The 52,839-nt window shown below is 39.6% G+C and overlaps 1 protein-coding gene across 1 annotated transcript; it reads left to right on the top strand.

Moving 5' to 3' along the window:
* The first annotated feature begins 19,815 nt into the window (after window positions 1-19,815).
* On the top strand, window positions 19,816-50,668 carry LOC134622982 (paralemmin-1-like). The gene is made up of 9 exons (XM_063468237.1): window positions 19,816-20,295; window positions 39,289-39,346; window positions 41,689-41,741; window positions 42,238-42,318; window positions 45,398-45,525; window positions 46,147-46,219; window positions 48,126-48,150; window positions 48,727-48,777; window positions 49,863-50,668. The coding sequence occupies exons 3-9, from the start codon at window positions 41,697-41,699 to the stop codon at window positions 50,666-50,668; spliced, it is 1,209 nt and encodes a 402-aa protein (XP_063324307.1). The 5' UTR covers window positions 19,816-20,295; window positions 39,289-39,346; window positions 41,689-41,696.
* The last annotated feature ends 2,171 nt before the right edge of the window (window positions 50,669-52,839 follow it).

Genomic DNA, 52,839 nt, shown 5'->3' with positions numbered 1-52,839 from the left:
GCTGTGACTCATAAACCAACCAATCAGAAGAAAATCGGGTTATTCTACAGTCATAAGGAAAACAGTGGTTGGACCAAAAGAATTGTGACTTGTGATCTGGCGATATTATTACCTTTGAAATGCGGTCTTCAAAGCAGCTTTGGTGATGACAGCGATAACACAGAGTCAGTCTGCTGTCAGTTTACAATTAAATGTGTCAAGATGGCAATTACTTGCAATCTATTTGTAAAATACAGTGAATAACTATGAGAAATGGCTGAAAATTGTTTCCAAATCCAAATCTGTTTCCGTCTACATACACAAAGAGATTCAGACAGAACCTCGTATAGCTGAAAACTTCAGAAATTCCTCCACAAATAGTTTAACTGCAAAATGACATAGGCGAACGACATGGTTTGACATAGGAGGAAAACCAGCTGGCAACAAATTGAGTCAGGTCCCCTTTTACGCAGATGCCTGTCACAGATGATTTGCACTCAGTGGTGCAGACTGGATTAGGTCAGTTGCAAAGGCTGGACAATCTGTCCGCATTTATAAATTAGAAGGCAATTATTTGCCAACCTTTGCCAATCTAAGAGGGATTGATCAACCAATCGCTAATGGAGACCTTAAAAGAAGAGAAGCTAAAGTGGCTTGTTTCAGGCAAGACTTCAGTACAGGTTAAACAGGGATTGTTTTGAACTGGGAATCATGCAAAGCTGCTGCAATAGAGCCTAGTCATGTTTATTACTTTGTATCTGAGAAAATATTGTGTTTCTTCTTTCTAGCACAAATGAACCAAAAAGAAATATTTAGAAAAAAAACAAACGATATATCAAGCACATTGCCTGAAGGTAGAAGATGTACTGAGATGATGTCATACCCAGCAGGGACTGTGGATGAAGTGAGCGCATGTAAGGAGAAGGCTTTGGTGGAGGCAAGTGTCGGTCTGATGTATTAGCAACACTGTTTATTATTAAAGCAAACTAGGCTAGGCTAGGGAACTTGTTTTTAAAAACTGAAACGGTAAAAAGATGCTAGATTTGTGTCTGTCCTGAATAACATAACATATTAACAAGCAAACTGATGCCGGGGCTGAATCCAACAAGATGGACAAAACAAAACAGAAGTTTGCTCTGTATTTGTCAGGATCAGTACTGCCCCCAGAAATTATGGTGAAATTTATGCTCTGTGTTTCTAAAAGGGATAAAACCATCTTTTTGGAATGTGTTCAGTGTCTCTATTTTTTCTGAATACTGAAAATATCAGAAGGAACTAGTCTTTTTGAGACCAGAGATCTAAATTATGATTAGGCGAGCACTCCACTGTTTTAGCACCGCATTGTAACACTTTCAGAGATGGACAAAGGATCAAAACAGATGCAGCAGATTCAGAGACTTAATTTTTCATTCTTGTCGCACTCAAATAACAACCGGCTCAGTGACATCATTTCAGACAAGTCATTTCACGCAGCTCCCTCTGAGACACAAAAAGGCTTTTTTTTACATATGCACGAACACTCCCCAATGCATGTAAACAAACTGATGCGTAAAAACAGCAGTGTTTAACCAACCAAGAGCCTGAATATTAAAACTTTTGTCTTGCTTTGGATGCTACAAGTGAAAACTGTTTCGCTAGAAAGAAAAAGCAAAGAAGTCTGTGAATGTTTTGAACTTTCAGTATCAAGAAATTTGTGACTTGCCAGATATCCTCAGTATGTTTTAGGATGTAAATTAGTACAGTTGCATATAAATGCACCTATTTATTAAAACTTCAGAGTTTTAATAAATAGCCTCACTGACCACTTTAAATTTGACTTTGAATTTGGCAAGATTGCTGTTGCCTAATGGTGCTTTAATGAGAATGGTCCAAAAAGAGAAATGAGTTCACATGAGGTCACAAAAATTGGACAATAGAAGGCCGGAAAAATGTTGCCTTGTCCAGACCAAATTTCTGCTGGAACAATTAAATCGTTGGGTCAGAATTTTATGTAAACCACATTAAAACATGTCTTGTATCAGTGGTTCAGGATGGTGATGGTGTAATTGTGTGGGGGAAATTTTTTCTTGCGACACCAACTGAGCATTGTTTAAACACCACACCCAACCTGAATATTGATGCCCACCATGTCCAACACATCAAACTATGTCCATCTAGTGATGAACTGAGCTTCTCAAACTGGTTTCTTGAACACAACAATAATTTCCCTGGACTCAAAAGACCTCCACAGTCACCAGATCTCAATCAAACAGCAATAGAGTTTCAACCTGCTATTAGTAAGATGTATATAAATAGATGGCCTTTGAATGTATTACTGACCTCTCCAAAAGTTGATTCTGTTCATCTGGACGTAGCGTTTTGTGGGAGAAACGTTTCGTTACTCATCCAAGTGACTTCTTCAGTCTCAGCTGACTGCAGATTTCCCCAATCTTATAAACAGTACATTGCATAATGACTGAAACCAGCCCGGTGAAGGAACAATGGGCTGGGAGGTCAGTTCCTTAATCTTAATTATGCAAATTCTCATGACCATTGATCAACAACCACTGACCAAAACCCACTGATCAATGGCCAATGGCCATGAGTATTACTGTATTATGAATATTACTGACTATTAAAAAATTACTAAGCAAACACGTACTGGGGTATGTACAGAAAAGCTCAGCTATGAGAGCTGCAAGCTGACATGAACAAACACCTCAGAGTATCATCAGACAGCATAAGCTGCAGACCTGAAATATTATGTGGTCTGATGCTGAGCAGTCTGTTTATTTTACAGAAGTTTCTATGCCACAGGAGGATGCAGCCAACGAGGCGTGAGGAAGGAGCGAAGAGGAGGAAGCTTAGTGAGCCCGAGCTGGCCGAAAAGTAAAGCTGGAAAGCCTGCGCGCACGCTTCACAAGCTGTGTGCCATGAATTAATAACCACAGCACATTAACAGTTGACAGTAATAATTATCATATTTTACTATTGTTGCAGCTGATACAACACTACTATTTGACGGCTGCAGTGAGAACAGTCAATTTGTAGTCACTCCTACTTCGATACTATGTAACTCGACTTCAGTACAGATTTTCACAGTAGGCCCGCCTGGCCTAGATCACACCAAAGAACAGCCCTCCTCCCACCCACCAGTGTCTAAAGCAAGTCAGGAGCCAGTCGTATCAAAATGACTTTTTAAAGAGGATCCTTTGAAGCCGTGCCTCTGTTAGGCCCCAGACCAGCCTCTTGTGTGGCTTCACAGCTGCAGAAGCAGCATGAAGCAAAAACAAAAGAGAGCAGCAAGGACGGAGAGATAGAGCGGCGAGGGAGGACGACTAATCTGCTGTCCATTATGTTGTTTTCATCACATGCAGTTTAAAGGAAAATGGTGTAAACGCTTTCTTGTTTTAACAGGAAAGTGATAGGGCCAGTTCTCACATTTTAATCAAGCAGAGGGAGAGAGAGAAGGAAAAAACAATCACTAAAGGGGGGGCGACACAAGCACGATCACAGGGGAAGAGAAATACAGATGAGATGTGGCCTTTAAAAAAACAAAAAAGGAGTGACGAACTGACAGAGAGGCTGACTGAGTAAGAGGAAAAGGGCCATCGTCATAAATAAAATTATAAGGAAGGAATAAAAGAGATAGAGCGGCAGACAGTGATAGATAGACAGTTAGATTGTGGGGGAAAATGGTGAAATGAGAGAAGGAATCGGCAACACGATCACAAGAGCGGAAGGGAAATAAGACTGGGCGTTTGGATTGAAAAGAAATGGGTAATGAGATGCTAATGTAACAACAAAGGAGAGTGTGCCCTCCGGGGGGAGCTATGCTACAGCAAGCTGCTTTAGTCTGAATGCAGCAGAGGGGGGAATTTAATTTTAAAATGCTCTTTATTAAACTACTGTAATGCACGCAGATTCATTCAGGTGCATATACAGTCATTAAAATCAGACCAAATCTCCATCTCCAAATCCATCTCTAACCTGAAAAAAAGAGGGGTCCTCAGAAATGGGGTAATAAGGTGGCAAAAATGGGAAGAAGTGCTCACCCCCTGGTATGTAATGCCCTCCTGTCTCCATTCTGATATGAGGTAAGGTTGGGACAAGGTCTACCAGGGACAAAATCTATCCTGAGGAGGAGCAAACGAACAAAACCAAGAGGAGCGACACAAAGAAATACCAAGAAACGATGGAGACTCACGGGAAAACACGGACAGAGTGTTGGTGAAAAATGAGGAGAATAGAGACTTTGTGATAGCAGACAGGCTTTTGAGTGGGAGGAGGAGACGAAGCTTTACAATCAAAGGGGAATAATGGAGAAATCTATGGTACAAACAACGTACAGTAATTACTCAAGGGACTGAGTGCTGAATAGGAGTGATGCAGAGAGGTAAAGAATGACTGGGCAGTACTCAGGAGACCATCAAAGAGAATATAGAAGGAGGTGAAGAGCACCTGTGACAGATTCAAGCCTAGAGATATTACAAACCCACTATGAAATTTTTTTTAAAAAGGTGGAAAATCATTATAACATGTCCTCAAGAGGATCCCGAGAATGAGCGAATGCTAAAGCGCAATGAATGAAAAATAAAAGCAAGCTTAAGGCCACGTGTAAACCTGGAGGGATCGCGAGATATTTGAGCTATAAAGAGATGCAGAGGTAACTGAGGTGTGTGCGTGGAAACAGTGCAGGCTCCGTGTGTTGGCTGAGGCACAAAGAGCAGATAAAAAAAAAGTTATAGTCACATCTCAAGAGGTTGTTGTGTTTTGGAACATAGAGAGAGAAGAAACACAAGGCTGAGGAAAATCCCTTTGGAGATTCAGGTGAAGAGGTTGGGTCGTGTAGAAAAGAAATAGTCAGCTTAATTTTTTTCAACTGCAAATCCACAGCACTGAAATAGACTGGCGACCTGTCTAAGGTATACCCCACCTCTCAACCAATGACAACTGGCTAACTGGAAGAAAAAGGATGGATGGATGGATGGATGGATGGATGGATGGATGGATGGATACCACAAAGAGACCAGCTTTTCACAACATCAGTGATAGTTTAAGTTTGTCTCAGTCGGTAAATCAGAAAAATGGTCATATACATCATCAGCTCTTTGCTTGACTGAACAGCCAAGCAGTCTCCAAAAAAATACAAATAAAAATACGTTCCCATATAACTAAATTGCTTTCTCAGTGATGTTTCAAGAGAAACCAATTTTCTCTCCGGCAAAACACCTTATAATTTAAAAGATCAATAAAGACTGCATGAGGGGGCGGATAAGCAGAATGGTGGCAACATAATCCGTGAGACTAGGGTTCATTTAAAGGGACTGTCATTATTTCACTTACTTTAGTGTCTGTTTTAATTTTCTGTTTACTTTCATTTTCGCTCTCCCTTTGATTACGTTTAGGCACAAAAAGCTGTATGTAAGTACCCATCAGTTGGATCAGACATTAAACAGCTTTTGCTTTTGCTCCAGGCGCTACCCCTTGCCAAATCCAAATTGAGTATTTCCAGTAGTGAGAGCACATCTGACACAGCGAAGCACCTACTGTGTGATGCATATGAGAGAGGGAACATGTGGACAATGTCTGGGCCTGATTTTCCCAACACTGTCCCGATTTCGTGTTAGCTTCCTGAAAAGGGGAGACACTATGAAAGCAAGAACACAAAGATCAAAGATATGTTGGTGACACACACGCACACAAAAAAATGCTTTCCTCAATTTAAAAATGTACATTACTTGTTTAGGAATATCATCTTTAGGATACAGGGCCCTACTGGAGGCTCTATTGTCAATTGCAAAACCTCAATTTCTAGTCAGCTCTCTATGGCACTATTTGACTAAACAGCTTTCATCAACTTTAAACATTAATATTTGATCTCATGTAAGAGTAAGAAATTATATTTTTAGGCTGAATTTAAATGCAAAGACCCTTATTTTAATGCTAAAAAGTGCTAATTTTGCATATTTTGCTATTTCTGCTGTAACTCTGAGGATCCTCAGGCTTGGAGCATGTTAACAGTAGCACAGGCTAATTGGGTTTCCGTTCTTAATCAGGCCAATTAATTAGGAAATGCAGCTTGATCCATGAGCGCTTCACCGGGTCATTTAGGGATTACTGGGAAAGAAGACGAGTTGTGGGAAGAGCAGGAACATATGAGGGAAAAGGCCTTTGTGACAGATCCCTTCACCCTCGTGCTGAATGTTATCACTAAACGGACTCATGGACGAGGGGGTAATTACCCATTTGTGACAGTTAATCAAAATCAATCACTTCTTTCGAGAGTCACTGAATTGAAAAGTGGTTCAGCCAATTCATGCGTTTTTTCCCAAGGGACACATTTTGCTCTTAATCCACCATGAGAAACACAGGAACAGATTGAAGAAAGCGATGCAGGAGTGAGGGAATAGAAAGCGAAGAGAACATCCACCAGCAGACGTCTGTAAAATGTTCTTTTATGTCTCCATCCGTTTGCTCTGTGTGACTCCAACTTCCAGAGGTTTCTAAAATCTCCAACAAGACCTAAATACACAGCTGACTTTTAAAAAAAAAATAAAAATTTTTATTTCTGCTGTGCTTGGTAAACAGCACATCATTTTGTTCCACAGCACAAAACACATTAAACCTTGGAGACTTTAGATTGCTGTAGATTTCTTTCAGTTATAGCTTCCAAATGATGTTCAGGCCAAATCAAGCTGAAATGTCCTGTTGTGAGTTAAGCCTGATGAGCACAGCAGGGGACCAAAGTGCTGAAATGTTGAAGAAAATGTGCCTTAACAGTCACACTCACCTCCACAAAGAGGAAGCAGGGCACGATGTAGGTGCTGGTTTTCTGAAAGCCTCTGTCTGCAGGAAGGTTCCTCATTGTCCTCTCCTGTGCTGACAGGCGACTGTCCATCATCTGTTGGGGAAAAGAAAAAGTCTCTGTAAAGCTTCAGTCTACTGGATTTATAGTGTTGAACTAATCCTTATACTGAGCCTTTGTGCGGCTACTAGCTTCATCCACTGTCTGAAAGAAGCTGCTTTAGCTCCTCACCTCACTGCTTTCCACCGACTAGCTGCCCCCTGCAAACAAATAGGTTTGAACAGCAGGTAGATGGGGGTCCAGTGCTATATAGCCAGGACTGTGGCTCTGAGCACTGTGGCAATATTGCCTCTCACTGTCATCATACAGAACCAAGAGTAGAGAAAATGATCTGAAACTGAGTGTTTAGAGCAGTTTGAAGCCTGAATGTTTGGCTTACACTGACTATTTGTATACACACTGACCTCACGTTGTCTCACGTGTATTGAGGAAATTTTGGACAGAATCAGAGTCAATATTAAGCTTTGGCAGTGGTTAATAATTGGTTTGAAATGTTGTATTTGCAAAAAAGAAACCCATCAAAGAGACTGACACTTCAGTTTAGTCACTTTCTTCAACTTTGTACCTAATATGAGTCACTAAATAGTTCTGGGAGATAAAAAGCGGTAGTTAACATAGTGCCAATCATAGAGTGGACTGTTGAGGAAAAGACTGTGTAGCGGATTGTTGTACAGTTTTTTTATGTATCACTACATCCTTTGATGGTTTCAACTATATTTGTTTTAAAATATGCTAGAGGACAACCTCTGTAAGGCCTTACTCATAGAGAAAGAGGTCAGCACGCTAGAAAAATTGTTTTTATGCTGTTTTTGTTCAGAGAATGCAGAACAATCAGACTGCAATAAACTTTACAATAAAGCAATGTTCAAACACAGCAAAATACATTTAAAAAGCACTGCATGCTGCTGAAGTTCAGTTCAGATATAGTGTTGTGCAAACCTTTTGAGCTACCCCTCATTTCTCTTTACTTTGCTTCTAGTAACAATAGTTCTCGTGCATTTTATAACTTTGTAACTGACCCTTTTTGCTAAGCTACTTACACTCACCTATGAATCATTCAAGCTTAAAAAAGGCACCTAACTCAGAGGGTGAACCTGTGTTGTGTCTACAGATAACAGACAACTTCGCAAAGAAACAAATGTACATTTTACTGTTAGACACTTTATTATGTTTCTTTGCAAAAAAAACAATTTGTTTCTTTAATTGATTCTATAAAAATACCTGGGATAACACAGGCATAAACAGTATTTTTGCACCAACAAGGTGATTTTGAAATAGCTATTAGCTGAAAACCTGGCATATCTTGAGAAAAGGTCTTAGTGGCGAGATGGCTGTCAAGAAGCCATTTTTAAGAAAGTGAAACAGGGAGAATGGCTGAGGGATGCCAAATAAACACAAACTGGCTTGAAAATCAGTGGCATCCTATGAAGTGATGGATCCAAATTTTTGTTTTAAATCATTGTTGTATGGAGGAGGTTAGGAGGAAGACACAGCAGTGACTGTATATAGCCATCTGCAAAACATGGTGGAGACTCTGTTAAGGTTTGGGGCTGCATTTAAGCCAGTGGTGTTGGTCTTGTCAAAATTGAAGAAAGTACTGTCAGATTGTGATCTACCATGAAATACCATCTGAAAAGTGCCTGATTGACATCATCTTTCATCATGTCACTGATCCCGAACACATACTGGATAGAAAACCAAACACTGGACCACTATCAGTCATGGACTGGTCACCAGAGCCCGGACCTCAACATTATTGAATCAGTGTGGGATCGCCTTGACAGAGAGCAGAACAAAAGGCAGCCAGCATCCAAAGAAGAGCTTTGAATGTCCTTAAAGAAGCCTCAAGAACTTTCTTCTTATTTCTTTAAATAGTCTCAGGGAAAGCTTGTTTAAAACAGTTCAGGCTGTATTCATATTAAATATTGACTTTCAAGCTCATTAGAATTGTAGAAACTCTGTTTTGTACTATTTACTGTATTTCATTTATATTTCTACATTTGAATAAATGCACCATTTTCCATTTTCTTGGCAAAATATAAACAAATGACAAGCGGCACAAGACTTTTATACAGTGGTGTATTTGCATGATCCATTGATTTTCATTTTATGCTGCTTTATAGTTCTACGAGATAGGATGTTTAGTTGTTTTTAAATTTCCTTCATTTACTAGTGTGATGATTAAACTGTCATCTAACAGTGAGGAAGGTCAAATGCAGTCTGGAGCTTTTGGAGTTTCTGTGTTCACCCCATGTCTCTGTGGGTTATCTCTGGCTACTGCCACGGTCTAAAGACATGCAAGTGGTTAGGTTAACCGGTGTTTCTAACTTGGCCATGGATGTAAATGTGAGTGGGAATGGTTATCTGTCTCTATGTGTTAGCCTTGTGATAGACCGGTGATCCTGCCTCTCACCCTGGGATAGGCTCCCAGGTTGTTGCCCCCATGCAACCCTGAATTGGATAAACAGATAAAAAAATGGATAGGTGGACACTTACTTGCCTAAAAATGAGTACTGATTTTGTAGAATATATAACTAAGAAATTAAGATATAAAATTGTGGATTAACTCTGTGGTATATAAAGTAGATTGAACCTACCTTTACCAAGTCAATATCAAAGTGTTTTTTTTTACACACATCTTCTTCTGCAGCAGTCTGAGTCTTGACTGCTTACAGTCAAGGCTGAAAATGCCTCTGCACCATGGATGAATTGAGACCCTGGGTCCAGAAGGATATTTGGACTGTGATAAGAGTATGATGTTTTCTTGAAGACATACAAGAAAGTGTATTCTAATTTCTCTTATTTAATTATGATATTTGTTTGAGAAAATATACATCACATGAAAATATATAAGCTGCCCTGTCTCGTAAAGATAATAAATCATTAATCAACTCCAGAAATCACTTTGTTGTCGATCCCAGCCCCGCCTCTTCTAAAATTTTCATGCAGTTTTAAATAATCTTGATTACAAACTGGCAAACAACCACCAATCATCTCCTTGGCAGACTAGTAATTTTTCATTTGACCTAAAACACAAACCCCCTGACATTTCCCATGGTGAGTTTTTAGGGGGGATTTTTTTTTAAAGTATATTCTTCTTCATTTAATAATGAAAAAAATGGACCTGAAAATTCCTAAATTTATTTGAAGAAAGGTTTTCTCACAACTCATCTTGTGAGAGCACCGCTTCTCCTACCATAAGAGAAAGCTTCACTCGCTATCACTTCATCAACTCGGTGATGTGTTTCTTTCAAGACGTGGTAATGCTTTTCTGGGACTAAATCTTCATGGTGAACAATAGAGGCACCAAGTGTTGTACTACTTAAGATCATTAACTATAATGAGGACACTTTTTGCCTGATGCTCACAATGTGCCATCCATCCATTAATAAATTGGCCCCTTTGAAACAGCTGATAACCCCTGTGCTTCATATTTTCATAGATAATCATGTCTGAGCACAAAGAGGGAAACCATTTATTATCTATCATCAGTAAGAATACAAAAAGATTATTCCAAAGCAAACACACAACCACAGTTGTATACATCCTCACCAGCTCACTCACCAAATTGTCGGGATGCCCGTAAAGACACTCTGCATGACACATCAAAAATGCACACAGGTACACACACGCACACAAACCAGTATGGGTAGGCAATCAAAAGAATTGGAGGGGAAATGAGGTTGAAAGGAGGAGAAGTAGAGTGGAAACAGAGGAGCGATGATCAAAAACAAAAGCCTGACAGTAAGAGATAAGAGCGAGACAAAGTCCTGATGCAGACGTTCGGAAACTCTTCAGAAATAAAGCGGGTGGGGTGAAAGCCAGCAGACTCAGCAATGGGAAATTATAGTGACTGAGGGATAACAGGTACACGCTGAAGAAAAACAGATCCAGTCCCCAAACTGAGAAGAGGTGGTAAGGGGGGGAAAGATGATGATAAAAGTCAGAGTAAGAAGAGTAGCTTATGAGTTGCTCAGGGGTTTGTGACATGCAAATGACTGCGCTCATGCTAAATAATGTCAGCTACTACTCTTTTAAGTTTAGGAGAGCCTCAAAAGGCTTTCCAATATATCCTCTGATTAACACAGTAAATGCATTTTTCAAGAACTGTGAAATCCTGATATTATCAATCATAAAGCAAAAGGCTTCAGCAATCTTCAATATAATTTTACTCACTCGCAAACCAATTGGTTTTCCTCTCAGATATCAAGCTTAGCCCCCTCCCCGATCTCCTTGACAACAATTATCTTGCTGACTTTATGGCTTAGTGAGAGTCTCTGCTGCCTTGTCAGCCCTTTCCCCAATCAATGGTCATTATGGGTGAGAGGAGAAGGAAGGCACTTCACAAGTTTGGAGTGTGTCCATGCATTCATTGTGCACTTGACCCCCTATCAGTCACATCCAAAAATGATAGAAGCCAGATTAAAAATAAAATAAGAGTAAAAACAAGGTAAATGATTCATTCCTGTTTACACAAACACTAAAAATACACCATCTTGTTATTCGTGACGGCGATTCAAAGTGCACATTTGCATGAGGAACAGGAGCACGACAGTTCAACACTGTCATAGTATGCTTTAGAAAGAGATACAATATATGCATTAATAAAGAAAGAATTAAAGATGTAATACTCTGACAACCCGGAATTCATTTAGATCTTCTCTCATCTTTAACAGCTTTTTTTTTTCCTAGCAGAAAATTTAAGCTCATACATATATGCTATCAAAGCTTTTCCGACTTCTGAGGCAGCAACAAGATAAGATTTAAAGAATCATCTTATGAAGTGAAAGGAGTGAAAAAATTATATTTTTGTCACTTTAAACATGGAAGATTTCTAAATTAAAAATCCCAATTTGGGCAAAAATCACCCTCAGGTGCACAAACTTAAATAATCAGTGGTTCCTCTGCATTTATCTAACATCATGTCCCGCTATTTATAGACCTGAATGAGGCTTGTTAATGACCAAAAATTCATATAATATTCAAGAATTTCCTTCAGACACGTACGCTTAACGAAGAAACGGACATAAGTATTCATGCTGTGGTTCATATAAATGTATTTGATTCTTTAATTTCAAGGCCACCTGTGTGCTTCATTAATAAAACACTATTCCACTATAAGGTTCTGCTTCAGAGCATGAAAGACAAGATTGTTTAGGTTATGGCAGGAGATCAAAAGACTGTGTATTGTATATGCATACATTCCCACACAGGGGGCTGCATGCTGTAAATACTGTATTTGGGTCTTCTTTTATGTTCCCATCTTCCAAAGCAGTGAGAAGCAATCAGGCATAAGGCAGCTGTGTCTGATTGTCTTTTGTGTTGCTGTCCATGTTGCTCACAATGATTTTTTCACCCTTAAGCCTTGCATTGGTAGCACAGCACAAAAAGAGTTAGTCACTATCTCACACATGCACAGGTGCATTCACACATTTACGCTGGCTGATATTCATGCAAATGTGTGCACGGGCTAATGCGTGCACGCATACAACTGACCAGTATTTCAATATTCATAGCATGTCAGTTTGGATGTCAGTCCAACAAGTGGTGTCACACAGCTGCGTGCGAGTCTGAGTCTGTGTGTGTGTGTGTGAGAGAGAGAAAGAGAGGAGAAGAGAGATAAGAGGAGGGAGAAGGAGAGAGAGGGGAGAGAGACATCCTACATAGAATTCCTGCTGTGCTGCTCCTCAGGTTCAACAATGTGGGTCACACTGATGCACATCTGCACTCACACTTTTTCCCTTTCGCTCTCTCTTGCACACACACACACACACACACCCACACTCACGCAAATTTAGGAACAAAATGTTTCCCAAAAGAGCCAGAAGAAAAAACACACGGCAGTAACTGGTTTGAAAAAGTCTCACCTTCTATGTCTTCTTGTTGGAAGCAATGCTGCTGCAAAGTAACGGCTGCCACCTCACAGTTTCTGTCTCTAGGAGGTTTTGCTCCTGCAGCGGACTTCCATTCTGAGGTTTTGTTGTGGTCTCAGCTCCGCTTCTTTCTCTTTTCCCCTTCTCGTCTCTTTCAAAGCAAAAACGCCCCTCACTTCCGCCGCTCCGCCACTGAGAAGCCCTCGGCGGTGAGTGTGAATAGAGAGAGATAGAGAGCTTGCCCGCTGCCAGGCACTCTGCCTCCAGCCAGCCAAGTCTATATCTGTCTGCACTCTGCCGCTAGGTCACTAAGCTAAATATGATGATCTTCAACAGCACTTCAAGGCTAATTAGTCAAGTGAAGGGATCCACGGGCTTGGTGAGGGAGCCTGCTCAGTTGCCGGTGGATATGAGGAGAGGGAGAGGGAGAGAGAGAGAAAGAGAGAGAGAGAGAGAGAGAGAGAGAGAGAGAGAGAAAATGTGTGTGTGCATCTGTATGCGTGTGTGGAAGAGGAAGAGGAGGAGGAGGAGAAGCAAAGAGGAGAAGAAGAAAAAACAGAGTTGGAAGAGGGAACAAGAGAATGAGAACGCAGGAGTGGAGACTGAGAGTAGAAAGCAGCCAGAATGTGTATAAGAGAGAGAGAGAGAGCAAGAGAGAGAGCAAGAGAGAGAGAGAGAGAGCATTAGATAAAGAGAGAAGGAGGGACTGTATGTGTGTCAAGCAACACAGTGGCTAAAATGGTAGATGCTGTGCACTTTAGTACCCTAGGAAACCACTTTGACACAGGAAGACATCATGCACTCTGTGAGTGCGAGTGTACCATTGTGTGTTGTGTAATTATGGTAAAGTGGAAAGCCAAAGCAATGGAGAAAAAAAAATAAACTAATGGTATGATGCAATTTCGTATGTGTGCGCGTGTGTGTGCTTATGTATCTAAATTCAACGGTGGGTTCAGGTGAGCTGCAGGGACTTGACTTTGGACAGTCAGAAGTAGGTTAATGATGCATCGTCAAGCGGAAAAGTGGGATGCATCCCCCACACGCTTCAATGTAGGTCACGGGCCTTCAGGTGAAAGTTCACGGGCAGCTTTCTGGGCCATTGTATGTATGTAAGAGCACACTGCATAATTTTTAATAAATTCTGCCTCGCTCAGGGCTAAAACGAAACCTTGTGCATTTCTGTGGCCACGCATGCATACACATGTTGATGTGCTGGTAACCTTTGGGAAATATTTACACATGGTGCAGTGGCTGAACTGTTGGACCACTGTGAAATAACCAGGCAGCACTGTTGCACAGGTCTGTACTTGGTGTGGTGTGGACACACATTTGTCTCATATAGGCATCACAATTACATTCATCAATGAGTGGACGTTCTTAGCCTGCACAGATTATATTGTGAGCTTATACTTTACTTCTTTATGCTGTAGTGTCTTGTCTTGGCTGGCTGTTCACACTGACAGAGGACGTGACGTCCACTGAAGATGCATTTGGACTACTGGCACATCATCCAGCTGCCGCTTCACGTTGACTGCAAAGAAAAAAATGACAAAGAAAAGAAAAAAAGATTGTTGTTGCATTCACAGACACACAGAGCTCTGAAACACAAGGAACTCCGATAATTCATATTTCAATCACACATACTAGCACAAACACACACATCCACATACAAAACCAAACAACAAAAAAACACCTAAAATCATAACTTTTTCTAACTTGTTAAAATGCACTGTAACAAATTTGTGTTCTAAGTTTCGTTTTGTTGACTGGAAGGCTTTTTGTATAGAATTTGCTGATTTTGTTGTGGCTACGTGGGCTTCCTCTGGGGCTCCAACCCACTCTGACTTGGATAAGAAACAAAACAAAACACTGATAGATATGTGTAAGTGTTTTTATTCCTTGTCAGGAACACACACACAACAACAACAAAAACATAATCTCAGAGAGATTGAGAGAGCTTTTGATCTGAAATTACCAATCCATTTTTCAAACCTCTTCCTTTTAAATTTCCACCCACTACTTCCAAAACCCCACCCTTAGATAGCAAGCTGAAACCAACCTTGTTTATGATATCTGCATCCCTCTTAAATATATAAAAGCGAGGCAATAATAGCAAATTGCATCTTCAGACTATAGCATTATGATGAATGAAATCTAAAGAGAATAAATGAATAAGTAAAGGTGTTTGGCATCCTTATTGCTAACAGAGTTTTTTGAATACATCTCCGTCGTTAACAGGAAGCCACCCACCTTTCTAATGCACTCAAACGAATCATTCACAGCTGGAGAGGGACAAGGGACCACATGTGGTAAAGTGTGTTTCTTTTTTTCTGAAAATCACAGATAATATCACGTGGTGTCACAGATGTCATGGTTCCCATGGTAACTTAATACATTCATTGAGTGGTATATCAAGGAAAGAAATGTGAATACGCAGAAACGTGTATGCTTTACAGCACAAACACAATGTAGATTCAACAAGTGCCACTTAATAATGACCTTGCCTTAATGACACCACTTGTAAAACACACACATGAAAAAAACACTTTAGCAACTAGCCTAACTCACTGCTCTCGGAAGCAACAAAAAGTGTTAGGCATGAAAAAAAATAAAAGAAAATCATATCAATAACTGCACAGCTAATAAATCTGAATAAAAAAAAAAAGGATAAGTGGATAAGTGGATTTTTTTTGCACAGATACAAATTTCCTGTCACCACAGCACCTGCTTCCTGCGAGGACATCATAAGAACTGCAGTATTTTTTTGTGACTACATTAATATCTGTCTTTTATAACCTCCCAAAGGAGAGCTACTTTTTCCATCCCATCACGTTAGCCCAAACACTGCAGGTGTACATTTTTCTGTAATATCTCTTCTATGACAGCTGATGCTTTTAGATATGCCCGTCTGGTCTAATACCGCGATGTATGTCTGATAAAATAACTTAGATAGCATCACGCTTTCTAAGAACAGAAAAAGCACGAAAAGTTGACAAAGTCAAGGGCAAAACAAGCAAGGTAAGACACTGCAGAGCTCTTTAAATAGAGCAAGCACACAGAGGTGGGCGTGCTTAGCCTGCAACCACTGAGACACACAAGTGCAGTGGACATGCACACAAACAGAAACACATGCACACTTATCATCTTTAAAGTGATTTTGAACACACTCCTTATAGCCCCATCTATAGGAACTACAGCTTTGTGTTTACAATAGACTTCACAAATCTTTATTAAGATTGCAGCTAATGTTTTATTAGAGAGTGGCAGAATCTAAATCTAAAGATTCACAGGTCACAGGTTTGCACTAGAAAGGACTTTTCAGGCATGGAAGTAATGTAAAAACGTTAATGCTGATAGCCTAATCAGCATTTACATCACAAGTGGATCACATGACTGTTTGAATACAGGTGATGGTGACTAAAGGTGAAGCTCAACATTACTTAAATGCCTGAAAACGCACACATAAACACACACACACTTTTTTTGTAATCACCAGATGAAGTCCAAAGATTTACTCCTTCAGTGTTACGTCTTATGTCAGCACTGTTTTCAGCCCCAGGTTATACATTTGTGCTGACAAGCATTTGCCCTGTTAATGTTTGCCTTAACAACTGTGCTCACACTGGTTTGTTAGAAGACATAAGGTGTTTTCACCAATGAACCGCAACCCTGATGTTTTCTAGATATACAGCATCTGATGACCAGGGTACATGTAAAAACAAAGTCTCCTACTCAGTCAAATGGAAACTAGCCAGTTTTTATCCTGTCAGTTGTTTGTGTGATGCTGGATTGCCAAAAATGTATGAATCAAGTGTATTATTTCCTGCTGTTTGCTACAACTGTGGAAAGTATCTGTTTACCTGTTTATGTGTGAGAACACCTACACGGCAAACAACCTGACTGAACCTCAATGAGATAATTCTGTCTCTTAAAAACCACAAAACCCTGTCAGTAAACCGCCCATTAGAAACCAGTGTTCCCACTTCCTCTTTACATTTGTATTGTGTGTACATAAGCACGCAGACAAGAACAGCGCTTTTTTTGCACTATGCTATTAAAACAGATGCAGGCAAACAAAGAGCCGTGCTGGTACTTCAACACGTGAACACAAAGGTACAAAAAGCCTGTGCATGCAGTATTGTTAAAGAAATGCTGCTACCCTGCCAAATGCCTCCCCTACAAACACAGACAAAGGACTAGTTGCTGTATTGTTATCTATATGATTTTAGCCTGCATGCTCCCTCTCTCTCTCTCTGGTGTGGTGTGAAGACTGTGTCTTGGGGAATCAGAAGTAGGCCGAGTCAGTGGATGCGCTCATTTCATATAATATCACTGTGGGGGATCACAGCCAAGGACATTCTTACTTCAAATTGCCATGGTAGGGACTTTCAGATATAAAGAATTAATCAGATTTTAAGCAAAATGGGATTATAAAGAAGAGACAGCACAGGTCAGCTAATCTGTGATTCATGAGGCTAAAATACATCTCTAAAGAACTTGTTACGCTTGGACATCAGGGGTTCATACCCTACATTTGGGAAAATTAAAAAAGCAATTAATGGCGGGAAAATGAGGATGAAGTATATGTAGTATAAATGAAATATGACTAAGCTGTAATGATACATAAAAATAGCTTGGCCTAGTTTTATTTCATGGGTCTATAGAGTAGCTGAATAGCGCCTTTGGTCTGTCCTTTCTGTCACTCATAAAATTATTTTATCACTCATATAAAGTGCCCTAAGACTTTTTCACACGTGAACCATAGATAATGTCATGTGAATCAGGTCAAGACACTGTCTGAAGCTGTCCTTTCTCACATGTAACAAAGAGCCAGAGCTAGATTGCGTCAGCCACTATCTCACTAATGGGAATACATCGTTGGGTTGCAATGAGCAATGGGAGTACAGGAGGCCAGACAACTACTCAGTAGCTGTAAATTTACTGGACTAAAGGCACTATCGGCCCAACTTTGCACAACTGGACTCACATGTATTTTGTACGAGGGAACTGGCAGGTTAAAGACTGATTAATGGCCAGTCTCACTGAGTCAGACATTAGTATTTTCCCATGCACTTCCTCTTAATAATGTCTAGAAAAATCTGCTGCAGGGCACATGTGAAAACAACTTTAGTAAGGATTTTGGGCCCAGTGCCTACCAGCTCACCAAAAGTACACCTTGAAATTGATTCTGTCCAAATTAACACACAGATCTGGTGACTGTGAAGATGATAGTGCATTAGATTTTGGGGGGTTAAATGAAATTAGTCTTAATGGAGCTTTTAGGAATATGATGACCTTGGCTTTCTTGTGGTGCCTGGTGTTTTGGCTCATTGATAGACACAAGGACAGCCTAGCTCCTTGCCGATAGTGCGGAGACATACTGAGCTTCTTTATCTGGAAAGCTGATATAAGAAGGGGTATGTGACACTGTCTGAGATTAGGACTTCAGAATGGTATAACCATGCCTGCTTTTCACCCTTTTTCCTATGATATGAGGCAATATATCATAATACACGCATCTATATTCTCTGCTATTCATCTGCATCTCAACATTCATTTTTCTGCACAAGAGCCTGAATGATTACCAGTAGCAATGAGGCTTTGTTTGTGGGGCACTGTTCAAAACATAGTGTGGTTACAAAGTGCTGTACAGAAAGCAGGAAAATAGATCACAATCTAAACTCAAAAAGAAAAGCAAACACAGTTAAAATAACAATATATGAAAGCACGGCATAAAACCTGGACAGACAGACTATGAGAGGTAGGATAAGTAATGAATTAATTAACGATAAGAAGAAATGGATGATAAAGAAATATTAGAGACTATTGTATTATTTATTTAAAAACAACTTTTGGTTAAAGTAAGCTTTGAAGAGTAATTTAAAAGTAGATGCAGAGTTTGTTAGGCTTTAATAAACTCACAAAACAAGCAAAATTACTACCAAAGGCAACAAGAAATTCTTCTTTGTATCTTTCCCCCCTGCTTTTTAAAATATTGCAAACAGAAAAATAAAGGTTAGGAACATGACACATTAGCTATTCCAAATAAATGTGCAACCCACTCCTACATTACCCTTGTCTCATTTGCTTATTAATATTCCAAACAGCCTCTTGTGTTTCCATCAAGTAACCAGAATGCAGCTGAATTAGTTGATTTCAGGCACCTGTTTACATCAGACACTCAGGAGCATTTAGGCAGATGACCCACGGGTCACACTTTATAAACTAATCCCTGGCTCCCATCCTATATAAATAATAAATACACGCATAGCTTAATGCAGCCCTGAGCAGTTACAGTCTATTAATTTTACAGCTACATATTGGGCAATCCAATATATACCACCCACTTAGCTCACAGCTAGAGGTGTGATTAATATAAAGACTGGTCAAAATAATATAAACACCTGTCAGCATAACACAAAGGAGCTGAACAGCATCACAAATAATCATAAAGCTGAATCACAATATATTGGCTACCTAATTACGTGCAATTAGCTGCACTTTTACTGCGCAGTCCTCTGAAGTGTTATAATTGCTCTGAGCTCGGTTATTTTTAATAAGCTTCTTTTCCTTTGAAAACAGACAGGAAGCTGGGCTAGCTGTGTTAGATGGGGCTGCCACTGGGTAAATGTATTGCAGATCTAACAGCGGGTTCAAATCAGATAGCATCCACCTCTGCACACATGAGAGAAAGAGGGAGAAAAAAAAAATCATGCATATTCATTTTGCCACCAATGAAACTGAAACTGAAAAAGATGCTAATAATGATAATTATATTTTTATTCATACCCTGGTTAGACTTTCGTGATAGTCCTACCTTTTAAACGACTTGGCCTTGCACACCTACGAGAAACAAGCATTGAGACTTGGTTCAATACAGTGCAGCTACACAGCTACAAGGAAACGCAAAGAAAAGTAAATACTACAGTAACTGGAGTTTTCGCCGTTACTCTTATGTTAATGTAACGGATCAGAGCCAGAGCCGCAGGTCACAGCTCAGTCCTCGTCAAATAAAAGAGGAAAGCATCTCAACCTGTTGCTTTTGAGGAAAGCTGTTTGTCGGTTTTGCAGCCACTCAGAGCGACAATACCAGGAAACATGAGGCGGCAGCTGCTGTTGTGAGGAGGGCTGGCCTCACGGTAATGACTGGAGTCAGGTAACCGCCGGACAGACCGACTCTGGTCCTCCTCACACACGCATACACTCCAAAAACGCGGGTTTGGAAGAGCAGGAGAGCGCCGAAAGGCAGGACTCTTTCACTTTTTCAAGCGCTTTCTGTTTGACGAGGACTTTATTTTCTTTCAAAGTAAAAAGTTTCACACATTTGACGACGCGTCGTCCAGCCTTCATGTGACGACTGTCACATTTTGGGGCCAGCTCCGCGCTGAAGCTACTCAGGTGTACAGTTACACTACCCGGGGAAGTTTGTGTCGCATTTTTTTGAAACTCTTCTTGCTCTCTTCATAAAATTTATTGAGCCGGAAGAAGGGTCGCTTTTTTTCTCCCCGCATTTTTTTTTAACTTTTCTATTTTGTGTAATTCAGCTTTCCCACTGTGTTGGACTTATAATATCATCAAGCGGGCAAGCCTGAGCTGGTGAGTAACAGCGTAATATTTCCATTTTCCCCGTAAATATTCTTTGCATGATTTGCAACAAGAGTTTGGTGTACGTGGTCGGTTGACACCTTTTGAGTTTGAGCCAAGAGGTGGAAGTGAGCCCAGCCAGAGTGTTGGGACAGCCCATGCTGCTGTTGACTTGTCTGACCTCTGTTAAGCATTGTACATTAATGAGTTACCTTTTGATTAAAGCCATTAAGAAATAATTTTAAAAGGGTCGCATGTGTTATTTTTTCGGACACTCTGTAGTTTCTTTAATCCTGATCAAAAACATTAATACAACTCACAGAGAAAATTTTGGTCCTGCATATTAGGACTTCTTTATCATTTAACCCCCCCCTAAAAGAAAAAAAAAACTTTTCACAGTTAAGTATCAGACTATTTGCGTCTCTGTTCTCCAATATCTTTCTATCAGTTTTGTGAGATAGGGTAATTACACCCATGAGGCACAAGTCTGCAGTTCATTTAGAGTAGCTTCAAGAAATGTGGTTTGAGATAGAGGCTCCATCTTTTTGCATGTTTGTAGTTATTGTTGCAGCTGCATGTCACCAGCGGTGTTCGCAGACACCCCGCACACGGATACACAGTAGGCAGATTTTAAGGTGTGCATATCAGAGCAACCACACATTTGTTTTTCTCACTCTCATGACTCACCAACTTACAGCAGAACACATTGCTGTTTCATCATTTTCACCAACAGCCATGCAGGATCTGTGTTCTGAGTTTCGCTTTTAAACAGCCAGTATTTAACTTGCAGCCTATCAAACAAAGGCTGCTTAGCATGCAGCTGAGTATACTGATTTACAAGTCGAGCGCCCAGCAGGAGCTCCTGACATGGCTCGTCTTCTGTCAGGTTGAAGAACTGAGGGCCTTGAGGCCATTTCCAATGGGTGTTGCTCACCTCTGGCTTCATTTGGCTCTCTGGAAAGAGTTTTCATCAAGCATGCTTTTTGATTTAAAAGAGAATCTCTATGTGGGATGTATGGAAATAGAATGTTATCAGCCAAAGAGTATGGATAAGCTTTTTTAACACAATTATAAAGAAATCCTGATTTAGTTTTCAGTTTCTGTCCTGGGAAATTGTGACATTAACTTAAACTTTTGTCACTCACAAAGAAACCAAAGGTGTAATATATAAATCTCCTAATGTACTGCGCTTTATATTAGTTATGTTGCTATAACTGATCAGAAAACGTTCCTAACATTTTACGTTATGTGAGTCGTGGCTTGCAGCGAAATGAGATTTTAGACTGAAATGTCAACCACGAGCAAGTTGTGCTGCACTCAGCTGCTGTCACATTTTCATCTGTTTGATTCCAACTTGTGTTATTCTGCTCTTGTACAGTGACAGTTTTATTTTTTATCTTAAATAACCATTAAACTCGCTAATGTCTTCTGTGAGAAGCCAGACAGCACATCTGTCTAAGATAGCCTCAGAATGTTCCACATTATGTGGACACAAATAAAACATGCATGAAGGGTATTTTTTAATTTCATACTTTTAATGGTGTGGATGTCTTTGTTGCATTTTGGCTGTCACAGTAGTCTCTCTTGCTTTGTGCCATAGTAATAAAGCCAACTCCTGTGTAGCAAAAAGTGATGGCCTGTTTGTTGTTGTTCAGCTGAAAAGTTTTATCTTTGATGCACAAACAATATACCATAACAGCCAGATCGGCATGCACGTCGCTTGCAGAGCATTTAGATTTTATATGAATCTGCAGAAATCTACACAAATGTGCAAAAAGGAAGAGAGAGCGGGCTGTTAAAGGCAGATAAAAGGGCAGGAGAGACTGTGTGGTCGTCAGCACCACCAATCAGCAAGAGTTTTATCTTTTCAAATCCTGTTGAAAAGAGCAGTGGAGAGTTAGACTCTGACAAGGCAGAGGGAGATTAAAAAACAGAAAGATAAAGGGGAGGAGACAAAAGTGTAGCTGGGAGTGATGAAACCCACCACTTCTTTGCTTGGCAAACTGGGTGATGGATGAATTTCCAGCAGGAGGGAAATTCCTCACTGTCAAATCGCCTTCAGCATTTCTCTGTGAAAGTCTGTCCATCCCTTTTTTAAGTGAGATTGGATTTACACATTTCTTTGCCCCTCACTGAAGCATTGACACCAGAAACCAACTCCTCCATGATTGTTAGCACATTGTCAAATTTTAGCTGAGCTTTTTACACAAGTGCAACTTTTTCCATTAAAGTATGTTCTGTGGAGCTTTGCCTGATTAATGATTCCCTCTGCTCACTGTGTGGTACTGCTTGGGCGTACTACCTCACACACACTCTGTGCCTCATGTTTGTATCTCAGTGTGCAAAATGCGCATCTTGCTTCAGGATATTATTTTGGCTAAACAGAGAATTAGACTCAGATTGCAGAGTATGGGCAGAGCTGGTTCCTGTGCAAACAACAGATTACTATGATAATGGTCACATGTAAAGCTTTTTTTAGTCTTTCCTATTGCGACAGAAAGGTCTCAACATTCTAGTATTATTTGGTTTCATTTGCCAGTATTTTAATTTTAGCAACTAGAATTCGAATTTTAGGCAAAGCTGTTGTGGTTATTCCCACTATGACTTCATGACTCATACTGCAGCTCCTCCACCAATTAGGTATTGCATCAAAGACATCATAAATGGAGAGATTCTTACTTAGTTCCTAATATGGGCCAAGCTTTAAAACAAAACTTAAAAGCATCTTTGGTTAGAGCCTTCCAGCTTTTTGCACAGCTATGTTTTTAAAACTTGACATGCCCTGTTTGTAACACAGGCTTTCTTGTTAGAAATCTTTTTGCCCAAGCCAGCATAACCTTCAAGATATAACCTAGTTTAACTTTTCAGATTTTAGTAGTGAAGACATTGATTTGTGTGAAAAGGATGGATTCTCCCTTTAAAAAGAGTTAATCATAGAATATTGTTTCCTAGTTTGCTTACATGACCTTCGAGGATGTTTCAGCAATATGTCACCATGTCACTTCGAAGATGCCTCACATGGCAGCCATACCCTAATACTGAGCTATCAACAGTGGTATAAGATTCATCTTTTTGTCAGGTCTCTTTAGCTTGTCTTGTTTAGGCACAGGCGACTGTTTTTCTCTTTAAATCAACGCCTGTGTGTGGTATTCCTTTCATTTGCAATAATTTGTTGACTTAAAGCCTCAGAAAATCCTCACTGACAGTACGAACAGGGAGGGGGTGGATGGAAAAACATTTACTATCTTCAGTTTTCTGGGTAAAGAGTAAAGATCCCTTTCTTTTGTCTGCACAAGAAAAGTATTAATCAAGCGGTCAAGGATTAGGGAGTTAAGTAATGTGTTATGGTAGCGAAGGAGTCTGAGGAGATAACAAGAAATAACAGAGCTGCCTGAAAGCTGTCTGAATACTTTAGCTTCTTAGCTTGCCAGCATTTAAAACATCCCTCTAATGCATTTCTTTTTAAATTGTGGTGTAAGATTGCAGTCTTCATTAAGATGTCACCTGTGCCTCTGTGGCTTTTATCATATATTAAACGTTAGAGGAAAGTCAACTTGTAAAATTCAAATTTATACATAGAAAAGGAATGTTAATGAACCACCACAGGATAATCTGGCCTTTCTGATGGACATACAATGGCAACGATTAATTAACAGCAAATTAAGCTGCTGCTTGTGCAAAACTATTGATCATTTAAGTACATTTTCAAGCAAAAATCCAAAAAGGTTATCTGAATCAGTGTCTCAGTTGTGATTTTTCTTTGTGTTACTCTTTATATGATAATAAATGAACAACACAAGCGCTCCATGACAAACCTTATGCTTTTGGAAATGTGGGAGGGTGATACGAACCAAACAACTGATCAATAATGGAGAACAATGAGAGTAACTGCTAGCTGCAGCTCTGTTCCAGAAACTAGAATGATTTGGTGTTTCTATTCATCTGGAAATGAAACAAAGATGATAACATAAGTAATACAACCACAAGACATCAGAAAAAACAAAACAAAAAAAAGCCCACAGTTGTGGTTACTAGGTTACAAAGTCAGGTTGGCCATCAAGCAAAGCACAGATGTAACAAAAGAATCCCACTAATGCACACTGTACGCAACAATTACTCTGAACAATGTGGTAATCTTTATCTGAAGTATTGGATGTTTAAAACACTGGAATAGCATGGTTGCAAAACAGGAACTGGATATGTTTTAGATTATGTGCACTAAAGTGGTTTAACAAAACAGCCCATTTAAAAAAAACAAAACTGTAAGGACTGTGTCCACATTTTTGGTGAGTCTGTGTCTTTGTGGTGGGAGAAGCTGAAGTGTTCTCACATTTTTGTGATGCCAGAAATCTGTCTAATGTTAGGCATCCTTCCATAGCTGCAGCCAATGTGTGATGCTCTTGTCTAGTCAATTATATGGTAAACCACATCTTATCACTGGCACTTCACAACTAATTTGGAAGAACCTCACCTGTAGCTGAATTGCACAAACTGCCAGTGACAGATCTACATCCCACACTGAAAATTTAACTGATGTACCAAGCTTAGTTTGTCTGTAGGGGCTTGGTGGCTGTGGTTTAGTCCTGGCAGAAATGCTTATCGCAATCACAGCATAAACACGGTATTTCCATCATCAGAGGGGGTTGACATGTGTTGTTTTATTTTGCTGCCTAGAGGTATGTGTCCTTGTCCGCTATTCAGTAAAATATAATTAGTACAACTACTGCTCGGTCAAGAAAGGTCCTATGCTCTTACGTCTGCCCCTCCCAGTAAAGAAAGGTCCAGAACACATGATGATGTCTGTACCTGGAAACCCTTCCATATTACTTGTTCCCTTATTATTGAAGTTTACTTTGTATAATTGTTTGCAGTCACGAGTTTTTATACCAGTTAATGTTCAACATGTTGTTTTGAAGTTGCATTTAAACCCCTTTTCTGTGTCTAATGGCAAACATGAGAGATTGTGAGCTGTAACCTTTCTGGATATTTGAAGAAACGTGTGTATCATACCTGCTCTGAAAGGTTTTATTCTTACTGGACTCTTCACTCTTACTGGATTTCTGTCAATAAGTCTAACTAGACACAGAGCTTGTGATGGAGTTGCAGGTGTTACATGCCAACTCCAAAGTTTGGCTATGTAGATAAAGAGAGTTATTACCTTCATACATTAACTAATAGCCTGTTTAGTGTGGTAAAGTGTTATTGAGTCAGCTGCTATTGAAACCCTGCTATGTTGAGTGCTGAGAACCTTGCCAAGCCTATACTCCTGCTACAAAAGACTTTTCAAGCATATATGGCTGGAAATAATATTCATTTACACCATTTTAATAGATTTCAGTACTGCAAAGAACCAAACATTCTTGTACAGAATACAGTGGTGTAGTTAAGTTTTGGCCGTATGTAAAACATTTTCCAACCAGGTAGGCTCAGTCCACAAACTGACAAGCTAAGGGACCTTAACAAAGAAAAAAAAATCATTTCACAACTTGCTGCCATTACATTAACAAACAAAGGGGATAAAATGAGTCAGTGATGGAAAACTATTTATTCGTTGACCTCCTCTCCACTCGAAAAGTATGCAGTTTGCAGCCAGTCATAGAGGCGTCCTTCCTAATCAGTTGATTATGTCTGTTGGTGTCAGCAGGTCTGATTCTGCACCCCCAGCAGATCACAGCAAAGTATACTGCACTCACTAATGGACTTTTGGAAAAAATCTCCAACATTTTGCTGCTTGTATTAAAGGATCTGAACTTCCTTAAAAAACAGAGCCTGCTCATCTCCTTCTTGTATGCAGCCTTAACTTGTATACAGCACTGGTCTTCCAGCCCGTTGTTGTTGTGGACGCCCAGGTACTTGTACTCTTCCACCATATCAACATCCTGCGCCAGGATAGACATGGGTTGTGTAGCTGTCCTCTTCCTTCTGAGGTCATCTCTCTGGTCTTATTCACATTCATAAGCAGATTATTTCTCCCAGACCACTCCACAAAACCACCCACTAGTGTTGTATACTCCTTCTCATGCCCATAACTAATGCATCCAACCACTGCAGAATCGGTTGTACTGAAAGTCTGAGGTGTACGAGGACTTGAGATAGCATGACCTGTGGAGTTTATGTACCTCATATTAAGAGTGGGATTTTGGATTTATGTGATAAATAGGAACCAATGAGGTAATATTCTGATAACTCGTTCTACATTTGGAGGATATGAGTGAATAAGGTCATGGTTTCTCAATGTGGTTTCTTATCTACCTCTTAATTCTTAAGCTTCATTGTATTTCACAGAATAAGCATTATGTGATCTACAAAACAACCCCTTTTATTTTATTTTGGTGTCCTGGTGCAGCATCATCTTTTGTCTAAAATGAGCAGTTTTAGCTCTTGAACCTCTCCTTAAGCCAAGATGATTATATTATGAATTTTCCCAGTCCGACATCACACTTGTAAGAGTATCTAAGCACAAGCATTTCAAGTATGGGATGACTTACACAGACATTGAGTTTATTATTTGCAGTTTTGGTCTTTAAATATGAGCATCCAACATAATAATAGTGTGTGTGTGAATGACAGAAAGTTGGAGAAATTGTAATAGATCCCCTTTAAGTGGAAAAGAAAATCAAGATGAACAACATTGTACTCTACCCAAGGAGTGATTTGGAGCAAAGGCCAGGGGACAGATGTATAAAACTGTGTAGATTCACATCTAAGTGTGAACGAAGGAAGAAATGTGTATATAGATTCTTTTCAGAACATCTGTTCATCTTCATCTACAAGCCCCATTAATTGAAATCCCGCACACCAAATGTAAAATCAAGAAACTCAGAGAAGGGTAGAAAAGGAGAACTGCTTTATTTGATGTTCTTACTTCTGGAATCAGGACTGAACAAACACTACTGAAGGAAAAGAGCTCTATGCAATAGCAAAGGAACCAGGCAGGGGTGAAAAAAAAGAAGTGGTCAGACTACAAATGTGAGGCAAAAAAGCATATCAGCACAAAAAAAGCTTGAGGGCAACATGAAGAGGAGCAGCAAACCCTGTTTTATCTGTGATAGCTTACTCCACTTGTGTTTAGAGCCACTCGGCTTTGGGTGGCTCTAAGAGCCCGAGATGAAGACGGAGACACAGGTGCACAAACTGTTGAATGTTTTTATTAGATAAGCTTAAGATAAATAAGGCAGTTAATTATTTAGCCTAATAAACTATTCCACAATGCCAGAGCAGCCATCTCTATGGACAACCATTACACACGAATGCAGCTGTTTATAACAATTACATAAGTATGAGTGTGTGTCTGTGCGCTTGTGTTTGCAATCCAAACTAAACTAAACATGTTGAAGTTGGCTGAAGTTAAGAAGTCTGAGAATATGTGAGGTGTGCATTTTTCTCTGTTTTTTTTTTCATAATGATGAAAAATATGTTGTTAAAAGGAGAATGTTAAAGAAAACATTAGGTCCTACAACACATCCCTGAGGAACGCCAAAGGTCAGCAGAGCAGAGTCACTCAGTGAGCAGTAGAAAAAGTTAATTTTGAAAAAGAGGGTTGTTTAAGTGACAGATTTCCCTAACTGTCTATGACTATGTTTAAAAAATATGAGTTTAAAAATGTTAGACTCTTTGGTAGGGTAAACCAGGTTTGTCAAACATAATGCCCCAGGGCCAGAATCGGCCCGGCAAGGACACTTTTCTACAATGGGCCCCCATTTAACAAAACAGAAAAAGAAGGGATTTTTTTCTGTGAATTAACAAAAACTAGCTATGTTACCAGAACTTCACCTGTAATTTTACACATTTGTTTGTTACAATTTAAGCACAAATGACAGATGTCTTTCATTTACTACCATGACACAGCATTTTAATGTGTAGTTAAACATCTTTACAAGTTTGACTCATCTGGCCCTCCTAAGATCAAAGTAAGCTGTATGTGGCCCTCTGTGTAAAACGAGTTTGACATCCCTGGGATAAACTATACCATAATAACTAAATCAGCCTAGCTAAGTCTGGCACTGATAATACCCAAATGAAATGCAGCAAAATCATGTCACATTTCTTCCATTGTGTTTACATAATGGTAAGCTGAGAGTGTTGACAGCTATGGGTTAAAGGATCAGTGTATTGTCTTTAACGTATTTAATGATTGGTTGAAATTGTGTTTGCTTGTCCACAATGATTACAAGGAAGGAGAGAAGTTAAACATTAAGTTGCCTGACTAGACATTTGCAAGGTGACTGGATATCCTCCAGAACAAATTTAAACAAACACCACTTTGAAACTGCAAGGTCATTTTGTTACCTTAGTGAACTGTATCCTTAGGTTATTTCAAAACTTGAAATTTAAAGATCTTTTAAGAGTTCTTTTCACTGTATCTACAGATTGCTTTTCTAATGATGTGTTGTCCCGTTGTTGTTTTAAAAACGATTTAGGCTGCAGTACAATATGTGAGAATATGTCTGTAGTCATGACTGAGCTATGGGGCCCTGTGGCAAACAGGCCTACAGGCTTTTGACTCGGTGACAATAGCGAAAATGAACCGAGACTGGATTACAACAGTCCTGCATTCCTCTCCAAACCTGCCTGACACACACACACACACACACACACATGTCTGGTTTGCTATCCTCGTGGGGACATCCCATTGACATAATGCTTTCCCTAGCCCCTTACCCTAACCCTAACCATTAAAAATGAATGCCTAACCCTAACCCTTACCCTAAACCTAACCATAACCTAATTGTAACCCTGACAGTAAAACCACATTTTGAGTGTGAAAATTGCTTTCAACCCCGAGGGGACCTGGATTTTGGTCCCCACGGTGCAGAAAGTCCCCACCAGGATAGTAAAAGTCAGATTTTGGTCCCCACCAGGATAGTACGAACCCGTACACACACACACACACACACACACACACACACACACACACACACACACACACACACACTAATCCGGCACACAAGCAGACAGATCACAGAAGCAAGCCAATACATGTCTAACACACTCTTGCCTAAAGTGCAAAGAGAGTACTTAGGACAAGAATTGTGTGGGAATAGAAAGTCTGAAAATACTTGAGTAGAACATCCTAAAATAACACAATCATAAGTCTTAGTAACCAAAAAGAGGTCAAATCTTTGATAACGATCATTAGATGTGTTTCACTGTACTCGCTCAGTTCTACTCCCAGACTTTTCTGTGCTGACTTGAAAATAAATGGTCCTGAGCCAGTCTGCATCATCAGTACGCTAGCCAAGAAATACATTTAAAAATTGATTAGTATTTAATTCAGAATTTGTTCGCAGCCTTTGTTTATTAGATTCTGCTGCATGAATGCCACCTGTCACAACCTGCTTTCCGTTAACACAGTCGACAGTTTCCTAATGCACAGAGTGGTGAATGATTAAACCACAAAGCAGCACAAACAGATAACCTGAAGGCAGCAATATAAATGAACATCCTCACTGCCTGCGTGCATCATTGAGCAGAGGAGGCAGAGCCACTTTGGGCTGGGGAGAAAAGAGTCTTCTCCTTCATTTTGATGACATTTTGCCAGTGCACTAGGCTTCTAAAGTGCTCTTTGAAAAGAACAAGCCCAGTCTGTCCAAGCCTTGTTGAAGCCTCCTTTTCACATCAGCTCCTAAATAAAGTCTAAACAAAACAAGAGTAATTGTATTTTCAAACCCAATATGGTTTTATCAGGTTCTAATGAATGAATAGTTAAAAGTACCCAGTATGTTTTCCAAACTAAATTTATGCTTGGTGAACAGTTTCAGTATATAAGCTTCTGTCAAGTTTAAAACTCAGTTTTAGCACAATATTTATTATGGAATAGAGCGGTTATAAGAGGATATCATCAAAGGTTATTTCAGGATATTCAATAATTTACTTACAACGTGAATGTCACTTTTGTATTTCTAGGAAAAATTACAATTTTACAGTTTTAATTGTTAGTGCACTATTGCAGGTGAAATTACCATCACATTCCTAGTTTTATTCTAGCTTTGTTGTGAATGTGTCTGCACAGAATGAAGACAGGGGCGTTATAAAGAGTCTTAGTGTGAACTTAATGTGTGCGGGTAGACTGTTAAAAGTGGTGTTACTGCCTCAAGTGTCTTGTCAGGACTTGTCAGAACAGGTGTTTGAAACTCTGATCCCCCTCTTAACTTCACTTCCTCTAATTCTTGTTCTCCCGCTTGTTTTAACCTCTCTACTTCTTTTTATGTCTCTGTCTCATCTGTCTTTTATGCTTTCTTTAATCTCCCCTTACTTTTTTCATTTCTGAAGCTCGCCCTGCTCCTCCAAGTTAGGAGGTTTTAGTCCTTTTAAAATTACAGATTCATTTCAAGTTTACACTTCTAGAGCTATTATGTAAACAGTATACGTCTTGCAATGACACTGGCACCATGTACCAAAGTGAAATATACTGTAAAAGGTTATAATGACTGTAATGACATTGAGTTACCCTCTCTCGCTTTCCTGTGAAGCCTCATCTAACATATAATCTTCACTCATCTGAGTGTAACACCACCCACTCGGTGCATTCCACCTCAGGGTTAAAAACCAGTGGTTTCCTACTTATCGGGAAAACTAATACGTACCTTGACTACCTGTGCACAGTGTTTCGTAGCTGCAGATAGAGGGAATTTGTGCATACCAAAACACTGAAAGCACAGTGATTACGCATCTTACAGTTTAAGGGTGACACTTTATAGCTGTCATGCAGGGTCATGACTTAGTCTACATGCAAACAAAAAGCTGGGTGGTAACCCAGCTATTAGCCAGTGCTTTCATGATGGTCATTTTGGTAAAGTGCAAACATCTTCCGTGTCGATAGGTTTCACCTAGCCCAGGGAAACACGGCTGAAACCTTTAGTGATATTAATAGGGATATTTTACTAGATCCACATGCTGAACAGTGTGTTGCATTCCTTTGCAGTTTCTGCTGGCCCTGCAGTGGGACAGTGGCTATAGTGTTTGGAAGTGCGTGGGCTTAATTGCAAGCTGTCCACAGCTAAGAAGATGTGGATAAAGGCACACCTTGGGTGGTTTTAGATGGCCACTCATCATGCTCTCATAGCTGTGTTTTTCAAAGCAGTGACTAAGTTGCACTGTCATCGACTACAGTAAACCAAACAAAACTAGCTGTAAAACTAAAAGTTTAACTACTGGTTTTGTTTTAATTGAAGCTTGAGGCTGGGATTAGGCTCACTTGTGGATGCACACAAACAGCTACGGGCACCACGGATGAGCAGTTACTGTTGTTCACTTTTTCAAGTCCCTTAGGAGTACATCTGGAGTACTCGCTGCAATGGTAGCACAACAAATTTGAGGGCACTGATCCTCTGATGACAAAATTCGCATCACTCAAACTTAATCAAGCCTTTATTTATTCATTGAGATGAAAACTCTAACACCTTTTCTGTCATTGGCACAAATAGTAGCAAAAACTGTATATTAAACATAATTTGTTCAATGTTCAAAAGGTCAAATTTAACATTTTTAGCTTAGTTTAAGTTCAGTTCAGTTTTCATTTATATAGTCACCATTCTCAAAAGTTAATGTCTTTCAGTGGTGGCTTATGGGAAGTGGAGAAGTGTTTAGTGTATCATGGATGATAAATGAAATGCAATTATTTTATGTTTTTAAAAACCCAATCACAAAGTCGATCCATTGTATAATGTTATCTTTCCTTAGAGAAGTCCAACCCAACATACCATAATTTAAGGTATGAAGAGATTCACTGATTTTACAGGCCAAATAAAAAAATACTGAAATTTTACCTTAATCTAGTCCAAATTTAAATATAATCTTTGTGAACATTATGAAATCTTCAGTACAAAATAATAATCCCCTGTTAGCTCTTAATTACATTAAGACTGCCTGAGCTGACTTCACACAAACCTTCAGATCACAGAGGTGTTTCCGCACACTGACACTTCTAAAACTGAGCCATTCTCTAAAGTGCGTACAGTTAGACTCTTACAGCAATCTGACTTCTTCACATTTGGATAAAACAGATAATCCTGCATGTTAATCATACTCAGTAAGCCACGATGACTCATCCAAGCTGCGTCGCGCATTATTCTTCAGCTTCGTCATACATATGTATGTTCTGGATGACCGTGTTAATCTCTGCAGCCCCTCTGCTGATTTGATGAGTGGATGACAAGGTCTTAACAAAGGCCTCGCCATGCTGTCGCTTTTGATCAGTTTCTCAGCCTAATGGCTGTGGAACTGATTTTTCTCACCCCAAATCCATCTAGACTTAATATTTTAAATGTGTGTGGCAGATGGTGAGTTTGACATAGCTAGTGATCAGAAGCTTGCCCGTCTTGAGAACCACTCAGAGGGCAGCATCAAGCAGTAGGTAGCCATATACGGTATTTAGTATTCTTTCAGCCATCTGTGTGTTTGCCCAAAGACATAATGGCTGCACAAACTGTAGTTTAACAGCACAGAATATGTCAGTAGGCACAGCAAGGCAGACCTGGTAGATAATTTTGGTAGATACAGGATAACACTATTCAGTCAAGCTGCAGTCTTGGCTAAAATTGTTCCCAATAAGTAATTCCTGTACCTTTCTGAGCTATTTGTGACACAAAAGAAACTAAACCTTCCATAAAGAAAGAGCCCTCTATCATTCGTTTTGGCTTCATTTCTGTACATGGATCCATGTAGCACTGACATTCCAGTTCTAATAGGTTACAATGTGTAACTTTTTCTTCTTGCTTCAGACCAAATGAAACAAACTCCAGTTGCTAAAGAGAATCACAACCGGAGTTCATGAATCAGCCGAGGATTATGAATATGATTCACTTTCTGCCCACCTAATCTGCCCGGGAACAGGTTACGTTCAAGATAAGAGACCAGCACATATGAAAATCGCTTCCAATTGACCAGTTACCTCTCTGAAAATTGCATCATCATTCATTCCTTCTCAGAATATCCTGTAGCCCTGCGTAAGAGAAAGTGAGGTGTATAGATTTCAGAGACTGTTTAAAATCTTTGTCTTTCCTGGCGAGCATCAATGAGAAATATAGATTCCAGCAGAGTCAGCCCTTTTTTCATGCAATCTATAAATTTCTTTTTAACCACTGACGGCAAGTATTTTTAAACCCTTGCTGTTGTTCTTCTTCTCACAGATGTGGCTTATCTGTTTCCATCTTTTCATGTCCAACACTTTGTAGTTGTTGACCTTTTGTATAAGCGTAGATTTTCTTGCTGGTTAGAATTGTTTATTTGTACTTTACTTGCTTCCAGACAGTTTAATATTACGATCAAGCTCTGAACACTTTTCCTAAAACACACACATTCACACAGTGCTGCTAGGGCTGGAGCAACGCTGCTGTTTTTGGCATGTAACGTGTTTAACCTTGTCATATATATATATATATATATATATATATATATATATATATATATATATATATATATATATATATATATATATATATATATATATATATATATATATATATATATATATAGTTTGCTCTTGTAAAATGTGCCTGCTCTGCTGCCAGTAGATCTTTCCTGATTTGTGACTGGTCATAAGCTGACAACATCACCCATTTAATTTGAATGTGGTCATAGCTATATTGAGAAATCATTGGTCGATTCAAATATGTTATAAGCACCTTTGTATTAGCCCTTACAGGAGAAATTAGGTTTAGTGAAGCAAGATCACAAAAACATATCTTTGAACTTGCTTTGAGGTACAACCCCGGATGGAGTTCTGTGGGTGTGTGCTATGTTGGAGCAGGATACTGCGGGCAGAACGAAGACCAGCCCACTACCTGCTCAACAGGGACTCTATTGTGTGTGTGTGTGTGTGTGTGTCTGTGTCTGTGCGCACACATGCACTTGTGAGTGTATTACCTGACAGGATCCTATTGATCCCGCTGAATCTTTTTCACTGCTGTAAAACTTAAGAGACCAAATGAGAGCAAAGAGATTTGCTCCTTGGAGGTGCTTTTGTTCCATCACTGTCTCCTCTCTCAACACTGTTTAGTCAGATTGTCAGTGCATTAAACTCACTTTAGTCTTAGCCACTGGAACATGTCTTTTGATATCCTCCTGCAGTGAGTCCTTTGATGCTTTCAAGCAAATGCGTTCCCTTGTGATGACTTGTGCAAGCTTACTGTTCACATCTGCAAAGGTAACCCTCTGATAAATCTGAGATTCGTAGGTGGATGATTTTCTCTGTGCTTTTATATTCACAAATTGTTTTATCCTCTTTGTTATGTAGATGCTAGGTTGTAGTTGGAGTTATGAAGTGGATAAATGACTTGGAGTGGCTCTGTGATGTCTGCTGTTGATTCTGATAATCCTCAACATGCTCCAATGTCTACTACACTGTTAGCTCTGTGATTTAGAATGCACACACAAATTGCACATTAAACTTTTTTGTTTTTGTTTTTTCTGATTTGTGCACACAGACACACACACACACACACACACACACACACACACACACACACACACACACACGCGCGTGCACGCATGCACACAGAGCAGTGGAATGTGGTGTTTTCATTTCCCCGACCTGGACTGTCAATCAGAGGATGTTGGCCGTGTGCTTTTGAGGCAGAACCATCCAAGCTACACATCTAGATATGCAGGATGTCCATCTCCAGTAAGTAATTTCTGCTGCTGGGTCTGTAAAGCAACCAAAAGTCAATAGCTGATGAAAAAGCACTTTACTACAGTTTGCTCTGTCCATCCCTCAAGCTAAAGAATAATTGCTTCTTTGACTGACTCGTCTCCAAATGAAGTTCAGTCTGCTAATTTGTTTTACAGTAAGTTTGCAGGCTCTTTAAATCTGCCTCTTCCTGAGCAAGAGCCGGTGACGAAAGCAGAGGATGCATCGGTTCAGAGATCAGGGTCGGTGAGATTGCATGCTCTCCTGCCGAAGGATGATGTTTTTGCTCTTCCTGTTCCCAAGCACTTTGGTGGAAGGATATTTTGAACTTGCGGTGGCCTTGAAATACTTTGTCTGTCTCTCTTTGTTTCACAGATTAGAAAATGTGAAACTTTCCAGATTGAACTTTTAGTCCCAGTGTGTTTTTGAACCTTTTTTTTTGCTCCTGTCCTCTTTGACTATTCCTTTCTGCAGTTTAAATGCTACAGTTGAATACTCTATTCCCCAAGGCTGAAAAGAACTACAGCAATACTGAACAGAAACACAAATAGGACATTTAGAAGCAATATTGTAAATGAGCCTCAAGCTGATGCAATAAACTTTATACTTGATTTCAGCGTATGAGGTTTGCTTTTATGAAAGAAAAAAAGCTAACTGTTAGTACTTAGATAAGCTTATAGTAATTGAGGACACACGATACCGCACGCTTATCTGCTCCCCACTCCTCTCAGTCGGCGCGTTCTTTTATATTATTTTTATTTTTTTGATCTCCCACCTCCATCCCCACATCTCTTCAAAGCCCCTTTCACATAGTCATACATTGCCATTATGCATTTTTTATGTGGTTATTGTTGCCTTTAAGCCTGTAACAGAGCCAGTCACAGAGCTGAATCAACATCTGTGTGAAACGGGGAGCCAGCATAGCAGGACGCCATCCTGCACACCTACACCGCTGTGTTAGTCGTCAACCCTCTTTGTTTGCTTCGGGTTGAACCAGGAAAAGCAGTTTAATGAGGGGGTATTCTTAGCGTCATTATAGCATGAACTGTGAAAGGAGCTTTAAAAAAAAATGGAGCAGAAACTTGCGGTGCTGGCCACCCTGCTTCTCTGCATTTCTGTCAGCAGCATGATTTCATCCTCACCCACAATCAAAATGTAAATGGGTGGCCTTTCAGTGACTCCCTCTCCTCACCGTCCTCCCCTATATGTGTGAAAGTATTTTAGGCTTCCTAACGTAAAGCCGAATCTCAGTTTTTGACTAAATTGATGCAATTTCCCCACAATATATTTAGGGTGCTATAGTGCTCCTGTTTAAGCCAGTTGTTCATCACAGGAGCTTTGTCAATCATTTATCCCAATGTAGCAATGTCTGGACTCAAAGTGCACCATGTCACAATCTTGTTAGTCTCATACCAAAAGTTCAGTTTCCATGATTCACTGCAGTTGCTGCTCTCATGTTTGAGTCATTTATTATTTTTAAATAAGGTTCTCAGCTCAGAAACATCCTTTAGATTTCTATGACACCCATGTAGCAAGCTTATATAGACATTGCATCTTTCCTACCACTATAGGTTGTATTCCACCTAATAGAGACCAACATGAGGCATTGATGTATGTGATGACTGCCTATCAGGTAACACTGACTGTGCTGATTGCATCCCACGCAGACTTTTTAGAGACTTTCTTTTTAAAGCGGTCGAAAAATAAAATGCTAATGTTTCGGTTTTTGTGGTATTTTCTCAGACTTTTCTTTACATTCGCCCTGTGATTTAGCTGAACATCAAAGTTTGTAGGGAAGTTGTTCTGGTCTTTTGATTAAGTGCCTTGCCTTTTAGAAATAACACTACCCAACTTTCCCATTTTTCAGTCTCATATGCAGTCAATTGTGCACTCCCCGTCGGTGTGGATCAGAGAACAGCACAAACTGCGAGCTGTAATTCTATAATACTTATAGTTTGCATTGCAGACACCCTACTGTTCCTCCATCTGTTCCCACAGAGCTAATGTCACTACACAAGCACTTGGTATACAGACTTCATGACTCCCCACTAGGCAAATATACATTTTTACATACACATGCATGCACGGCAAATATGCGCCACATTCTTTTGCAACAGGGCAGGAGGAATGTTTGTAAAGAAACCCTGCTGGGGTAATGCTGAATGACGGTGACTCGACTTCCTCAGCCTTCCACTGAACACATCAATTAACAGTTCATTGAAGTGCCCAAGAAGGGCCAACAGGCTGATGCAAGTCAGCGTGAATCGGTCAACTGGCGCTAAGCAAATGTATGGTTGCATCCCTTGAAGCTGCCATTTATTTCTGATAGTGGATAGTTGACCCTTACATTTCTCAAGAGAGATCTTTTCTATACCAGCCATTTTTATATGTCACAGAGGGGAAAGCACTACGACATCTAGAACTTTGAAGAACAAAGTTATTGATGGCTGAATTCTGCTCTTCAGTCTGTCCTTGTATTGTTTATGTTGGCTCACATTGGCAAAATGGTTATTGTTAATGATATCTCAGCATTGCTAGACACACACAGACTACTGTGTGTGAGTGTGTGTGTGTGGTAGAGGGTCATACCACTGAGAGCAGATAGCTTCAATTGGCAAGCTTTGTGTTCGATGCAAATTACAGCATTCAAAACCAAATCTGGTTTAATGGAACTGATCTAAGCTGGCATGTAGCAGGTGTTACAGGTGAAGCATTATCTGTAATTAAATGCTGTAGTGGCAAAACTATGATTATGACCACATGACTTAATTGCCGCTGTCTGCTTCTGGGATGTATTGGATTTAGGCCAAATTAACAAAGGCCCTGAAGTCCCACACATTTATGCGCTGCTGGGCTTTCTTAATGCCAGAATATGATTGTGGGAGTCGTGTTAATATTCACAGTTGAGGTGAAAAGATTCATAGTTTAAAAAAAAGATTTCATATTCATATGACTCCTAATTTGGGGGGTGTGGGTTTTGTTGACTTGACTTTTCAGTTTGTACTTGGATGGCCTGCATTCGAGTGTCAATGAGGACGGGATAAAGATTAGCACCTCCAAGTCTGAAGCCGTGGTTCTCAGTCAGAAAAGGGTGGATTGCCCAGTTAGGGGTTGGTAATAAGTAGCTCTACCAAGTGGAGGAGTATCAGTATCTTGGGTCTTGGCCATAAGTGAGTAGAGAGTGGAACTGGAGACTGAAAATTGGTTTGGTGTTAGCAGTGATGTGGACGTTGTAGCTGTGGTGAAGTGAAGCTGTTGATTAACTGGTCGATCTATGTACCTACATTCACCTATGGCCATGAGCTCTGGGTGAGACTGAACGATTGAGATAATAGATACAAGTGGCAGAAATGAGTTTCCTCCCAAAGGTGGCAGGGTGTCCCTTAGAGACATGGTGAAGAACTTGGTCATTCAAGAGGGGTTCAAGCCAATATCCCCCATGTGGAGGTTCAAGCATCTGACTAGGATGATTCCTGGCCACCTCCTGCGTGAGATGCTTCAGGCATTTCCTACCAGGAGGAGGCCCAGGGGCAGACCCAGGACTTGCTGGAGAGCTTATGTCTCTTAGCCTGCTTGGAAAAACCTTTGGTGTCCTCCTGGAAGAGATGGCAAGGGAGGAGGAAGTCAGGTTGTTTCTGCTTAGACTGCTGTCCCCACAAATCTGATTTTTGTTTTTGTTTTACCATTTCTGTCTATTCTAACATCACCTACGCATCTTCCCATCGTGCACATCGTGCTGTTTTTTATCCTTTTAAAATATGCTTGTAGCGCATTTGCTTTAAGGTTCTAGAGTTAGACAGTGTCAGTGTTTGCACTTTGGATTTGATTTGGAGCTGTATTAACAAAATTGACTTAGCTTGACTGATTGGTTTTGAAATGCTCCTCACCAGAGGGCATGGAAATCAGTTCTCCAGATGTTGGATGTTTTTCTTTGCGCCACTTCCAGGCTTTTAAAATTCCAGATTACAAATTGATTCTTTGGTTTAGCTGCAAACCCACTGACCTGAGTTTGATGACAATCAGGATCTGTTCTTCTAAATCCTTTGTTTTCTCTCTGACTCTACAGTGTTTGCTCTCTGCCTCTTTGTGTTACAGGTCAGTCACATTTAGCAGTGACAATAAGAAATCACAATCCTTAAGCAGTTGCTACATTTGCACATGTCACCTCCGTCCCCTTACATCTTCTCCGTTTCTGTAGCTTCAGCCAGCTTGACTTTCCTAGTCTCTTAACTTTTTGACTTTGTCAGCCTTCCCTTCTCTACCCTCTTGTATCATGTCTAATTATCGAAGTCTGTGTGTCTACGGGGAGCTCCTCAATACCTCCTCATCAAAGCTCTTGTTTGTGTTTGCTTGTTTATCTCTGGCTGCTATTCTAGGCGCTCTCCTGGAGCCCTGATGAGACACAAGCCGCCGCTCCCCACGGAGGGTTATACTGTAAGCTGTCACTGCACCTTCAGTCATTCAAAACCCTGGCACAATAAGATTTTGTCTCTTTCTACCTCTTTTGCTCTTTTGCTCTTGAAGGCTGCATTCTGTTGTCTCTTTATATATAGCATATGTATATATTTTCCCATGTCTTTCTGCTGATGCTTTTACTTTTAGAGAACGGCAGAATAATGAGAGCCATGCTAGAGGTTGTGTCCTCATCAAAATTTTTCTCTTTCCTCCTTTTTTCCATCTTTGTCTGTTTCCCCTCTCCATACAAAGTGCATGCACATTTTCATATATTTTATTTTAGTCCCCCCCCTCCACCACCACTACCTTCCCCACTCCTGGAGGGTGCCAAAAGGAATCCTTCAGGTGTTGGTAAGAGAAAGTTTCTTGCTATGATAAGCCCTGAAAGATCTACCATATTTTAGGAGCAACATAAGCTAAAGCGCTAGGTTGCCTTCTGGGAAGAAAAAAAAAGAGACCTGATTTTCAATGTGCGTGTATCAGGATGGGGAGGGCATTTTGTGGAAAAACAAGCAATGTGTCCAAGAGTTGATGTGTCAAGGCTTATTCTGGCAGCTTCTTTTTATTTTATTGAATTTGATGTGCCAGGATAAAGTTGTATTTTAGTCTCAAATCCGGCATCATCTCTGAAATGTAACCTTCCTGTTGGTGTGCTTATTACCATCTTTATGAGGTTTTACAGGTTATGCATCTGGAAAGTGTTTTGCGAGTGCATGTTGTGCATTGGTAAGCACATATTTTGCGCTTCAAAGCGCTGTGATGGCGATTAGCAGCAGTAGTTGTGACAGCGTGGCATTTGGTATAGAAACGGCTCCCTGCATTAGTCAGATCTGTCCCAATGTGACATCTCAGTTACCCTGGTGGCTAAATGTTTACTGGTGTAGGACAGCACTCCTAGCATACCACACAGGATTGACGGTGACAAGCAAAATGTTGCTGTCATTGTGTAGGGAAAAAAAAACCCCAAACTTCAATTTCCAATAACTGTTTTAATTATGTTTTCTATATTTTTATGGAACCTAGTCAGTGCTGAATTACATGCGGGTTAGAAATACCTGTTGTTTTTCTCCTAGGAAGTTAACTTTATTTTTAAATTTTATTTTAAGAGTTTCAGTCTGTGGAGAGCAAAATATGGAGAGTTATGGCTTGTGATGGCAGGAAGTCAGTAATGACTGAGTTGCCGTGAGCTGGTTGCTATGTGTGGCTCTGCTCCTAGTTTGGGGTAACTCAAATATTGTCCCACAGAGTGTCAGCTGCAAGGGAAAACAAATATTGTCTGTGCTTATCTTCTTGCAGATGCCTGAGGCTGCGCCATGACAAAAACATAAAGCTTAATGGGGGTACTGGAAAGACATTTTGGGGGGATGATCGTGAGTCATATTGGGTCTGATAATGAGGATACATACTAATGCTAGTCCAGCTGCATACTTCACAAATAGCAAAGGCTAAATTCCTGCCTTTGATTTTTGTTACCGCTCATTAGCTGCCGCTGTGTCCTCTGATGTAGAGACTCAACTGCACTCCAAGAGTTGGGGACCAATGCAGAAATGTTGTTTGATTCTCATCTTTATACACTCTTCAAACCAGTGTTTCTCAACTGGGGGTACTAGAACCCCTAGTGTTAGTTTAAATAGAGCCGAAGGTTCTTCTGATTTTTTTATGTTAATTTAAAACCTATCAGTTATGCATGTTTTTAAACAAAAATGTTGTAAGTTGATAGAAAAATGTTTGATAAACTACATTTTTATATTCAGTATTTCTGTTTCCGATGCACTTCGTAATTAGCCAGCCAGTTTCTAAACCAGACAGAGGAAGAAAATAAATGGTTTTGTGGTTCTAATGTTACAACACAGCAAAAATAAAGTTATCAAAATACTGTTTATCATTAACTTAGTGATGGATTTAAACAGCTAATGAGTAGTATTTTAAGTCTTTTTATGTTCAATGACACATATTATGCAGGCGTCTTCTTTTTTTCTACTAGAAAATGCTTTGAGCTGCTCGGGCTTCCCTTAGAGAAGACAATTCAAAGGAGGAACATTATTGAGAAAAGTTTGAAAAAAGTTTATGAAATACTGCTTCAGGCCAGAGACATTTTTTGCAAGAACCTCGTCAAAAACTGCATAACATGGACATCTCAACAAAAGGAAACGCATAATAGGAATCCAGAGCATTCATCCAAAATAAGTGCTGAAGCGCATTCTCTTATTTCAGTGAATATGGTACATTTTGAGCATAAATGCATCCAGCTGACTCGCCTCATATTTGTTTAACCTCTGATCTTTAACCTTTGATCCTATCCCGTCTTGTTTTTGTCCCAGGTGCCGAGATGGATGAGGCTGAGAAATACAAACAGCGCATTGAGGCCATCGCTGTGAGTCCACACACACACACACACACACATATGCACATTTATCTGCATACACAGAAAAAAAGAGGGTGAAGAGACCGTGCTCTTAGAGCTGTCCTTAACTCTTAAATATTTTAATGAGTGTGCTGCGTGCTGAGCCAGTCTGTCCCTGGTCCCACGAAAACAACACCAGTTTGCCAGGCAACAGCTGCTTTGAGCGTTATGTAAAATAGAGTACACCTAATGTTCACAGTGACAGTGTCCTATACATGATGGGTGGTTAGATAGGTGTCCTCATTTCACTTCTCCTCTCCATTAACTTCTTCTTCATGGCTGCTTCTCACCTTTCTTTATTTCTGATGTGTTATTTACTCTTTCTTTATACCTTATATTTTTTGTTGCACGTTTCTCCAAATCATCTTCCTGCTGCCTCTCTTCATTTCTACTAAACTCTCTAAGTATGTCCATATTTATTCTCTTTCCTTGCCATATTTCGCATTCCTCCTCTTCTTTTTTGCAGGAGAAGCGTCGGTTGCAGGAAGAGCAGGACAGATCCAGAAGAGAGAAGGAGGATGAGAAGCTCAGACTACGGCAGTTCAAGGTCTGACACACACATATTCAGGATGAGCTAACCTGTCTTATTCATTTACACACTTACTCACACAGAGAGACACAGCCTTAATTTCACTCAGCTAAAATCCTCCGTAGGCTCATTCCAGCTTGTTAACAAGCAGATTGCCTCCAAATTTATTTCCTTTTCACATTCAGTATCTCACACATAGACACACGGATGAGCTGTAAGTACAGACTTGCACATTTCCTCGCCCTGCCACTCTCTCACAGGGTTAGCGGCAAGCCTTCCTTTGTTGAAATCAGTTTTTATGTGTGTGTTTACACACTCACATAGTTACAGAGCTGCTCTATTGTTTTCACATCATTTCCACACTGGTGTTCCAACTTCCTACTCCACTGTGTTATGCTGCCCTGGGGCACATTCCTCAAATTTTGTGAAATTTGTGCAGAAAGTGTTTGTGTGCATGCAGGTATGCATGTGTGTGCCAGTATAAATCCTGTAACAGAATATTGTGTTTGCCTGTGAATTTGTGCAGAGTGCTCCAAATGTGCGTTTTTGAGATCAAAAGTCTATTTGCAAGAGGCTTCAGCGATTAATCTTACATGATTGTATTGCCGTCTCGCAGGAGTTATTATCGTTACAGCTTTTAGCACATTCATTAGCTTTGACATTGACTCTAACCTCTGGTTAGATGCAAGGATTTGATAAGTGGGAGCAGCAGCTTATATGCAGTTCCTGACCTGCAGAGAAGTTTAGAGGGGCCTGCCTAGCTAGCCAAAGGCACAGGGAGGGAAACAGAGCTAGGCTTGTCCTGCGCAGCAGGAGAAAACACAGAGATGGTATTGTGACGTTTACTTTTGAGTAGGAAACTACTGGCCAATGGTGGCCAGATTTTGAACACATGGGCCAATAATCTGGAACAGAGTGGTTTCTGAGAAGCTTGCAGACATCGCCTCGTATTACAGAGTGAGAGATATCGCTTTTACAAGATTTATATCACGTTGAGCACTGTGATAGAGCTCACCCGGTGTCACAAATTGCAATTTTCTTGGCCAACTGGGATTTCCTTTTTTTTCTAAGTATAATATGGCAATATTGACTTTTGCCGATTTCAGAATATACAGTACATGTCAACAAAATCTGTTTATTATCATAACATGATCAAATGTTAGTTTTTGTAGTAAAAATTAACATTAAATTAAATTTATTAAATTTAAAATTTATTAAATTTTAAATGTCCCCAAACTGCATTAAATATATTGCCTCAAGTGTTAATGAAATATTACTGCACTGTTTTCCTGTTTTATTATCTGCCACCTGCAGTTAGTTCAGAGGCCTTGAGTTTCAGTTAAACATCTGTTGCTGGTAGCAACCCCTACTAGCAATATGCTAGCTCGGTTCCATAACCTAACAGCACAGTAAGAGTAACCTAACAGTAAGCTAGCTTAACTCTACTGCTTTCACTACGTTCCAGATATAATTTATCTACTCTAAATAACCTTGCTGAACCGCTATCTGTAGGTATTTCATTTTCTGAAGCTGTTTTATTAATGTTCTTGTAGTCTATTAATCTATTTATGGTTAATTTCTACTAGCCCAGGTTAGCCTCGAGCTAAGTAGGCTAGTAGCGGTGTTCTGTCATTTGTTAAACATTCTGACTGTGCTGTTAAACTTATATATGGACCGCTGTTGATGTTTAGTTGCTGAAGGGGTTGATCAGCTGCACGTTCTGTTTAATTTATATATTTATTATTTTACAGGCAATATTTATACACCTTAATGGTAACAAGCCAGACATAAACAAAATCAACAAAAGACCTCTTTTCTAATAGCTTTGATACATAATCACATTAGTAAGAATACTTTTTTCATATCTATATGTATACAAAACATAATAAATCAGAATAATAAAAAAATAAAAGACAGAAGATAAAAATAAATTCATACAGCTCTGTTCTCCTGTGCTAACAAATAGCAAAAAAAGTCTCTTGGTTTCTGGCCAATCCACCAAATGAAATACTCAACAAATGCACAAAAATATCACAGAGCTCTTCAAACCTGTCAATAATTTGACTGTTTGGATACCATGTTTTCTTTAAAAATCATGCTAAAAATCCAGTAGTACAGTTTTAGAAAATGTTTCAACTTCAAACATATGTCCCAAGTCACATTTATTTGTTTTCATCATTTTGTTACCGTACCTTCGAAGTAAAAGTTGTGAAGCATCTAAAAGATCTTCCTACACAGTTATTAGTTGTACACACACCTCTTGTTTCAGGTCTTGTGTTGGTAGCTTAAGGTGGCAGAAGAGTTAAAATTATATACAGTGTGTTGATTGTGCACGTAGACAATAGACAGTCTGTTTTGGGTTTTTTTTTAAGGATGTAGTCACCATGATTTCAGCTGCTGTTTTGTCCTGTTACCCTGACCTTTTTTATTGTGGGATTTTGAAATTAGACATGATGGATATGAAGCTGCATGTTTACTGGCTAACCACTTGTGAGTGACATATTGTTAACTGATCAGCAGTACCCTTTATAATCCTCCTGTCTAAGTCTTAAAATTACTATAATTTATAAAATGAATAATGTTCAATTTAATGTGACCTGAAACAGTGTTTGAGTCCAGTAAAGTCATCAGGAAAGTGTTTACTGAGGTCACAGACCAAGAGGGCAGAGGGCTGTTTTCCCATAAACCTCTATGCAACGATAAGTCTTGGAGCCACGTCCCTCTTTTATTATGTCTGTGGTGTAGACTGTGTTTCATGGATGGTTTGGCAAAGTGCGTATCATTAGACACACAATGATAATGCTGGGAGTCTTAAAATACAGGAGAAAACATTAAAAAACTGAGTGTTGGCAGGCCTCCAGTGCTGCTAATAAGCCAGTTTACCTATTGATTTGCAATGCTGCTTAAAAAATATGACTGAAAATGATCCGAGATATAATCAGGATATATATAAAATATTTGCAGTCTATTTCTCCATATTATTACCCTCTAAACACATCAATAATATAATTACATTAATGAACTACAATACTAATGAAAGTTGGTTCACTGTTTTTTTTCTCCCTTCATCTCCTTCACTCCTTCTTTGTTCCTGTAGAGAAAGTCGCTGAGAGAGCAGTGGTTAATGGAAGGAGCTCCCTTGTCCCCGACCTCTCTGGACGCTGAGAGCCTTCACTCCCCTCCATGGAGTGCCCAGGCCCAGGATATGGAAGAGCACATTGAAAAGTACATCCACAGTTTGTGGGATTTTGTGTGTGTGCATCTGTGTGTTAGTGCTAGAAGACAAGGAAGACATTTTGTGTGTGTCTGAGACAGTTAGCAAAGCAGAGAATGAGAGAAGTGTCACAATTCAGTTGTATTTGCATAGTTGAAACTTCATGTATATTGCAGAATACCCTCTTCTGTTTCAGTCTTCTAATAGTTTTCTTCTCTTTTTTTCTTTGCTTTTGTTGTACATAATGTATTCTTTGGCAAAACTGAATTTTAATCCTGCCAGTACTGAACTCAAGCAGAGAAGGAGCCACACATGAAGAGATTTTTCTGAACTGTAGTGGACAAAGTTGTCAAAGCTCTGAAAATTACAAAGATCCCATTCTAATTATTCCAAAGGTCCACAGCTTTGTATCACTTTCCTATAAGTCTTCCAGCACATGTTGTACATGGCCTTTGAGGAAATGTAAACTAAAATTTGGGAAAAAAGTGCTTATAGTAGTGATGCCTACTATTATTCAGTTAGGGTAATGTAATATTTACCCAAGTTCTTTTAGACCTTACCCAGTATGAGAATGTTGTTATCATAGGTTTGATTGTGTTTGTTCTTTCTTTGTACATTTGTGTCCGTCTCAGGTCGCAGTCAGAGAATAAGCAGTTGGCAGAAGAGCAAGAAAAGCTGGAGAAAAGGACAGAGGATGGTGAAACGGTGCGGTAGTTGTGTGCTCACATACACACACACACTCACCCACTCACTCACCCACCCGGTCACTATGTGGACACAAAAGGGGTTGGAATATGTGTTGAACAAGCTTGCTCCATCATCTTCCATTAAGCAGAAAATTTCCCACAACCTCTGTCTGTGGCTTTTTGCCATGCATAATGCATTCCACTCTTAATGTACCTTTGATGTAGCACCTCTTGTTCAAAAGCAGGAACTTTATAAATGCAAGCAACCCCGTTATGTAAACAATACGGCACTAGATCCACTCTTGAATTATTGTTTTAGCTCAAGCCAAGGCCGTGTATGTGTACCTCACATCCGAAGGCCTTTATAGTCGAACAAAAGTCGTCTGTCCTCGTCTACCGTCTGCTTCAGGGTCTTTTAGTAAAGTTTGTCATACTTGCATATCTTAACCTTGGCTTTTGGAGCTCAACTAAAATCAGTAGGAGACGTAAACAGAAGATTCCACTTTTAATAGCTTTTACAGCCTATTAGCCATGCTGGCTGTGATAGAGGAACCTTTGAATGCTTGACCTTATCTTCTGTGAAAATTAAATGTTATAAACAAGCTCAGCCAATAAGGCTTTGATTTTAGTGGGCCAGACTGGGAGTGAGTGAAAGGTACAGTACATCTGATAAACCAAATTCACACTTTTTCTTCACTTCTTGCCTGTTTGATGTGGTTAAGCACTTTAGATGGGGTCAACTTTCACCGGTTACAGCAAAACCACATAAATTTTGCTCATCAGCTGCAGCAGCAGCTTGTTTATGGGGAGCTGGCTAAATAAATTGTGTTGAGCGCTAAATCTAAAGGAGGAGGACTGGGACGTAGCTTATTAATGACTCATCCAGCAAACATAAAATCATTATCTCAGTGCAAATCATCAGCTAGTCTCTCCACCCATGTTACGTCAGCATGATTACGTTGGCCAAAAACATCTGAACCCACAGCAGTGCTGTGCTAGCTTTACACTGACTGAGTGGTGCTGACTCACCTCAGCAAGGGTGAAAGCTCAAGCCACAGCAAGAAGTAGATGATAAGTTAGTCAGTATGTGAATAAATGCCATTAACACTGCAATCATTCTACAAGCATGTTCACACACCACAGAAAATAACATGTGGTGACCTTCAAAAAAACTCAAGTTACAAAAAATCCAATTAAAATAACATGACACACAAAATGGTGACATGAAAAACTTAATTCCCACAGATAATCTACATATATAAAACAGCTGCTGTGACTTCACCCACTGGTTTTAAACAGCATAAACTTCAGCATTATAGTTACTGCCACGTTTAGATTTTTTGGATAAGAAGTGACTATATTTGGATATGAGGCTGTAGAGCTAAGTTTTAGGCTAAAATGCCAAAATTTCAGTCACTAAAAGTGGAGAATGAGCTTCGTGGATGGCCTGCAATTAGGTAATTGCATTAGAAATGCCCCAAAGGGCATCAACATCACAATAACGGTTGAGAGAGTCAGTGACTCGAATTAGCAGAGGTGACGCCAGCAGGCACCTGCTGGCTACAGCCACAGTCTGTTCAGAAATAAAGCTTCATTTCTTTCTATCACACTATTGTGGTTGTTGCTTTTTTAATGTTTGTATTTTATGACAGAGCATTGACTTTAAGTACACTTAAAATGTGCATCGTCTTTTTTTGGCTGCTCTCTTTAGGGGTTGCCACAGCGGATCATCTGTCTCAATCTCATCAGATCTCACCCATTTGAAGGGGGAAGTTTAATCAGTTTAGATCAGTTTAAACTGCACTTGTCTCAACTGATTATACTGTTGGGTAGAAATTAGCAAACTTTATAAAGTCAACACTTCACAATGTCACCATTTGAGTACAATACATTTAATTTGTCCCCTGTTCCTTTTTACCCAACAGGTAAAAATGTCACATGCTGGAGATGGTAAGTAGATGAACATTTCTTTGGGAATTAAGAAATGTTAAAATTTGGTGCTTTGCTTTTCATTGTCTTCTTAATCAAAGAAAGTGATAAATTCAGTAAATTAACCCTGAAAAATAGTTAAATTCATAGAGAATTTGTATGTATAAATGTAGAGTGAGGCATTGCTGTCATCCATCTGCCTGCTTCACTTAACACTCACATGGTATTCTGTCCAAAGCCTTTCAATGTGTGCATGCACACTTTTCTGGCACCTACCAACTGTCAGTCAACAGCTGCGCTACTAATTCTGCTTTTACTTAATTGCATCAGTCCATACTGGTTAGATTTCATTTCTTTATTTCTGGGACTTCTTCCAGCTTTTCTTTCTTTACTTGCAGTGGAATGTGAATGGATGCCATCCTATAGAAAAGAATAACGTTATTTAGTCAGGAAACGACAGCTTATCCAAAGCACAGGTGTAATAACTGATGCAGTACACCTTATACTGTAAATTCTGATTAATTATTGCTCCATCATGTTCAGCATGCTCAAGTTACACATTACATGTCTGTTAATAACTAATTATTTTGTCCTTAGAAGTGGTCAGTGATGTTGCACAGAATGGAGAAAACTATTCAACTGGATCAGGTGGGCATAGGACATTCACCTCAACAGAATATCATCCAGAAACATCCAGGCTTTTATTAAAATCTCTGTAATCATCCTGAGCCTGATAAAATCTTATCCTTTCTCTGTTCTTCCTCTAGTTAATTCTTATCTAATCACCAGCTTGTGCTGACCCTGTTTATCTCACCTCAAAGACCACGTAATTCCCTGCAGATGTGCTTGTCTATATGAGTTGTATACACTGATAGAAATTTGCATTATAAAGGACAGAGTGGCACGCGCGTACCTGTGCTGCACAGGAAGATCATATGTTCTGTTATGAATAATTACACATGTTGGATAAGGGTTTGAATTTAAATATATGCTAATAGAAACCTAAGTGCATAACTTGCATTTTTATAGTTCAGCAGGTTCGTGGACATGTCCGTTGGGATGCTACTCAAGCTGTTAAAGTAGACAAAAGAGTTGGTGAAATGTAATCAACCCATCCATTTATATTGAAATCATCCAGTGCCTAGAACTTTCTTGTCCAGACTGCAGAATTTAAATGGCTTCAAAAACATTAGTTGGCATACTGTATCTAGTTTAAGTCCTGTCCTATTTCCATTCTCGTGTGTCCAACTCTGTATTAAGCTAATACTTCTTTACCTCATGGCCGAGCCTAAAAGGTTTAGCATATATTTATTTTCCTTTATTATTTAGATATATAATATACATGAACCATTTCAACATCAGCTAAAAAATAGATCTATATTATTATTATTTTTCTTTTTTAATGTATTTTTATCTGATGTTGAAATGGTCAATATGTTCTGCTTCATTCAAATGGATACCTCTCTTCATTAGTATGCACTTCATGGAGCAGGTCCATCTAATGGATCATTCATGGATAGAAAACCATTTGGTTAATTGTTGTACATGAATTGGCTGCACTGAGCTAATGATGTAAAAAGCAACCTCTAACTGTATGGAAAAGCTGCTTCTACACCAGCCATTATGGAAGTTTATAATCAATGTAAAAGGTTCAGTTCAATATTAATGAATGAACAACATTTTTTAACAAATTTTGTTGACCTTTATTGATATGTATTTGTTGGTTTCTTCAGAAACAACTGAAGATGATACAGAGGTAAACCAAGAGGCACCACTGGATGAAAATGGAGTCATTGTAACCAATGGTGTGGAAAAAACTGAAGTTAGTGCTTCAGATGAAAATAATCAGTCACTCACTAATGGGCCAACCAGTGATGTTAGTGTGGAGATGGGAAAGAATTCGGGTGTTTCTGAGGAAGATCTGGTCCAGGTTCCAAATACCAATGTTAAAGAAGAGGAGGAAGAAGAAGGGACTTTGGTGATGAGAGCAGAATGCATCTTCATCACAGATGATGGGGATGATGTTTCTGGAGAGGTTGTGTCGCAGGCAGATCGACAGGAATCCGTGCAGTCAGACCAGATTCTTCTGCCAAATCCAGAAGCCAGCAAAGAGGGAGGGGAGGCTGCAGAGGAGAATGTACAAACAGAAACTTTTACAGAGCCAGAGAGTGAGCCATGGGGAGACATAGATGATAGCATAAAGACAAATCCAGATGAAGATGGAGATGTAAAAACTGAGGGCCAGGACAACGAATTGAAAGATCCAGCCTGTGTGCAGTCGCAGTCCCTAATCAGTCCTCCAGAGAGCACTGTGGTGGCTTTGTTGCCTGTCTATATTGAGGCACAACCTTCTAGTCTTAGTCCTGATCTACAGGTTCAAGCTGAAGAATCAGCAGCAGTACCAGAGGAAACTGAGGCAGCATCAAAAGCACAAGAGGCTACCTGTCTTACTGATCAGTTCCAGGAGGTGCCTCTGGCTGATGCCCAAGAAAACCAAAGAACAGAGGCAGGGCCTGGGGAGCAGGACCCCTCCTGTTGAACGCCAAAGCCCCCAGCACCATGGTAGAGCCAGCAGGCGCTGACAGCCCAGCCAGTGCAGAGGCACAGAGCCCAAACGCAGCTAGCCAGGGAGAGGCGTCTGAGTCACCCAAGCCCAAAAAATGCGACTGCTGCTCTGTCATGTAAATGCCCTCTCTGTACATGCATTTGCTCTCATCCTCTTCACTCTGCCAGTATCCTTCAGCCTGTGCATTGGCTGCTCAGTTCATAACAATTACTTCCCTCATCTCTTTGTTTTGTGCATCCATCATTTTTTTTAAATCAGAATGCCTGAAAGCTGCTTCCCTTTCCTCCACTGTCCACTGCCAACATTCCTTGTATTCCTCTTGAAATTTCCTCATCCCCAGTCTCAAGCTTTGATGCTGCAACAGGAAGTGTGCTCGCTCCAACATGAGGAGAGGAATCATATGGACTGAACTAGTTTTAAAGTGGAACTACAGTTTTAAAAAGAAAAAAAAGACCAAACAGTTTTTTGGGCCACACTGTTTTGAGTTTGATATAATTCTCTTCAGAGAAAAAAAATAATAATTTCATGTATTTTACATTATTTGCTGAAGTCATTTTGTAGTTTTAAAAATCTGAGTTGTAACTGGAAAATTGCAATGATATGGAAAGGTTCATAAAGTTCTTAAGATATTCTGTTTTACTGACTTGAAGCTGGACTGTTATTGCTTTAGCCTTTTAATAAATATGTTTTTAATCCCACTACAGTAGCCTAAACAGGTTTAACCAACTGACTATTTGGTTAAATTGTGTCATTTATAAACAGTGTGCTCCATTGATAGTTATAAAATATTACCTAAAAGTATCATACATATGGGTTGTTGTTTTTTTAATTCTTAACATGGAAGGCCTGGAATTCCTGAGATGACTCTGTTACAAATGTACATACTGTATACAGAAAGCGTGTATAATTTTTTTTTTTTTTGAAATGATTTAATGATTAAACTGACATTTGCAATACTCTTCTTAACATACCTTGGTCTGTATTCAGAGTTTTTGTTCTTCAAATACTGGATTTGTCCCAAAACATCATCAATGCTTCATGCAAAAGAAATACAAAAGACTGTATTACGTTTTTCTCTGTTCATGGTTTTTATCTAGTTATATAGACACCACTAGGAAACAGAATTTAAGATTCAGATTGAGAAATCCCAAGACACAAAACTTAACTTTGCATGTATTACTACATACAGTTTACTTTTAGATTGTATTTATTGATTTTTATTTTAGACATACTGATTAGAAAAAGATATGTTAAAGCATTGAAAGGTGAATCATGAGTGCACACTGGACCAGTCTTCCAAATGTATGCACATGAAGCTTTTTATTATGAAAGAAATAAGGGAACTAGTCATCACCTTTTGGCAGTAGCTGGTGTTCCCTTCAACATGTCTCACTGCATGCGCTTCTCCCAGGTCTTGGGATAGTCCCATGGATAACAGCAGGGTCTTCTTATGAACCAGACTAAAGCTGGAGTCTTTGGAGAAAGGACTGCAGCATGTCCTCGAACTGAAAAGAAGCCCTGCTGAGCTGAGAGCTCCCAGAATCTCTGCTCCATCTGACAACAAAGACATTTCAAAGAATTATTGCATGGGGATCCTGTACCTCTCTAAACTAGGTGCAAACGTCAGTGTGCAGATGTGCTGTGCATGGATACATTTGTCCAAGCTATTAATTGCATATAATTTGTTATTATAGCCAACCCTTTCTTTCAACACCAAGATTAAGTCTACTGACCTACATGCTTATTTCTTTCAATTTAAGATTTCTTTCATTTATTATTATAGCATTTCTTTATCATGTATGATCATTTTATACAGAGATATCTCAGGGATTAAATGAGCAGTTTAAAGTCTTCACACTGGCAGAAGGCAAAGTTTCACTGGTCCGGCCCACTTTAGATCAGTGTGAGCTGCATGTGGCCATTGATATGAAATGAGTTTGACATCCATGTCACACCTAGGACAGGTTACTAGTCAGTTGCAGAGCTAACAAAGAGAGACAGACAATAAAATCCCACCTACAGCCAATGTAGAATTATTGGTTGACCTAATATGCACATGTCTGGACTTCAGAAAGAAGCCAGAGTACCTGGAGAGAGCCCACTCAGGCACAAGGAGAACATATGACCTCCAGACAGACATGAGC

This window comes from Pelmatolapia mariae, unplaced genomic scaffold, assembly GCF_036321145.2.
Source record: "Pelmatolapia mariae isolate MD_Pm_ZW unplaced genomic scaffold, Pm_UMD_F_2 NODE_ptg000309l+_length_52839_cov_1, whole genome shotgun sequence".
NCBI classification, from domain to species: Eukaryota; Metazoa; Chordata; class Actinopteri; order Cichliformes; family Cichlidae; genus Pelmatolapia; species Pelmatolapia mariae.
Note: the sequence above shows the minus strand (reverse complement) of the source record. Positions and strands in the feature narration are given on the sequence as shown.

What these genes read in the sequence shown, in the direction of transcription:
- LOC134622982 (XM_063468237.1), top strand. Translation starts at nt 41,697, where the DNA reads ATGGATGAGGCTGAGAAATACAAACAGCGCATTGAGGCCATCGCT. An exon ending in TCAGACTACGGCAGTTCAAG is followed by an intron (nt 42,319 to 45,397) that starts GTCTGACACACA and finishes TTGTTCCTGTAG; the next exon opens with AGAAAGTCGCTGAGAGAGCA. An exon ending in AAACTATTCAACTGGATCAG is followed by an intron (nt 48,778 to 49,862) that starts GTGGGCATAGGA and finishes TGGTTTCTTCAG; the next exon opens with AAACAACTGAAGATGATACA.